This window comes from Dermacentor andersoni, chromosome 4 (genome assembly GCF_023375885.2).
Source record: "Dermacentor andersoni chromosome 4, qqDerAnde1_hic_scaffold, whole genome shotgun sequence".
NCBI lineage: Eukaryota > Metazoa > Arthropoda > Arachnida > Ixodida > Ixodidae > Dermacentor > Dermacentor andersoni.
In genome coordinates, this window is record NC_092817.1 from 104,031,000 (window position 1) to 104,103,088 (window position 72,089).

Sequence of the window (72,089 nt, forward strand, 5' to 3'; positions counted from 1 at the left end):
ATGATTTTTGCGCGCTGCCGTGCAGACAGACAGATGTGCGCCGGCGACTGGTATGAGCACTGCGTATGGGCCGACACCGGCCGGCTCCGAAAGGGACCACGATGTGCGAGGTGCTTTCGTCTTGTTTGCACTAAAGCAACATTCATCGCGAGTAACACCCTTGTTAACGCTGAGATGCGTACACCTGGCATGAGAGGTTGTTCACTTATGCTATATTTAGCGTATGTGTGCAGCACGACACAGACGGGGGACGAAGAATGAACCATACGTTTGTGTCGCGCTGCAAATATACGCCGAGAAAGCTAACTTACAGATACGCGAAATTCTCGGTGTTGCTTTTACGATTGTTCTGACTAAGCGGATCTAGGCAGTGCGTTCGAAACAGAGTAAATACTGGAAGATACAATTTCCTCCTTTCACCCTGGTCTTTCTCTCCTGTGTCGTTTATTTGAAATTTTTTTTTGCATTTTACTTTTCGTGTAACGGGGATTGATGTGCTTCTGTTTATTTTTTTGTAATACAACCTCGCGTGCTCCCGCTTATGAGACAGCTGGGACAGCTTCAGCATTTACCGCCCGCAATATCTTGCTTGTTAGTACGGCCTTAGTCGACGTGATGAATGTAAAATTCTGCCTGTATGTTTAAAAAGCGCTATATTATAGTAAACTGACCTGAGCAGTACGAAGAGATCAAGAGAAATGTGTTCTCATATTATGGTGCGCAATGTGTGAATAATTGCTTTGCAAGTTTGTCATATTGATTTGATTAGTGCAATAAAAATAACCTGCTGTTACTCCTAATAGCTTGTTGCCTTTCCAGTTGCTTTAACTTCTTCCCACCTAATTGTATGAAATAAATTCGATCTAGAAGCTCCTGCATGCTGAATTATTTTTTCACTTGCAGATTTGCTGCTACGAAGCATCTGCTTAGTTCGTTGTATGAATGAATCGTAAAGACAAGCTTTGTATAAAATGTCCTCATGTGAACATCTGAAATGCATTTAAATCTACGTGTCTGCACCGCATATATCGAAAACGTGCAGCTGCTGTGAACGACGGTTAGTGATAAACGACGCTCTGTTAACGGCCACTGACGTAACTGCAGGCACGATAGTTCGCTTCGCGATGATCATTAATCAGCTGGTTTCGGCAGCCAAAGTCCACTCACGTAATTGTATACCTTACGTGTGTAAAGTTTTCTTTAAACACCCTTTAAAACATTTGTCTCCTTCCGTCCACGGTAAAAAACTTCATTTGCCTGCTGAAAGAACATTGCACCGCTTTCTGTTGCAAGGTACCGCGTTTTTTCTCGCGAACTTTTGAGCTGTTGAGCCACCGGCGTAGTCAGTACAGCCTGCATTAAGAAGTGTCATCTTGCTCAGCACTTCCCAACAATTGGTGCATGTAGCTCGCAACCAGCAGACAAAAAAAGAAGCAAATGGTACACTGCACGGCATGTGCCTCCTGTTCGCGCGAGGAGTGGTGCACTGCATAGTTGGAACATATTGTCGCACCTATGCGCAACTTTGCTCCCTGCGGGAGCATATACAGAGACACTAGTAGGAACTGTCGAAGTGAGTGGCGGAACATGATGCACTGGGTGGAAATGCTGAATGGGTTCAGGCCGGGCAGACGCTTAGAGCTTATGTTTGTATAACTGCGTGCGTAGAGATTTAGTAACTCTGAATAGACCTCTAGCGACAACATTTCTATGTAGGCCTTAAAGGAAGCTATGACAACGTAGACAGGAAATTGTTATGGGGTATTCTTAAGCACGAAGGCATAGAGGACGGTCTGATAGAGCTGCTGAGCTAGATATAGAGACAACCGAGTACAAGTTGCATGGGAAGGTTGAAAAAGTAATGAAGTGTTGGAAATTCACCAAGAACTGAAGCAAGGATGTCCTCTGTTTCCATTGGTGTTCACGCTTTTTGTTAAGAGCATAGAAAGGCGGCTGGAAAACAGCGAATTAAGGGCTTCATTAGTCCTACGTGTGTAATGGACAAATGGTGCAGCAGAAGCTCCCTTGACTGATGATGAATTGCAGCGACATACTGCTGCCAGCGGACAATCAAAGGGATATACAGCCACTTGCGAATATCTTTGGAAACGCAGCAACAAATCTAGGCCTCAAGTTTAGCACGTAGAAATCTTGAATGCTGATTTTGAATAAAGAGATGAATAATTATAAGGTGCCAATTCAAGAGCAAGTAATGCCCATAATCAAGCGATATAAATAACTCGGCGTATACATAAGCGAAGGAAAGACTGAACTCAAGCACCCACCAAGAGGATATGAAAATAAAGGAAAGCGCACGGCTCCAATAATGAAACACAGAGCACTGTGGAGCCACATTAAGTATAGAAAAGAGTAATCGTGCCAACGCTAATGTTCGCAAATGCCATTCTATGCTTAAAATTAGATATATTTTGGGGGTTGTAAGTTAACCTAAGATCGGTAGGCTGGTTAGCTTTGGGAGCCCACTGTAATACCACAAATTAGGGAGTGCAGGGTGCATAAGTTGGGCCGCTGTTGAAGTCAGAGAAGCACAGAACAAAATTAGCTTTATAGAAAGACTCAGGAACATGAACGATAAAAAATGGGCAGCTAAAGTGCACAAGTATCTGTACTTGAAAAGCGCGGACACAGAATGGATTAAGAGGTGAAGAAAGCGGGCAGCCAAGTACAGGCTAATCAAAACTGTAAATAGGCAACCAACAGACATCACAAAGTGAGAGAAACAGAGAGAAATAATTGAATGCACGGAATAGAAACAAGAAGAATCATGGAGATTTACAAGAATGGGAAGAAAGAAATTTGAAGACAAAATCTGTATGATAACACAAAGAGCACTACTTTGCTATTTGAGGCTCGAGCCGGCGGCCTAAGAACAAAGACGTACCGGAGAAAATCTTCGAAACTAGATGTGGCATGCGTACGCCGCAGGCGAAAACTCGCAGACCACTCAATGCGTCCTCATGTGTTGAGTGGTCTGCGATGTTGAAGTGTTCCTCGCAAAATTGAGAGCTATGTCTGAATGATGCATCGTTTTTTTTATCTTTTCATATCTTTGTAGCGAATGTATACTCAATGCTCTTTCTTTTTGGATTTTATCTGCTCACTCCTGCCTGGACTTAAGAGAGTCTGCAGTATTGTAAAATGATAATGGAATGTGAAGGGATTCATCCAGTGATAACCATAGGTACCGTACACCTTCCAGAAGCGCTTGGGTTTAAAGTGGACGGAAGCATCAAGGGGTCACCAGTCGAGATAAGCAGGAGACGTTTAGAGTATTGGTGAAAAAACACAGGGAAGAGATTGATACGACCGGATCTCTTACAGTCATAGCTAACGGTACAAGGTAGATTTTGAAGAAAAAAAAAAACGGTTAAGGTGATGCATACAAAAAATGCTAGGTTGAAAGAACCTTTTATACCATACGTGATTAAACCATGTAGGCTAGGTGCCTATTTGCCCCCATTCAATTTCAAAGGGGATGCCACTTAACAATAATAATCATCAGTCAAGCGCAGAAAAGGAGTCCCGCTGCAGTACACACCTCATACATAGTTCATTTCGTCGGTGGCAATGCGTTGTGTCGCAATATTTAATTGATGCTACACCTAATTCCGTCGACAGTGATCGTGAGTTGGACTTTGCATTATCTTTTCCTGTGGGAAACCGTTCGAAATGTTCTTACGCAAGCGTTTGTTTATACCTGCTGTCCAATTACTTAACTACTTTTATGTACTCTCGGACCCGCCTTAAGATATTTTTAGGCGGTGCGACATTCTATGTATTGAACAGGCAATATCTTGGCATCTCTGAAAGAATTATTAGCTTAAACTTACCCTTTTTTCTAATCTTAAATATAATATTTTAAGCATCCATTTCACAAAATCTGCTTGCATGAAGATCATGAAATTCAAACTAATAGGTGGGTGGGCCCACTGAGCGCACCACCTGTCAGATAACATATTATAAACTCCCGCGGCAGCTCTGCATCCCTCACACCTCAATAAAAGTTTGTCCTGGATTTATCGTTCCCAGTATTCTTTATCATTTTGCCAAAACAAGTATCTTTAAGAAGAATAAGAAAAGATAAAAATACATAGGTAAAAACTGCAAATATTTTAGATCACACCTTCACCTTTTACAAAGAAAAAGAAAATTTATTAGCTGGACTGGTTCTCAATTCTCATTTTATTACGTTTATATATGGCCCTCAAAGTTAGATCTCAGTTTTCCTAACCTTATTTGGATAAAGCCGCAGCCACCAAAAGCACAGCAAAACATACCAATGAGAAGTGCACTAAAAAAGAGATTCCGGGGAAAGTGAGCCAGAATTTTGGCGTTTCGAAATAGAGAGAGAACACACAACTATAGGAAGCTGTAATACCATAATTTGATTTCGCATGCTGGTTGTTGTAAGTGATTTCTATCTCGTTCTACTTCCGAACGTGAGACCGCCTTTGTCGTGGGAAGTGTATCGTTGAGTTATTGAGAAGTCCGTATAAAGTCAGAGATGAGAGTACAGAGGACTACCATTATGCATTCGGCGACAGCGAGACGTCACTGAAGCAAAGGATTATTGACCCAATGCTAGTGCAGTAAAAACGAAAGTTCGCCTAAGAACAAAATATTGTGTAATTTGATAAATACGACCCTGGAGCTGTCCAGGGAAAATGGGCGGTCGGAGTCAAGGAATGGTTAATCTGCTTAAGAATAACAAAGTTATAGGGGAACGAGCAGGAGTGTATCGCTAGGGAAATGAAGTATTTTAGTTCATACAACACGAACAACTGTAGGGCAGCAGTTGTGAAAGAAGTTAAAGTGCACAGAGGAAGACTCTAGCCCACGTGCAGCATTCTCCAGTTTGAACTTAACAGAAAGTTTTACTTTATGAAGCACCTGTCTGAATAATTAAGAAAGTAGAAATTGTATTGCTCAGTACTGGCCTCACAAATTTTTAAGTTTTCTTGAGCTAGATTAAGTTATAATCTAACTAGAGCACAAATTCTTCAATATTGTAAGGTTAAAAATAAACTGAACAATCAAATTGTGAATTTTCCTCACAGCAATAAAAAAACAATACCACAATTCTGTAAGCTGCGCTTACGAAACTTCTAAAGTGGAATTTTATTACACAGCACCCTGAAATATACGATTGATTTGTGAACAGGACTTTTTTTATGACCTTCATGAACATTGTAAACGTCTCGCTTATGCTGTACATTCATATTTCAAATTTGTTCGCTACAGTTGTTCTAACATATGCTGCATTAGTGACGGTGATATCTGTTTTTGGTTCGGAACTGCGAATTTTTGAACTTTCGGTTACAATGTTGTATAAAAAATTTGATCAATGGTTTAGAGAGGCGCAGCTCTGATTTTGTATTTTTTTAATTGGTGAAATGAGGCATTGTTCATTCAATCGGGCAAATTGTCTTCAAAATGGTTCAGCTCCTGTGTAGTCGGAGTACTTCTGCGTTTTACGGTATTTGAACCAAGTAATTGGAGTTGGTCTCGAGCTAAAGATTCTTCTTCACTATTCTAATGTTTAGCACACAGTAATCTTTTTAAGGAAATGTGTAAATACACAATGAGAGCATCTCCCAAGTATGTTCACAAGTTCATTGATTCAGTGGGTGAGAGCTCCCCATTTCTCTGCGTTTATGATACATGCGTTGCGTGTAGCGCCGAAAAGGAATACATTATTATCCACAAGCAGCGTCATCTTGAAGTATTTCTGCCTTGGCAGGAATTTTTTGTCCTAACATGAAATAGAAAAGACTAATAAGACCCGCTGTGGTGGCGTAATCACCTTGGCGCCATGCTGCTAAGCATCAGGGCACGGGATTGAAACCCAGCAGCGGCGATGGCATTCCGATGGGGCAAAATGCAAGCGCATACAGAAGGTCACAAAAACTTCGTCGGCGTCCACCACTACGGCTTGCCTCGTAAACATATCTTGGTTTTGACATGAAAAACACCATAATTTATTTTTCATGACTACTGAGACGATACATGTCACTCATTGCCACGCATACATTAGAAACACTGTCAGCTGTACTTGAATTCGGCGCCCCGACAGAGGCATTATAACGCGAGAGCGTTAACGGTCCCGTGTCACAGAAAATCCTGTGTCGGCGTTGCAGCTGGCGTTGGCGTCCTGTGAGTGAAATCTGCCGTATATATTGCTGTATATATGCCACGCCTTGCTATCTAACATGCGCTATGTGCGGGTTATATTGCCACACCATTCTACTACTAAAGTTGCTCATTCCGTGTTTTACATTCATGACAAAGTTATTCCTCCGACTTATGAAAATGACAGCCCACCAATAAGTGCCATGAACCAAAACATCGACAGCGAATGTATTTGATGCTAAATCTCAGTCTGAAATATTAAAAGTGCGAAACAATAACAGAAGTCTGAAAAATGATGTAATCTTTCGGCGCGGCTGTGCACTCTCTCCGGGATCAGCCGAGGTAAAAGGCCGCCTTTCTACCAAAAAGCTCGCCTTCGTGCATAGTGTTCGCCGCCAGCACATTCTGGCAAACATTACGGGGGCATAAGCTGCAGTTGCCGGGAAGCGTGAAAAGCAGTCAGGGATCTTTGAATGCTATCGCGTTCCGCTCTTAAAGACAAAGCTTAAGCGCCGCCTGTATTTTCTTTTTCGTAGTAGTGCACTGAGAAAACAAACAGTTACTTCGCTAGAGACACCATGTTTTCGATAGAAACTTCTCCTTATGCTCTGGTGGTGTTTCAGACAGGCTACTAAATACAGGCTACTACAGACAGGCTACTACTTGTCGCAGGCCTTTACCAAGGCCTGCGACAAGTAAACGACGCATCGCACCAAATGCCGCCGCAGCTTGCTATTAAGTCTTGCCATCTCCATTGTCGTCTACGCATTGTGCGTCAAGTCGTGGACCTTACGTGCAACTCCCAAAAGGCGCGGGGTCGTCAATTTCGTAGACAGGACGTCCATGCTGCGGCATTGCGGGCATATCAGCTTAGACGAAGTTAGGCCTTAGGAGGAGAAATATTACGCGGGGCTGGTAATTTAACTTCTGTTGTGTATTTTCGGTGCAATTGCTGTAAAGATTTTCGTTTTTATCTGTCTAGCCCAAATGTATAATTCTGACTGCTATTTTGACAACTGGCGTTAGATGACAGCCTTATTCCTGGTGGCAATTTTTATAAGCCTTGGTGGTGGCAGTGTGAAATTTCTTCATACTTTGTATTTATTACGCCATAGTTAGGACACTCATCATGCCTCATTCATACAGCCGTCATTCTCTCCGCGCCATCGGCACAGCGCCGGCTTCCGTCAGGAAAGTGGCTTTCTGCACCGGTTTCTCCTCAGAAACGAGACGCCGGCGTAGTTGGTCGGTGCGCCACATCTGCAGCAGGGGCATGATGATGACGCCGCGCGCTATACGCTACTACACCGGCCGTTACAAAAATAAGAATCACTCGTTAAATTTAGCAATTCTCGGTCGCAAGAGGTGTCATTCAGCACGTCTACCACAAATAGAGGCGGCACCAGTATCGATTTTAGTAGTCTGGTCGTAAACGAACATGAAGCCCGTCAGTTAACAAAGCACCAAAAACGCGCTGAAGATGGCGTCGGCACCGTCGTCACCTGTCGGAACACTGCTTAGCCGCGTCTACAGTATGCTTTTCGTTTTTTTTTTTTATTTGCTTATTTTTATTTTCCGTCATGCTTGTGCGTGGGTACTGATGACGGTTGCTTGAATGAGGTTTTATCTGTTGCTCCAAGCATGTAACTAAAGAAGCGTAGCTGTGTGAAAGACCGCGCCTACAGTCTCGCAGTGAATTTACGCAGTATAGCACATATTGAGCTTCAAGACTTCAACTAATTCTGCAGCGAGTCATTCTGTCACGGCCCGCCCAAGTCCATGGGGACATACTTCTCTATTACGGTTCACGAAGGAACGAATTTCCATGCCCTCGTTATACAGGAAGTTAACGTAGGCAACGATCTGCCTTATGAACTCCTGGAAGCGTACCAGAAGCTTATCTTTAATTCTATAATGTATTTAGTAGCGCAGCCTATTGCAATACCTATGCACAGTAGACGCCACTTTCCCTCGTTCAGTTCACATAAAGAATAGTAGGTTGGGCCTGTTTTAGTTTAATTGACTTAAAGTTTTTTTAATCTATCATGATACAGTGGCCTTGCCATTTCGAAGTCAGTAATAACATGAAAGGCCGCTATAGCGCGTTTCGCGTTCATGCAACAGAACGCTTATATTTGGTTGGAAGAAGGATCACCGATCGGTTAGAGAGCTTACTGTACCGTTAACGCAAGAGATAAGAGTCCGGCACAGAGCCTTTCAAAATAGGCGAACCATGCTTCGCAGAGCTCGATGAATACATTAAAATAAGGCATCAACGCCTTATCTCATTGCATAAACGGAGCGACAGCTAGCTAGGGCCGCCTTCATGAAATAAATTTTACTTGAGCAGCCATGAATGCCTGTGTGCTTATTTGATCTTTTCGAATCTGTGACAAGGTAAACAACAGTGGCGACTGGATTAAAAGAGCAAAGTACCGAGCAACAAGGTACCGCAGACACACTCAGGCAGGGAAATCGTGTATTAACGTTACTGAAGAATTATTTCTGAATTTTTTTTCACAACACTGCCCTGCTTCCGAAGTGGTGCTCTTTTCGCCTTAATATATTCTAGAAAAACGCGCTACTGAGCACGTCTTATAGTAGTACACTGACAAAGCTTATAGTTTATTTTTTTATTTTTGCAATGGGAGAGTTGAATAAGAAGTATTGGAAAAAGAGTTTCAAGTGATATTGAATATAATGAGGTTATAAAAAAGAAAACAAGAGAACTGGACTCCAGTTCTGCTTTGATCATAGTGTTACGAGGAATATTTAATCGGCAGTAGCTTGTTGTATCAAGCTACACAGCACAATAAACATTGGCTTCCGCCTAGCTTCGTGCGTTCAGTCATGCCCACATCCTTGTTGTCTTCATTGCTCGACCGTGACATAACCCCCGGGGGACAAAGCCCCGTGGCGATGCTTGCTATGGTTGAGACGGCGTATCGGCGTTGTAAAGTATGAGGCGGGAAACGTGTATGGTGTGTTTCTGTTGTGCGGCAATCGATGACTTCAGTGCCAGCAGAGATATTTCATAGGTTTCAGGTGTCACTTAGCGCAGGACTCCAAGTTGAACCTGACGTGGTAGGAGCTTCTAGAAACGGCCAAAGCGACAAGATGGGAGCCAGAGCAGGACGAGAGCACCCGGAGGGAAATAGGCATTTCTGCGTGGACGATCATAAAGGGACTTTTGTGCAGCCTGTGATGAAGAGAACCGGTTGCGGGCTACCATGCGTGCGATGGCCACAAGGGTGATGACGTCATGAGTATATGAAGTGATTGTCGCTGAATCGTAATTACTATCGTAGGTTTCATGGCAAAATATTGTTGGCACCTTCGTGGACCCCATACATCGCAGCCGATTTATGCGTTAATGCTGCAACATTTCCAGTTACACGTTTCATCCCTCATTTCTCCACTTAGCTATTTCATATATTTACGTTGCGTAGTCGGACTATCAAAGGCTTTTTGTGGATTAAACCGAGATGTCGTTGCACTTGCAGTGGCATACGATGATGAATGTATGAGGTGATGAATACATACATGTGATGAATACAGGAAGCTTAAAAAAAAATGTTTTCAATATTTATTTTACATATTGCTTCCGACCCGTTAGGAAATTTACTTGGAAGAAATTTCGTAAAATTTTCACCCCTGATAGGATGCATTATCTAAGCATGCCTAACTGCTTAGAGGTGATTTGATGACAGCAATAGACAAAATTGGCACTAACTACGTCTGTAGGGTACTGTGTCTTCACAGATAACCAAAAGGAACCATAAGATCGTTTAGAAAGTGGCAATAAAACAATGGCATTGAGGATGCATCCGAAACATGCCGGACAGTACCACAGAATGCTACCTATCCATCTCCTTGTTAGGGCCAAAGAAAAGCACTGTTTACAATTTGAAACATGACTAGGCTGTTATACTATTCACGTACATGATTGTGCTATTTCTGGCATCTAACGGTGGTATTTAAGGAAATGCTTTTCAAGTTCTTAACATGTAATACGCATCATCTTGAAAAGCGCTTAGGTCGCCGAGTTATCCTTAGGTCTTAGTAACTTATAGGACGTATGTGCCCTCCCATTAAACGGGGCCGCGCTTTTTCTGAGTCATGTATCTGTTTCGCGTTATGCCATGATGAAATCATGCAAGTATCATGTTTATTAGGAGGTCTAGCATAACACTTTGATAAAAAATTTTATACAAGACGGCGGGGAAGACAGTGGTATAGAACGGCAAATTAGAGCCCATGTGCATCCTGCGGGTGTTTACGTGTTCTGCAAAATTTAACTTGTTAGCTTGAATCTTAAATATCACACGTACAATCATCTGAACTTGCAATTTTTCCACAGAAAAATTGAGATGGGACATAAAATAAAGTGAGAGCACTAAGAAAATTTAAGTGCATTGGTTAGGGCCCTACATTTTGCTAGGTACGTGAGCGAAAATGAATGTTAGGTTTTATTGCAACAAACACTTCGTATCATCGAAAGGCAAATATACAAAAATATGCACACTTGGGTACATCTTTCCGAAATAGGTTTTTTAAAATAGCTGGAGCTAGTAACACCACTGACTCCAGCTGAGTGATCGCGAGGAGTGTAGACGGACGTCGGTTATTTTAAAATGAAATATGCACGAACACGGACGGTCGAATCAGAAATTCTTGGAGACTCTCGGAGGTGGCGCCTTCTGTATACACGACTTGGCTTCACTGGCGCGCCTAAAATGCAACGATGAAGCAAAGCTAGACGTCCATAAGCGCAGGGCATGCATTTTGGATGGAATCCTTCCTAACCTTCCTGTAATGGCCATGCGTCGAGCCGGCACACCTAGATGGGCTAATAATTTATCAAAGATGTGACTTCTCAAGAGTTAGAAACTTTGCGAACACGATAAACATAGCCATCCTCAGAAGGCGCGCGAGGATACTTTAGACTTATGGTCTTCTGCATGGCTCTACCGCATTCAATGTAGCCAGCAAAAATAAGAGAAAGGCAGGGACCGGGCAGAATTTCTTTGCCGCAGATTGCGCTTCCTCTGGTTGGCCATCGTAAATCAGAGCTTGGAGCATCGATCTTCCGGCGTTCAGGTGACAGTAATGTTACCTGGTCTGCAGGAGCAGCCTAGATGTCGTCTCGTTTCGATGTTGCATAGAGACCAGACGAAAGTGTCATCTACAGAAAACGTCGATAACAAATGTGAGAGCATCATAGAATGAAGGCTATCGGGAAGACGCTTTCAGAAGATACTATTCAATTCTGTGATGACTTTCTCTGCTTTTTGACAGTAATCATAAGGTATGAGTGGTTGAGCATTTTTGAGTTACTATTTCTTTAGCACAGAATGCTAGATATTTAAAGATACGAATTGTCATAGTGTATCAGGGAAACGGAATTTACCCGAATATAGCACGAACCTATACTAAGGATAACCATACGGATTTCTCACAAAAACTCAGTGCGCTTCTACTCTACGAAGAAGGAGACCAGCGAAGCTGTGTAGGTGGGCCCCTTAATGGCGAACTGCACCTCCGCTGCGGGTCGGCCTGGCATTGCACCATTTTCGGGATCAGCCCACGTATGGGAAGTGCTTAACGCCTGCTTCACCTCCGCCGTGGGTCGGCCCGGCATTGCACTATCTTCGGTATTATTTTCTATATGCGCACACAATAATGGGGAAAGTAGGCCTTAACCGCTTCGCTGTAAAAAGATTAGAAGTTGAGAAAGCATTCGTCCGGGTATTGTGGTAATGCCCGCGCGCCTTGCGATCTCACTAAGAGGCAGCTAAATTCATTACCTTTGGTCTATGCCAAAAATGTGTCTTCAAAAAGCGCACCCGAAAATCCCGGAAATTAGTCTATAAGATCTTTGTTTGAATTTTCAAAATCATAAACAAACAGATAACAAGTACATTTAACGGCATATTCTCCTACCACATTATTCTTTTTTCTCTTCAACCTTATACCATGAAGGCGATTTTTTTTTCCGTTTGGGTTGCCATGCGGCATAATCTCAGTATGAAACTACATATAAGTATACGCAGGCTCATTTCATGGAGGTACTGCAATATTGACTTATAAAATGTGGTGTCCACAATCCATCTTTCATAGCTTTTAGCTCATTCACAGTTCAATTTCACATTTAAGTACACTTTCGCTAATCGTGTTTGTCCCAGGTCGCGTCCAATGAACACGGCTGGCATCCGCTGCTGACGCAGGAGACACTTCCGGCACTGGACAGTGTCTTCGAATAGCTGAACCCAAGCACAAGTGACGACTGGTGTAAGGGTCGCCCCGGCCTGAAGACTCAGGAGAGAGAGACTTTCTCCACTCGAGAATGATTGTGGGAAAGGGGAAAGGCACGTGGGGGATAAGGGTACGCGTGTCACTCCGGAGGATGGATTTTCGGACAATGAAAACAGAGCGGGGGTCAGAGGTCAGGGAAATAGGAGGAGTTACGGATGTCGAGTTGTAATTACGCAAGGTCATTATTTTGGTCACGACAACGTGCTTGCACCCAGTGGACAGTAATGTTCACACGTGCGGAATTGGGAAATTTCTGCAGCTTGTTTGAGATGCTTAACTGCGCGTAGGCTGTCAGTATAGACGTAGGCTTCGTTGATGCTAGCAAGTTGACAAGGGTTTCTATCGCGTCGTGTATAGCCGGCAGCTCAAATAACGAAGGGTCTGGAAAATCCGTTGCATATCTGCGAGTGGCTTGAATCGCAGACTGTGTCGCATTGAGAAGGCTTTTTGTCCGCCTTTTGAGTTACCCACCACGTAGGTACGGTTATATAAATTGTTGCAAACGGTTTCCACGCTGGATTGTGGAAATCTAGAGAAAAAAAACATCGAAGCTGCAGTAACCAGGCATGCGCACCGTGATTTTCATTTTGATGTCTACAAGAAAAAATTTAGAACAGTGCTGCCGAAACACAGGCACGGCCATTTCGATATCGGCAGAAGACAGCGCAAAGTTAGGCCCTGTTGTAACAGTTTCATATTGAGGACTTGGAACCCCCGTAATCAAATCAACACCTAGCTCCTTGTTAACCTTCGACTTAGCATGTTGAAAACATCAGGAAAGACGAAATAAAGTAAAGCTAATTGTTTGCACCGGCTAGGCATCCTGTGAAAAACCTATTGATTGGAGTGTAAAACTTTATTTGTCCGACAGATGTAGGGAAGGCTTTAAGCCTTCCCACCCAGACGACGGCCAGGAGTCCTTGGACCCTAGCGGCGGTTTTGGCCAGTCGGGCGGTCTTCAGTTGACTCTCCGGATCGGAGCTGAGTAATAAGGTCTCCCATTGTTCTAAAGACTTTATTCTTCCCTCAGAGGGAGCCTATTGAAAGTACTTTTGCACATAAAAGCGACCCTGTTAACTACAAGCCCTCCTAAACGTTGTATGCAAGTTTTAACAGTTTTCCAAAAAAATTCAAGAAACTTATAAAATCACTGTTTTGAGAAAATTTTTTAATTTTCAAGGGCAATATGCAGGCAAATTTCAGAATGCCTGTGTCCATTACGGAATAAACAAAAATTCTTAAACACACGTTATCGGTCAGTTCAGAAGCGTTACATGAAATACATGAAAAGTTTTCTCTTTTGTAAGACAGGCTCGTAAGCCTGAGAGGTTTCATATTTAGAGGATATATAGGGACCACTCCATGGGTAATCCCACTCCGAAAATTTGAAGCGCCTAGATTAATACCATGTTTGAAATAATTACGCAATAATCACCTTCCCTATTTTGTTATACTCTATACACAGCATATAGTTGGTGTTTTCTGTTTTCCTTGATTAACTATATACGAGGCACAATGTTTGAATTTCACTGCAGTAAGAAGTATTCTGCGCGTGATGAACGTTAAAGTTTGACCTATATAGTTGCGTTGCACTCTTTGTAGAAGGCTACTACTTCAAGCGTTCAAGAGTGCTATACCGCCGTTGCTCGCTATATTTCCGAAATTGCTAAGACAACTGCAATCACACCAAGTTTAATTTATGCTAGAATTATAGTAATCTTAAGCGTAATGTATGCAGAATCGTTCTCGTTCCTGCTTAAAAGAGAAACATAGCAGAAAATTGATGAACACGTGTTTTGTTTTATTCGATTTCCTTCTAGGCTTCAAGTTGGTTTGTCCATGGGTCTTCGGTAGACTAGACAACGTACCTTGGTGGTATTTTGTTAAAATGAAGGCCAGTTTTTTGCTAAGATTCGCGCCATGTTCTAAATGTCAGCCCTGGTTGCGTAATTCACAATAAATTACGTTGATATGTAATCCAGAGCATTATGAGGGCTTTTCGAGGGGCGCAAACTTTACCCCATCTGCTGTGCCATTAAGTGCATATACCACCAGGATGAAACCTGCTGAAAATAGGTGAGCCTCTATGGCATATCATATACCGGCCACGGTGGCTTAGCGACTATGGTGCTGCGCTGCTAAGCACGACGTCGCGGGATCAAATCCCGGTGAGACCACGCCTCGATGTGGGCGAAATGCAAAAACGCCCATGTCCTGTGCATTGAGGGCACGTTAAAAATAATCTGGTGGTCAAAATTCATCAGGAGTCCCCACTACCGTGCGCCTCGAAGTCAAATGGTAGATTTGGCCCGTGAAACCTCAGAATACAATTCAATTATTGTAAATTTATGTCTGAAGTTAAATGCGTGTCACTGAAATAGTTTCAGCAAAATACATTTGAACGAGTGTTTACAAGTTTTACGCCGAGGTCATCAGCTATGTTTTCCGAAGTCCCGAAAGAACCTTGCACTCCACAAGTTTAAAAGTTAGTGTAAATAGCTGCCATCCTGAATGCAATATGCTGCACAATTTTATTGTTTCTGGCTTTATTAAACGCAATACAAACAATTCCTGAAACCAGCTTTTTTATATTTTCCGGCGTGATACATCATTCGGCCTAGTGACGTGATCCGGACCATCACGAGTGTGCTTTCTGAGGGGCGGAAAATTTAGCCCACTGCAATGACATCTTTAAAATACCTCTATGATCAAATTTACCAAATATAAGAGGAAAACTACGGTAAATTTGTGTGGTAAATGAAACGCCTGCCAACTGAATGTAGCTTTTGGGAAGATGTTCTTTATATTTGGCTCGAAAGCGTTGTGCGACCATTGTATGCTATCTTTTCCTGTGTCCTTATAAAACGCTATGTCGCGCACAGCCTATATTTGGCAAAACCAAGGGTCACATGAAGACGCATGTCTAGGGTAAATCGAAAGTGTTTAGGGTAACTACGTCTATTACAGGAAATTGCGGAGTCAAGCGCTCCACAGCATGTTTGATTGACTTTTACGAGCGACGCTTAATTTTGTGCGCAGCCACGGCATAACGAAAAATGCCATCAAGAACAAAGCAGTAATAGGTGGTTTTCTAATGCAAATGTGTGGGCGAAGTGAAACTGGTGTGTGTGAAATATAGCTTTTCCACGAACATTTTGAAACAAGTGTCTGCAAGCGTCAGGCTACCGCTATCAGCCATTTCTGCGAAGTGCCTGGATACGTTTTATGCTTGCAAGGTTTCAAACAAACCATTTACGCAAGGGCAACGTGTAAACTGCGTGGTCTAATTTAACTGTAATCTTCCCTTCAACAGCATGAAAAAAAAATTGTAGCGCTTGAAATTGGGTTGTAATTCTTCGAGGTCATATAAGCCACCAGGTTCCTTCATCGGCATATATTATTCACATATAATTATTCAGAGTATCATGAATATTTTGAAAACTGCATTTCATACGGCCCAGCTTATTTCTTGCATATTTCCGGTTAGTAATTGTCATGTAACAGCTGGTAAAAGAGAAATGATTAGCGATTTTAAGTGATGCGAGATCAGTTTTCGTAAGTTTGCCATTTTGCCACAAAAAGGTTTTGCAATGCTGTGCTATATAGAAATTACTGCGACTCTTAATTAAAATAGTTTAGAAATTTACTAGCGTGCGCTCTCTTTTAAAAATAATTTTAGCCATTGTCACCTGAGCGAATTAAGTCCGTATACGCAAAAGGGGAGCCGCGAAAGACAAAACTGAACGCCTGTGGTCGCTACCGGAATATACAAAACCACTTACACGAAGCCCAGTGGCATATAACTGCACCTAATTGCTTGCTTTCTGCTACTTTACGTTCGGCTAAGATGCTGCTTATGGCACACTCGTGTCAATCAATGAATTAAATAGTGAAATTATTTTTATTTCCACCAGTGACGATTACACGTTGAAAAGGGTCATTCGATGTCATGATACCTCAAGCACTCGAGATTCGACAAGATCTGCACCATGTACAGAAGATTCATATCGCCAGAGTGTTACGTGCGGCCACATTGCCGTAATGAAAGATTGATTGATTTCACTAGCGCACACACGAGGGTGGACGCAGGCACACAGACACAAACGCACGTACGCAAGCACATGAGCCCCTGCCCCACACAAACACGCACCCAAACGTCCAAGCAGAAATACACACAGGCCACATTGAACGTTCCACTTTAGACGGACGGGCCAAGGGCCGCAAAAAGTGTAACTTGTGCACGATTTTCCTGGCCGTAGCCAGGTATTCAAAACAACTGATATAATACAAGGCCCGCGCTTAAGAAAAGCTCCTACGATAAAATTGTTCGTAAGAAAACATTCCAGCCAATCATTATGCTGGATATATTTATAGTGAATGCGACCGGTGACTGACAAAGCAGCCTTACGAAATAAACTTTTCATGAATTCGGCTACGCCTACTTTACATACAAGCATGTTAAACATTAGGACTCATTTTGGTTTCTTTCTACTTTAATTGCACAAGTGCCTTGCTTACTGTCTGTGTTTTTTATCTAGTGTTGTGGTCAGTAGGTTCAACTACCCGCAGTTAACCCACATTTATGTTTTCTTCCTCACTTAGGTTTGCACAAACAACTTATGTCGAGGCACTCGGACAATGGTAACCAGCGACTTCAGTGTCTGCAAGGATTATTTCCCGAATTGAATGGCTGAAACATTACCAGCACAATCTGCAACCCTGTCTGCTTGAATGCCATTTTATTTTTGTTGGTGAAAAAGCAAGTGAGAAAGGTCGGGTGTAATTGGCAAGACTCTTTTAACTAGTGAATGCCGCTACTTTTAACTAGAGAATGTCGACCCGCTTTCACGATTGCATCCACGCGGGAAATTTCGTCATTCAGCGACGCACGCTGCGTCCCTGAACGCGAATTGTCGTGCAAGTCTTCACGGCCTTTTTCGAACTCACAGCAACAACATGACCTCACCCTTTCCAAGCAAGACACCTTTACTTATACGTGGGCTGCATTTCCCTGTAGAGTTTCATGGGATTTGGTCTTCTGCTACAAAGAAAACGAATCATACTTCGTTGCTCTTACGCTGTGGAGTTGTAAGGCACAACCGCCACCTTCAACAACCGACCGCAGCGCCGTGCCGCGGAGCTACCGGCAGACAACGCCAGGCCGGTCCAAGAAAGGTCCACTGCTAGGAATGTATATGTTCACTTCGCATTTACAGCCATGATTTGGGTAAAGAAATAGTGAAACACCTTTGTGATTCGCCCTCGTACACGTTATAATTGCATGATGACTGTGCTAGAACTTCTGTACCACGCTCGTTGATGAGATAAGTAGGACTTGAGCCTATTTAAACGCTGCATCAAGCTAGTAAAGCATGGCCACCCTATAAAGTGCAAGAAAAATCTCAAAGTTTCACAAGCAAGGATGTGTAGCATTGATTAGAAAAAATTACTAACAAATTCGATATTGTAATCATGTTCAAAACTGCCACAAGAAATATAAAAAAAATTGCTAGACTGTAGTGAGTGCGTGATTTATTTAAGTGGTTTACTGCAATCACGTTCTAGGATTTTTCTATTACATAAGAAAAAACGGCGAAAAAAATTAGGGCAGGTATTCTCCGCTAGGGAATTGTCTTATAGCGTGTAGCATTCTTGTAAAATTTACTAATGAAGCCTCTATTCTCTACCGTTGAAACCAAGACTGCCGTAATTTGAGTGATAAGAAATACCAAATAATACCACGTACACTGTGACAAACTCCGCATTCCGCATTCTTTAACCACGAATCATGTGTCTGAAAAATTAAGTAAATGTGCTTTTTCTCTCGCATAATTTGCCCGCCGACATGCTTGCCTGCGTTCCAACGCGTCCTCTTGAGAAGCTTCTCCCGGCTCTTGCAGACGCAATACACTGGTTGCTTGCATGTTCCGCGCGTTCCTTTTAACGTAAGCTCTTGCCTACGTTCTACCCCCGCCTAGGTAGAGCGAAGTCGAAACGCGCCTTGCCTTTGAAGACGTTCGCTTCGCCTGAGGAATTCCTAAGGGAATTCTCAAGGGGAAACTGCCGCTTGTCGATGCATGCTGTCGTGTAGTCGAACGTGAGTGAAAGTCATACCGAGGACATGCTCGCACCTTTGCTAATTGTGCTTTTTAAGGGTTTGCGGAAAATAGCGCCTGCTCCTCTTGACAGGGGACGTGGTGTTCCTTCGACCTTGTGGGACGTGCTCGGTATAGGATCTCGTTTTCAAACTCATTTTCTGAGGTCGAGCCTTTTCGGTATCCTGGCCATTGCCTTCAGTCGACGCGGCAAGTTACCGGAATCATTTAGAGACCACCCCGGCCCCAGTGAGATACATTTTCACCGTTTGTTGTCTGTCTGAATTCCCACGGCTCTTGGAGGTCACTGCAGCCGCAGCCGCCTGGCGTAATTGCTAAGCCTAAGCGTACTCGAAGCTCCGGCCTACCGACGGCGATCTCTGGGAACCCTGACTGGGCACAGTGACACATTTAAACCAACCTGCATGAATCTGTATCGCATCGAGTGAAAACGTCTTTCTTTGACGCACGTTCTGTTCTCTTTTAACGTTTTTTTCTTCAAGCCCGCCATTTCCTGATGGAGGCCACTCCAACCGAGGAAGTTGTGACCGAAACTGTGCTCGTGACTGCTGCAGCGACTATGGGCACGATTCTGGCCGCGACCAGGACTAGTGACAAAACTTCCCGATTCAACGAGGATGGCTGTACATGGGTGCTGGTCCAAAGTAGGCGCCGCGTCACTTCTGCATCCCGGCGCTGAACCAAGTCATGAAGGTGAGCAAGCTTCAGGCAAGACGGCGCCACTGCGCCAGTCCGGGATATTGCGGCCACCGCTCTTGCCCAACACGGCAACAACATCATTCTGCTCCCACAGGGAAGGCTACGTTTGACCAGTGTACACTTCCCACCCTGACCTGGGCGGTTGGGGAGGCCGCGGGCTTCCCCAGGCCGAAGTCGATCGGCTTGTCTATCACCTACTTTAAGAACAGAATCTTGCCTGCAGCTTACACATGCCGCACGAACACATTCCCTTGAACATGTAATCATCATACTATGTCCTCCCTCTACGACCGCCATTTGCCAGTTATCGCTGCGAACAGAGCACGAGTCGTTCCCAGCCTCCATTTGAACAGCAAGAGCGAAGCGATGATACTCGCCCCGCTTGGAACATCGTTGCCCGTCATCAGCGAACCCGTTGCCCGTCATCCCTTTCACCACAGTAGCACTATAAACTTTACGTTAGGAGTTTGGGGCGGTTGGTGGGTCCCTCATTACGGGGCTCCGCTGGTCCAAGCGGTTCGCTGGGTTTTGTCGAGAAGAGCTCTCGGGATCTCTAGATCTTCGCTAGCAATCAGAACTTCCCACTGCCTGTTACTCGGCATTTGCGCCGTAAGGGGCGAATTAGAATTTGGAGGCCGTAGTTTACACGTCCGGGTGACGTGGCCAAGAGTTGGCCGCTACCCGCACCAAATTGTTACATGCACTCTAATTAACTTAATGTCTTCTTATAACCTCCTTCCTTGCAAACAGTACTCTAAGACAATATGAAAGTCCACAATACCTGTTTTGCATCAACACGGACGATTGACCGTTATCGTGGAGCGGTACTTGTTCTTAATGAGGCATTGCTCGGTGCTCCCCGGAAGCTTTTCTTGGAGGACTTATGTAACTAGCGTGAGGGGGCAATTCGCATAGACCCAGGTGACCGGGATTAACGCAATACCAGTACTATGCCACGAAAGTCAGAACCTTGCTGTTGAGAAGTGTAACTTTCTTTGTTACACGTAATTACAATTCACGTTGTGGCAGTTTCAGATACATTACCGAAGAGTATGTTGGAATGGCTATTGCTCGAGGCCTCGCCAGCAGTAAAAGCAGGTCGCAGTGCGCCGGGTCGAGCATTTGACTAATTCGTTGATTAGAGGAGACATATTTTTTTTTCCTTTCACAAATTCAAAAATGAGTTAGCGTGAAGGCTTTTTGTGACCACTTATAAGTCAACAAACTTTAATATGTTGCGCTGAGGACATTGATATTTTTTAGACGAGTGTCCCAGATTACATTATGAAAATGTAGGTTCGAGTTAATATGGTGATTTCTCCTGGCGAAGTTTAACTGCTAGCAGCGGCGGACATTGACACAAGGTCATGGTAACTACGTAAATATATCTATATGAAGGTACGAAATGGTCAACACGATGTTACGGAGTTGAAATTAAATGGGGCTGTCGAAAGCCCAAAATTCTTCGACTTTTGTGAAGGGCAGTGTGATAAAGCCACAACAGAAACGCCCTGGCCAAGCTATCTTCAAGGCTCAAAATGTGAAGTGGTGCCTGTGTTTTTTTATTACATGCCCGTGGACGCTTCTGTTCAATGACAGAACACTATGACCAGTGAACGCTGTCGGTCTGGCTTTTCAGTTGCAGTATAAGACGCATGCTTATTGCAATAATGCAAATAATGGTTGTAATTATGAGCTGTTTCATTACCGGTACAATAAAGAAAGAAACAAACAGACAGGAGAGCTTATTTGAATGCCAGATAACAGTTTACGAAAGCGCAATGGTAGTACATATGTCGACTTACTGACTCTACACTATAGAGAACTGCTAGGAATCACATAATGAGGCAAAGTATTTATGAACCCGGAAAGTGAGAAAAAATTTATCAAACAAAACGTAGGGCGTTGACCAGATCAGAGAAATGGGGGTTTCGATAAATTACATACGGCACCTTCACAAAGAAAGCTTTGAAGTAATGGAAAAAATTTGTTCCTCAACGAAGCTTTGCTTGCACGTTATCCGTTCTGGTACACGCGTAGCTTTGTGTAACGCAGCTGTGGATGGAAACATTTTTTTCAAGCTAGTACCATGCATTTTGCATAAGTACCAGAATCACTTATACAATGAATATGAATCATTTATTTCATCACTGATGCTCTGACGTTAGCATTTAACACCTTCACGTCGCTTCTTTCGCAATGTAATATTCAAGAACGACGCACCAACCAATGCACTACTACTCTGCGTTGTTGGAAGGATGATTGTTGTGGAATGGCGCGGCAAGTGTCGTTAGCAGCTTATTGTATGAAATCATGCGTAAGGAGGGCACTATGGCTGTCATGGTCAACAGTGAGCCGCCATTTTACTCGATCATTGGTCGTGCTTCCTTCACGTAGAGAACATCTACTCGTGCGCATAGGACATATAGTGTAAAGACGTACTTGCTCGGGTTCTGATGAAAAATAGAACTTGTGCCTGGAGACATGTTATCTCGGGGAATAAACAGTCAAGAATGACGGCAAAACGTTATTATGTACCTATAGTGACTCATAGTTTCCCAAGAACAAACCTAAAAATCTGGCTGCACAGCATTGATTATTGGGTGGCTCTCACAGCTTGTTCCCCTACACCATGGAAAGGTGCTTGTAGGGCAAGATTGTGCAGTGGAATCACGTCCGCGTTGTGGACGGTTCCGAAGGGAGCGAGCCTATCGACGCAAGAGCTCACCGTACAAACGCCAGGCGACGCCGGTCTAATGATAATGCTTGTACCTTGCGACACCTGTCGTGTTCTGCGGAGGAAGGACTCTTTCGTTAGCGCTTGTCAGTGCTGGGTCACCATGTGCAAAGCGCTTAAGTGAACAACCTTGAAAAGAGAAAACACTGAATGCATTGAACGCAAGCCTCCCCATCATTCGTTCTCTACCTACAGATTGCAAAAGCGTGAAAGTGGACAACGCGAGCATTCGTAAGCATCGTTAGATTCTACAAAGTACGCATTGGCGGAGCTCCCTTAAGGGTGACGCACAAATGTCCAACTGTGTGCGCACCATACGGTACCATTAGGTCGTTTACAGTGTGAACCACGTGGTGCGAATAGCAGAAACCGTTGTTTCGGTATCAATAATTTGTCAGCTAAATTTCTTTTATGAAGCCGAACCACATTCCGAAGACTTACACTAGTTCGAGCAATCCCAATTCATCTTCGCGTTTACGCAGTGTCGTTCATAGCAAAGATAACTTGATGAAATGAAACTAGAGGGGCTGTGATGGAATGAGTTTGCTTAGAAAAATGATTTAAACAATACAAACTATCAATAGTAATTAAATCTATTAACAATGATAATGTTAAAGTTACTCACACGTACCATACCACTTTAGACGAACAGAGTATAATAACGCGTAATTAAAATTGTACTGCAAATACTAGCAGGCCTGAAAAGAATTCAAGGCCATTCCTCCCTGTGAAGGCGGATGGCCAGCGGAGCTGTAATAATTGTGGTAAGAAAACTTGCTATAATGACTTTATTGCATAACTCATTGTTCCTTAGCTATGACGGCCACAATGATATTGTGGTCGCTATAATAAACACTGATAGACATACTCGCAGCTGCAGACACATTGTTCGATAATGTAAAATCGATGCGCGTACGCCGCTTGGGGGTCAGTTGGGCTGGATCGGGATGGCATCGTTAGCAAAATTTCTACATAACAAAACGCGTAAAGCAATCCCTTTTCGGCCCGGACACATCTACACTGAACCCATTGACAACGACCAGAGGGGTAGTGTCATCGCAACTAACCCACACAAATTGAGTGGCCATGAACATTTCGACATCGCATTTCGTCATCTCTTCGCCGCTTCCTCCTATTCGCTACAAGGATCGCTACGTCTGGCCGGCCGCTTGCGGTTGGCTTCTCGGGCACTATCTTCGGTGGTGTTTGCTGCTGGAAGATCATTGTCTTCATTGAAATTCGAATGATTTACATGTACGAGGTGATACCACTCACGAGCATCAGTACCCTTGCCGCCAGCGACAGCCAGTGCTTCCGGGAGCTAAATGAATACGGCAAGAAAAACGCTAATTGATATTTCAGAGAGAGATCCTATATGATACTAGTTCTACCATGTATCAGAAGACGGCCTAATGTTCACTACGCACCTGGTTTTCGCTCTTGCTCCTACATGCGGAACGGTGCCGTTCTCCCTCTGACAAGGCTCTAGATAAGTTCTTTCTCTCATACTCATTAATGGCAACGGGGCTTCACTAAAAATAATGTCCAGATACGGTTGTTGCTGTCAGGGCTGCGAGTCAGGTCAATCTCGTACAGCTACTTCAGAAATGGGGACGACACGTGGAAGCCATTACGGATCTCTGGACGTTCCTTCCTGCTTTCCATAATACTCGAACATCGTATTGCTAACCTCTTGTCGTAGCAGGTATATACGCGTCGCGTTCGCTTTACTTGCCTACGTCACAAGTACCATATGCGGGGTGTCCTAACTATCATGCACCAAGACTTCAAATAAAAAAAAAGATGCAAATGCCACGTAACGCGGCAGAAACGAGGTAACGTTGTTTGCTGTCACTTGGAGATACTCAGATTATTTTTGGCATTCCGCCTAATTCCATTATTAGCCTTAATAAACAATCAACTCAAATATTGTAAATAGATTAAAAGTGTCAATGATAAAATTGCAGAGCAACATGAAAAACTCCCGATGCAGCTTTCTGTTCCTCAATACGTGCTACCTAAAAGTGTTCTTCCGAGCCTGAAAGAAGCAATACTGCCGCGTGACTGGCTGTTTGAGGCATATATATATATATATATATATATATATATATATATATATATATATATATATATATATATATATATATATATATATATATATATATTGTAGTGGGCAATATGCATGTGGCGCTGTGCGGACTGCCACCGCTGCGGCGCGAGACCCGAGCTCGGGCTGCTGATGCGAACGCCTGGGAGTCGCGATCAAGCGCTACTTGCGATCCCGCGTACGAGCTGCAATAAACCCCCTTTCATTTGGTGGAGCTGCGGGGTAGACCTCGGAAACTGGAACTCCGAAGCCGGACGCTACCGACTGCTACGACCATGCTTGACCCAGGAAGATGCACCACAGCCTCCGGCGGTCATCGTTTCCGGTGTGTTGCGCCAGCGTGATCCTGCCATCTTTAGCGGCACCGATGATCATGACGTGGAGGATTGGTTGTCATCTTACGAACGGGTGAGCCAGCATAACAAGTGGGACGACGTCACCAAGTTGCACAACGTGCTGTTTTACTTAACCGGCGTCGCGAACCTCTGGTTCCGAAACCACGAACACGATTTCGCAACATGGGGCACATTCAAGACAAGTTTCGCAGAAGTGTTCGGGCGCCCCGCTGTGCGCAAGCTTCGCGCAGAACAACGCTTACGGGGGCGTGCGCAACATCACGGTGAAACTTTCACAAGTTACGTCGAAGATGTCATTGACCTGTGTAAGCGCGTGAATCCCTCAATGTCAGAACAGGACAAGATAAAACACATTATGAAAGGCATTGATGAGGACGCCTTTCAAATGTTGTTAGCGAAGAATCCGCGTACCGTGGCCGAAGTTATCAATTTGGGCCAAAGTTTTGATGAGCTACGGAAACAACGCATCTTAGCTCGGCGCCCACCGCCTACGGAAGATTCGTTAGCATCATTAATTATTGGCGACAACCACACAACTTTGCTGACGCAAATAAAAGAATTTGTCCGCGAGGAGGTTGCACGCCAGCTCTCGATTTTGCCGACCACGGAGAATCCTTCTCAATGTTTGGCTCCAGCGATCCGACAGATAATTCAAGAGCAAGTGACCAAAGCTCTTCCACCTCCGTGTCAGCCGGCTCCCGTGGCCGCGCCTCTGACGTATTCTGAAGCCGTTGCACGGGCGCCTCGTCTGCCGGGGTTCTCTCCTCCGCCTTCAGCGCCTCGCCCGCCGGTGTTCTCTCCTCGGCCTTCGCCTCGCCAGCCGGCGGATCCCTTTTTCAGTGCACAGCAGCAGGGTACAAATCCTTGGCGCACTGCTGACAACAGCCCAATATGCTATGCTTGCGGTACCCCAGGTCATGTAGTGCGCTTCTGCCGCGGCGCTTGCCGGCCTTCGTGGGCACCCCGCGACGACCCAGCTCCGACTTCCGACCTTTCCGTATGCCTTCAGGACCACCACCGGAAGTCTACGCTGCTGATGACATACCGGCACCGCAGTCACAGCTCTACGGCACTCGTCGCTGGCCTTCCCCTCGTCGGCGCTCACTCTCCCCCATGCGTCGTAGACCCAGTGCCAGTACTACTGAGGCGGAAAACTGATTTCCGCAGTTCCTGAGGCACGAATTGCGTCATCGTCGGAACATCAAAGTCCTCGTTTTTCCCCCGCTAACGTTATTGAAGTGTCCGTTGATGGCATCAAATCTCTTGCGCTCGTCGATACAGGTGCTGCTGTATCCATGATTAGTGAGAAGCTTTGTCGTGCATTACGGAAAGTGACCATGAAGCCGTCGCTACCATTGCTTAGAACAGCCAGTGCACAAGTACAGCCAGTCGCTATGTGCACTGCCAGGGTGCTCATTCGAGACATATTGTGTTCGATTGATTTCTTTGTATTAACTTGTTGCTCCCACGATGTGATTCTCGGTTGGGATTTTCTGTCGCGCCATCATGCCGTCATTGACTGTGCACGTGCTGAGGTTCAGTTATCCGTTCTGTGCGATTTGCCATCTCACGACTTTCAAGCTCAGGATCTTAGCAGGATCTGTGTAACTTCAGATACTGACCTTCCTCCTCACAGTGCTGTATTTGTCCCTCTTTCATGCGCATCGCTTGCCGAAGCGACGGTCATGTTTACACCCGGTGCCGTCTTCATTCGCCGCCAGCCTATATTGTTGCCTTTCGCCCTCCTTACGGTTCACCATGGTGCTGCAGAAATACTGATTTCAAACCCAAATTCGTACACTTTGGCTTTACACGGTGGCGAGACTATTGGTACCATCGAGTCTGTGGACGCTGACGTTATTGTGCATTTCCCTATTACCGACGACGTAGATACTGCCAACGTAACAGCGCTGACACCCCATGTGCCATCTAACCGAGTACCACCGGATGTTTTTTGTCGCTCCATTGCCGATGACCTCGAGCCGACACAACGTCAGCAGCTAATATTTTCACGCCTCTTTTGACTGGAACCAAGCATCATTAGGCCGCACAAGTACCGTCTCCCACCACATTGATACGGGACATCACGCACCATTACGCCAGCGTCCGTACCGCGTGTCATCCACCGAGCGTCGTGTCATCACCGAGCAAGTTGAAGACATGCTTGACCGTGGTGTTATCAAGCCATCCTGCAGCCCTTGGTCGTCGCCCGTAGTACTCATTAAGAAAAAAGATGGCTCGATTCGTTTCTGTGTGGACTATCGTCGCCTCAACACGATTACACGAAAAGATGTCTATCCTCTACCGCGCATAGATGACGCCCTGGATTGTCTACATTGTGCTGAATTCTTTTCTTTTTTGGACTTGCGATCGGGCTATTGGCAAGTACCAGTGGATGAATCCGACCGCTCGAAGACAGCTTTCATTACGGCTGATGGCCTGTATGAGTTTACAGTAATGCCATTCGGCCTCTGCAATGCGCCCACGACATTCGAAAGGATGATGGATAACATTCTGCGAGGCCTCAAATGGAAGACGTGCCTTTGTTATTTAGACGACGTGGTAGTTTTCTCCCCTGATTTCACCATTCACCTCTCTCGTCTACGCGAAGTCCTTACTTGCCTTGCCACCGCCGGCCTTCAACTTAACTTGAAAAAGTGCCGCTTCGGAGCCCGCCAGCTGACCATACTTGGCCATGTCGTTTCCAAAGATGGCGTCCTCCCCGACCCTGACAAACTTCGTGCTGTCGCAGAATTTCCACGGCCGACTAGACTGAAAGAGCTCCGAAGTTTTGTCGGCCTTTGCTCTTATTTTCGACGCTTTGTGCGCAATTTCGCCTGCATCATCGCTCCCCTGACGAAGCTCCTGGCTGGCCCTGGTGACCTTTGCGATTGGACTCCGGCATGTGACCAAGCCTTCACCACTTTGCGTCGCCTGCTTACCTCACCGCCTGTTCTACGCCACTATGACCCGACTGCACCGACCGAAGTTCATACGGACGCCAGCGGCGTTGGTCTTGGAGCCGTCCTTGCGCAACGCAAGCCTGGTTTTCCGGAATATGTGGTTGCGTATGCGAGTCGTGCCCTCACGAAGGCAGAAACCAATTATTCTGTCACAGAGAAAGAATGCTTGGCTATAGTTTGGGCGTTAAACAAATTTCGCCCTTACTTGTATGGCCATCCGTTCGATGTTGTGACAGACCACCACGCGCTTTGCTGGCTTGCGTCACTGAAAGATCCGTCAGGCCGTCTTGGACGTTGGGCTCTTCGGCTCCAAGAATTTGACATTCGCGTCATCTATCGATCCGGGCGCCAACATTCTGATGCCGATGCACTCTCCCGATCACCCATGCGATCCGACGAAACGCCACCCTCATCCATAGAGTGCCCGGTTGCTACACTTGCTGTTACTGTCATGCCATCTGAACAGAGGAAAGATCCGTGTATTGTGTCTCTCATTGACATTCTTCAAAGTTCTTCAACGGCTACATGCCCTCGAGCCCTTCGTCGCCAAGCCACCCATTTCGTGCTACGGGACGCCATCTTGTACCGCCGAAACTATCAGCCGGACGGTCGCAAATGGCTGCTAGTCATCCCTCGCCATTTGCGCTCCGACATATGCACGTATTTCCACGCCGACCCACAACAAGCTCATGCTGGCGTCCTGAAAACCTACGAGCGGCTCCGCCAGCGCTACTACTGGCGCGGCATGTATTCTTATGTCCGCAAATACATTCGGTCATGAGTAGGCTGTCAGCGACGCAAGACATCTCCTCATACGACAGGCCCTCTGCAACCTTTACCGTGTCCTGCACGTCCTTTTGATCGGATTGGCGTTGACCTTTGTGGGCCTCTTCCATGCACTGCTAAAGGAAATCGTTGGATAATTGTCGCAGTAGACCACCTTACAAGATATGCAGAAACTGCTGCGCTTGCTTCGGCTGCTGCTCGCGACGTCGCCGCATTTATGTTACGGCATTTCATATTACGGCATGGCGCACCGCGAGAACTGCTCAGCGACAGAGGCCGTGTCTTCCTGTCCGAAGTTATTAATGAGCTGCTCGCCGCTTGCCGCACTATTCACCGCACCACTACGGCATATCACCCACAGACTAACGGTCTAACGGAACGCTTCAACCGCACTCTTGGTGACATGCTCACTATGTATGTTGCATCTGATCATTCCAATTGGGACGATGTCCTCCCTTTTGTGACGTACGCGTATAATACCGCCGTTAAGGCTACCACATGTTTCTCACCATTCTTCGTTCTTTATGGACGTGAACCATCCACTACCCTCGACACCATGCTACCATATCATCCGGATGCCTCTGAATTCACCCCTCTTTCCGAAGTTGCTCGCCATGCTGAAGAGTGCCGCCAATTGGCTCGCTCGTTCACGTCGGCTACCCAAGGACTTCACAAAGATCGCCACGACAACGGGCAGCCCACACAGTCCTTCGCCGTGGACTCTCACGTCTGGCTTCAGCTGCCCTTCCAATCTCCAGGCCTTAGCCCAAAGCTTGCTCCGCAATATCAGGGTCCGTACCGGGTCGTCGCGTGTACATCGCCTGTGAATTATGTGGTCGAACCGGTGACGCCATCTTCGGAGAAACGCCGCCGTGGCCGCGAGACGGCTCACGTCAGCCGCCTGAAACCGTACCACGACCCCCTTATCGTGTCATCCCCTTAGGTCGCCAGGATGGCTCCTCTTCGCCGCGGGGGCAATTGTAGTGGGCAATATGCATGTGGCGCTGTGCGGACAGCCACCGCTGCGGCGCGAGACCCGAGCTCGGGCTGCTGATGCGAACGCCTAGGACTCGCGATCAAGCGCTACTTGCGATCCCGCGTACAAGCTGCAATAAACCCCCTTTCAATATATATATATATATATATATATATATATATATATATATATATATATATATATATATATGAGTAGAATTCAGCGCCTTGGAGGCAGTCTAGCGCGTCGTCAATACGGGGTAGCGGATAAACGTCCCTGCGTGTGATCTTATTAAGTCGCCGGTAGTCCACGCAAAAGCGAATTGTGCTATCTTTCTTTTTTACCAGCACTACAGGAGAAGCCCAGGGACTGTGCGAAGGTTGTATGACACCGCGTTGGAGCATGTCTGCAACTTGCTCACCGATCACGCTACGCTCCGTGGCGGATACACGATACGGCCTATGGCGTAAAGGCGCATGGTTGCCGGTGTCGATGTGATGGACAGCAGTGGAAGTACGGCCTAAGCGAGATTGTTGTAGGTCGAATGACGAGCGAAAGCGGTCTAGAAGATGGACGATCTGGGCGTGCTGCGCTGGAGTGAGGTTGCGATCAATACACTGGTAAAATGTTGGGTCACACGGCGGCGTGGGAGGAGAAACTTGAAGGGCCAGAGCGTCAACCGGAGGAGAAGCCGGGTCGTCAGGCACATCGTAAAGGAAGCTTGGTTCGATTTCATCGGCATAACCAAGACGCTCATTGTGAAGCAGGCTAGCAGGGCAAGTAAACAGGTTCGATACATAAAGTGCGCTCGAACCTTGTCGAATGGCAAGAAGGGCAAAAGGAAGCAAGAAAGGATGGCGGCGAGCAACAAGCTTGGACGGCGTGAAAAGAACTGTGGAATCGGACAACCCAACGCAGGAGACGGGTATAAGTGCGGCAGAGTATGGAGGAATCTCGGTGTCGGCGCTGACGAACACACGACCGGAAGTGTCATCAGTATCTTCAAAAACGTTGGTGCCGAATGGCGACAGCGCGAGTTCAGCACGGGCACAATCTATAACGGCATGATGAGAAGACAGAAAGTCCCATCCTAAAATCATGGCATGGGAGCAGCGAGGCAGAACAACGAACTCAATATGGTATAAAGCGCCGCTTATAACAACACGCACGGTACACTTCCCTAAGGGTTCAATCGGCGCAGCGCTTGCTGTACGTAATGAAATGGCTGAATAAGTCGTCGCGACTTTTATAAGAGTAAGACGAAGCTGGTCCGAAATCACTGATATTGCTGCTCCCGTGTCTACAAGCGCATGAACGGCAATGTCTTCTGCATAAACTTCAAGGACGTTCGCAGGAAATAAATGAGGTCTTGAGGAGTTCGCTGAGATCGCAGTTCTTGCCTCTGGAACTGCGGTCCTTAGTTTTCCTCTCGGATAGCTTCAGGACGACGGATAAGCGGCGACAGAGAACGCCGACGGGGAGACGGAGACCGACGGGTATTGAAGGGTCGGGAAAGAGGAGACGAGGCTTCGAAGGGCTGAGCGGCAGTAGCAGAATGGGAGAGAGAGTCGAAACCGTTACTTTGTACCCTCGGAGAATCCGAAGGATACCATCCACGCCGGCGGCAAAGCCGTGCTACATGCCCAGGTAGGCCGCACGAATAACAGATAGGCCGATTGTCATGGGTGCGCCATGGATTGAGAACAGCGGGCGGAGACTGTTGGAAATATTGGCGAGGTGGGCGCACGGGCTGCTGTGGCGGCCAGTAGCTGCTTGGGGGGGCAGGAGAATATGCTGGAGCTAGTTGCGGAGGTGAAGGAAAGGCGCTGGTAAGTCTGGAATGATTACCTGCAGACGGAGGCCTTGGATTAGCGACAACGGCCGCGTACGTAAGTGGCACAGGCGTAGGAGGCGGTTGATGAGCAAGTGGTACTGCGTTAGAGACTTGTTCTTGTATCATGTGACGGAGATCTGGAGACAAGCGTGGCTCTGAGGCTGGAGCGACTGGCAGAAGAGAGAGTTGGCGCGCCACTTCTTCTCGTACAAATTGCTTGATTCTGTCGAAAATTTCTGAACTGCAAGGAGTAGAAGTGACACCATCACTCAGAGCTGAAAGCGCGACGTCCGGAGCGAGTGCTTGGCGCGTAGAAAGCCGTTGTTTGCGCAGCTCCTCATAGCTCTGGCAAAGCGTTATGATGTCGTTGACCGTCTGAGGTTTCCTTGCCAAGAGCATTTGGAAGGCGTCATCTTCTATGCCTTTCAATATGTTCTTGACCTTGGAATCTTCGGTCATATCTGGGTCTATACGCCGGCAGATGTCAACTGCATCTTCAATGTAGCTTGTAAAAGTTTCGCCCTTTTGTTGGGCACGACAGCGAAGCTGTTGTTCAGCCCGAAGTTTGCGCACAGCAGGGCGACTGAATACTTCTTGAAGTGCCGTTCGGAATGCTGTCCAGGTGGAAAAGTCAGCCTCATGGTTGCGGAACCAAAGATGGGCGACCCCGGAAAGGTAGAATGGGACGTAGCCAAGCTTGTCAGCTTCAGACCATTTGTTGTGGGCACTCACTCGGTTGTATGATGACAGCCAGTCCTCTACGTCATGATCGTCAGTGCCATTGAATATGGGAGGATCCCGTTGGCGTGGCGCACCAGGACAGACGACTGGAGGCGGTGCCATGGGTGGCGCGGTAGGACTAGGCTCCTCAGGCATGGGAGATGTGACAGGGATCGTCCGGCTTCGGAGTTCCAGGTTTGCAATAAGTCCAGCACCTCCACCAAAGGTCGCGAAGCACTTTGAGCAGTAAGCGTTCGCGACTAGAACGTTGGAGCAGCGAGAGGTAGTGTAGCCGACCGAGCACCGAAGCAAGGTTGTTCTTTCTCGTCGTCGTTGTCTCTCTCCTATAGCCACAGCCCCACTGCTCCCTATTTTACAGTACAATATATATATATATATATATATATATATATATATATATATATATATATATATATATTTATATATATATATATATATATATATATATATATATATATATATATATATATATATATATATATATATAAGCACGTACATTTCCAGGCCATAGAAGCAATATAATTAGGCATGAAAAATTTCGCTGGCACTTCGGTGGAACATTGTTTCCCTCTAGATGTCCACTCTAGGCGTCTATTATACTTAAGAACATAGCGGCGGAATATACTCCGCACATGTGCTTTCTCGAAACTTTATTTATCGGCACGTTCCACTGGAAGTTTTTGCCATAGAGTGGTAAGAACAAACCAGTTGGTTACTTTTGGACGAAAGACAGTTAATTTTCCGTTCATCCGCAGTTTCCGACGGCGAAACGGCCCTGGATTACGATGGACACTATCGCAAAGCGACGCTATATGATGTTTTTTCAACTTTCTAGCACCAATTGGGGTAAAGTAGTTTCTTCCTCCTTCAAACATCCCACTCCAGCCACCTGTCCCGTATGCTATGCAGTTCGTATGGAGAATGAACAAAGAATGCTTAATATTTATGTCCAGTATCCGCTGCTGTTACGTCAACAAGGACATACGTGATTCTTTGGGACAACCACACGAAGCCTGCTCTCCAAATGAAGCCAAGGAAACTCAATGGAAACGAATGACTTCTTCATCGAAATGGCATAGCCAATAATCAGTGAGCTGTTTCTTTTATTGTAAAGTTGAACCCAGGTCCAACATATAATTCGTGTCATATAGCCGCCTCAAGTAGACTCAATTGCCGCGAGCGGGAACAGAACCCATGACTTACATATGATGCCTGCGATGAACCACGTGGTGGGGTTCATCCCCATCTTAGGTCGTTTCACTGGAAATTTTTATATACGTATTAAAGCAAACCCCTGGAAGTGTAAGCCCGCAGCTTGAAAGGTCATGGAGATTCTTTAGGGCCTCAGTTAGGGTTAGTTACAAGTCAGAACGGCTTACGTTTCAATGTACATTGCTATCGGCTACCTAAATGCAGGCGGGACTAAAAGTATCCCTTTGCGGTATAATGCACGTTGCGCTGAGTTGCGCTCTTTGTAGTTTCAAGTTAAGGTCGTCGTGTAACCGGCGTAACTGCCAAAAGATCAATTTCACCAAACAAGAAAAAAAGGCAAGACTGAGAAAGAACTTCCTGCAACTTTTTTGTTCTGTATTTCTTTTTCCTGTTCTTTCTCGCTCCCGGAGGAACTCTGTGCAAATTCCGGGTTTCTCAAATTTTGAACAATGGAAAGTTTCTTCAGCGTTGTCTTCCAGCAAGGTGTAGTGATCTCACGGCGTACATTTCTCGGGGCGTTGAACATTCGCTCAAAGTTTGGATCCTTTAGGAGACACTGTGCTTGCGGGCAATCGGGATAAGTGCCCGCTGTGGAGTATGAAGAGCAGCAAGATGTTATGACACGTTCGAACGAAGCATGGAAGACGAGGCTCCAATCTTCGTCAAGGGATCATAAATCGTCCTCGCGGCTTCCTCCTGTGTCCTCCAAGGGGCACAAAGGTTTATTTCGAACTCGCCTTCCCTTTTTTCACTCTTGCTCGTGAAAGCTTCGTGACAAATTGCTTGCAGCCTGGCTGCCAGAAAACGAAAAAGAAAAACCAGTAAACACTAAGCTTTTGCCTAACGGGCCATGCTCTAGCAGGAACCCCTAGCTTTTTTATGCCTGCAGGCTGCGGTTTCTAAAAGAATGTATGGTTTGTTTGCTTTGCTTGTTTTCCTGGCCAGTATCTGACGAGCCAGTTGCTGCCACACAGCAGTGGCGTGGTTATGTGCATGCACTTGCATGCATTTGTGTTGCTCATCATGTGCAGGCGTACGCATTGCTGGCAAGCGGAGGCATATCGAATTCCGCAGGTGTCAGCATACTGACTAAGAGAGGAGGGCAAGTTCACTTCTGCTAATTCTCCCCACTTGAACCTTCAGTGTAATAACTTACTTTTTTCTAGGTAATCTATTCATTCGGTTTCTTTTTTACCGCTGATGACGTTGCCACGCATGTAAATAAGTAAATGGTAGCAAATTACTAAATAAAATATGCAACCCCTACACTCAGCAGGCAAGTATAAAACTGGCTAGAATTTTGCTTCCCATTAAGGTATAAAACATATTGCCATTGAAGTAGGTCCTTCCAGCGAAAGCTAAATTTAAAAGGGCCATGCATCCATCCTTGACGACGCCAATGTCATTGAAGTCTTTCTAATGATGGGTGTGTATTTGGTGATGATAAATCTATAATTTGTGATTATTAATATAATAATTATTGTATCTTTGTGTCATATTCGCAGGCATCTGCGAATCACTAAACGTTATGGGCACATCAGCAGATTCACGAAGGGACAATCTCTATGCCAACCACAATATCGAGTGATACCGCGACACAGTATATCTTGTAGCCGCTGCCTACCGGCTGAAGCTCCGTAGCCACCGCTAGTGCCCTTAGTATTTTATGGGGCAACATAGTCGCGAAACATGAGTTGCATCAAATGTGTTCGCTCGACGTGGGGGTGTGTATTGTCGATGAGGTGCTATGGCTTTAATATATTTTATGCTACATACCACTTGTTTCACCTTGACACGCTCATTCTGAGGAATTCACCAAGAATGGGCACCTAGTAGTGTCGCATACGCAGTGCTGACGTTGTCTGTTTGGTCACGTAAGCAATGCACATGACCAGTCACCTAGGTTGTCTACTAAGCCAGATATCAATCAGAAGTTGTCTGTTCAGCCACATACCCAATAGCTCATGTTATCTGCTTGGCAAGCACGTCTGCATACCTTGTGGGCGAAGCTAGTAGACAACTTGGGTCATAGGGCGAAAGGTGTTAGGTACAAACAGATACTCCATGAACTGTCTAAGGTTCCCAAAGAACGCTAATTGCAAAGAAATATGTAGATACCACGCTCTTAAGCAAGAAGCGTTGTGCGATGCATTTTGCAGGTACCTGGCTATATCGAGTATCATTTTCTTTTGCTCAAAGAGCTACCAAATGGGCCAGCTTGTCTGTGCAAAGTAAAAAAAATTGTGTCTATGACGACGTTAGGAAGACGACGTCGATGGCAATAAATACGACTTTGGTAACCTCGGAGTAAGAGCTTTAGCCATACCCTATTCTCGACACTAGGTACTACTTTCCACCACAAACTGCGGGAGACGAGAGAAAATGGTGGTACTAGTGGTGGGTATTTCCTCTTATTCGTGCTTTTAAAACTGTTCTCACTGCACCTGCTGAGCAGCTCGTTTTCTAACATTCTGAGAAGGAATGTGTTAGAATTTATTCGTACGGTGGCACTTCGTAGTCGTTGGCTGCCCCATTAACCATGGAAATAGGCATCCCCGCATATGTAACAACCTTACCACTTAGGCAGCCGCGTGGGAAGCTTGTGTTTACGTGATATATTAGCTGCATGAACTACTCGCAGCGCCTGAAGAACACCATTGGATAGTGAATTTAAACCGGAAAGACTTCGTTTCCAGGAAGTGTGCTCACGTGTGTACTCGTTTTGCTGCCGGAAACTACACGACAGTGTACGTGCTGCCTTCCGGCGCTGCGCACCTGCTATAACAGTGGCGCTTGAGCCTTTTGTGCAGTCTTTTGTTTAGGTCTTCTCGGTTCACTTTTCAGAAGGAAAGGCCACCGTCGTCGTCGTCGTCGTCGTCGTCGTCGTCATCATCATCATCATCATCATCATCATCATCATCAGCCTGGTCAAGCCCACTGCAGGGCAAAGGCCTCTCCCATACTTCTCCAACTACCCCGGTCATGTACCAATTGTGGCCATGTCGTGCCTGCAAACTTCTTAGTCCCATCTGCCCACCTACCTTTCTGCGGCCCCCTGCTACGCTTCCCTTCCCTTGGAATCCAGTCCGTAACCCTTAATGACCCGTAAGACCACCGTACCTGTACCCTAAACTCTGCGTTTCGGATACGAAAAAAAGGCGACCAGAAAGCGAGCGGGTGTGCGCATTGAATATGTAACTTGCGCAGCGATTGTTCTTTTGCGGCATGTGTAACAACTGTTCATGGACCTAGACGATTATTTTGTCCTCTGTTTTTCATGCATATGAATGAGCCGCATTCGGATACTGGTGACTAAGAAAGAGAAAAAGAGAAAGAGAAAGAGAAATAATTTCTAGCATGCACAAAAGCAGGGCCACATGCGATGTAATGCGCAACTAGAATTTCTTTTTGCTCAATGCGTAAGTACTTGATTTGCTATATTTGTACGCTGCTCACACGCAGCTACACGAGAAGCATGTTTAGTTGTTTATAAGAGAGCTGCTGGCCTCTTCGACGATGTCTTACGCGTATATGCAAATGGTAGTCTCTATTGAGCGCGAGGGAAAAAAGCAATAAAAGGCCTGCCTTTGGCAGCGCACGCATATATTTTCTGTTTGATGAACCCCCCACTGACCCAGTAATGGGTCATATTGCTGAGTGTGTTGGTTGTGAGCGTGATTACAGATTATACAGCTCGTGCTGCTCATTTTTGCTTCATGTCCAAGGCACACTCAAACTCTTAGGCGCTGGAGTATTCCCTGCGACTGCGTGTACCATGCTAAAGGATAGAAAATCACTTTATGCTACTCATCTCGATCGTGATATGTTAAAAGCATATCACGATCGATATAACAATGCAAGGCTGAAATGCATCACGAGGTATGGTGGCATAGAGTGCAACAGAAGTGTTACTTGTCTTTTGAATATCAAGGTATAGCGTATTAAATGTCCTCTGCTCCGTTTCACCTCCTCAGTCCAAAAAACGTGCGCAAATGCGCAGATCCCGCCGAAAAAGCTTGAACTGCACGACGTTGGAACTTTCCTGAAGGAGATGACGTTTCAGCTCTGTTGAAGCAGACACTGCTGCCGAGTGCTCTCGCTGAATTAGCTCCGTGGTGCATTTTTGTTAGCTGAAGTGTCATAGCGTTAAAAAAGGCACACTTACCTGCCTCTTGACACGACAAAATGGTCGCACCGCTTCAGGAATCCGCCACCTCGGGCGCCTCACAATCGCAAACGCGCAGTGGCGCGATGTCACCCGCTCCGTTCTCGTAGTGCTGAGGCAGCGCTCACATCATCATCATCATCATCATCATCATCATCATCATCATCATCATTGTAAGAAAAGAACTTGGCGGCAGCCTACAGGCGCCGAACATTCTGGTCTGTGTAATCACGATGACGGTCTGGCGACACTTTTGTTACTGCAGCACACAAACTTTACAACCTGTTCGTGGACGACGTGCATACAATGTCCCATAGCGTTTTTCGTAGGGCTATGTGCTACAAGAAAAGGACCGGAAATTGCGGGCTGATCCCAACAGTGGTGCTGTCGAACGCATAATCACAAAGCGGTAGCTGCTAGGAAGCAAGAATGGGAGAAACTTGGGCGTGCCCGCTCATTACACACAGTAGGGACAGTAAGTCCATGGCCGAATGGAAACAGTCGCGAGCACACGTGCTCTACGTCGAGATAGGCCTCTGGCTGTGACGGGGCGCACACGCCAATCCTAACAAAAATCAAGTCGCCCTGGCGCTGGCACGCGGGAGAGACAGAGCAAGGGATGACCGAAACAAAATAGGTTATGAAAGAGAGGATAACCAGATTGTCTGGTCGCACTCTCCGCACTGGGAGATGGGGGAAAGAGCAGTACAGATGAGTAGGGAATAGCAGAACATATGATGAAAATCTGTCGGCACAAAAACAATGTTTACAACGAATGACGAAGTAGAGTTACAGCATCTCACTGTTGTAATGGGAAATGGAGGTCTGACTCCACAGTCGGACACGTATATTTTTCATTAAATAGGACCAAAACAAGGTTAGAAGTGAACGTGAACTACCGTAAAGTGCTTGGAATGAGTGACAGAATGTTGCACATTGAAAATATTGATGCAGTTTAACATTGATGTAGTTGAAGTTTTGAGTGTGGTAAAAGTTTAACGTGTACAGCTACGGGGATTTTCTTGAGAACTTGCGCTGACGAAACGCCATTTTTCCCTAATTTCTTAGTGAATGCGAGCACTTAAACACGTGGTGAGTGTGTACGTCGAAGTACTTTAGTGCTACGTCTTTTTTCGTTTCAGTAAACTGCATTCAATGCTAACAAAGTAATAAAGATAATCCTTATTCTAACAACTAAAGAAAATTGCCCGAGAAGAAAAGTTCACTACTCATAAGCGGACTGGTTCGACTATCTACCTTTCTTCATTTCGGAATAATATAAATAAAGGGCATATAGAAGGTTTAAAATTTTGCTCTTTCTACTCATCTTAAGCTGATTCTTGGATTCGATTAATCAGAAAGGAGAGCTTGTGATTAATGTTTGTCCACTTGAATCTCATTTCTCTCCGGTGTCAATGAGGACGTTCCGAGGACTGGCTTCGGCACACCCTGTTTTTGGGAGGGGCCGGCTCCGGCAGAGGCTGACTTTCGATTACTGAGGCAATTAGCGGGACGGTGGGTGGAACAAATTGCGGACTGGGAACACCGGTAACGACACCGCGACAATATGGTAGATAATTATTTCATGTTACGAAAATTTGTTTGCGTCTTTGTTTTTCTACCTTGCATAACTATTGTCTGGGGCATTCTCTCCTACTATGCGCGGAAACGGAAGTGCCACTGCTCATTAATGTAATAACAAAATGCAGTTGCTTCATGTCTTCATTATAGAGTTCGGGCTATTTTGATTCAATCTAAGATCATCTAATAGAAACCGGGCTTGTCAAATTTTTGCGAATTTTACACTAAGTCGGCCGACACTGCACCGCCATATCAGATGATAGATGATAAGGAATTGACAAAATCTGAGCAATATAATCACCAGATGATTTTGTTATACGGTACCAGGACAATATTGCAGATGTATGTGTAACTCCTGTAAAGAAAACAAAATCATATAAAGTGCATGAGAAAAAGGCCACGCCGGTGTAATTTGCACCTTGTAACAAAAAAAAAAAGTTTCCTTCCACTCTGGGAAGAAAGGAAACCAGTGCAGCTGTATTAGTATGACAATTAATAAAAAATTAGAGCGCTAAAAACAAGAATGACGTAGACTAAGAAACACACCACACGCGTTTACTCACAACTGATGTGTAATGCACGTATGAAAAAAAAAAACATATATAGAAAGTGCACGCTTTGTGCATGTCAAGATGAGGTATAAAAAAAAGCATGCATCTAAGGCACCTGTGAATATTGAATAATAAAATTGAATTCTTTGTTATGTTCTAGTATGGGTGGCTGGCTTACACACAGCGTGGCATTTTCGGTAATATTGCAGGCTTTCGAGATTTGTCATGTGGTTTGGTTAGGGTGACAGAAGAAAATGACTGTTTTCGAGAATGGGTTTACACAGACATGATTTACAATGTCAGGCGAGATGAGAAGGTGGCGCGTCGTTTATAGAAATTTTGCGTTATCTTAGGCGCATGTTGAGACATCTGCCTGTTTGGCCAATGTACGTATGTCCAAACCATAGGGGAAACCGGTATACTACTCCTGAGACTCAATTGACAGAACGATTAACATGCTCTTGGCTGCACCCTCTATTACCCACTGACGCGACGTGTGCCCTTCTGTGCACAATGGAGCAAATGCGACCAAGCCTGTATAGTGCAGAAAGTGCCACCCGGACACCATAACGCTTTGCCACATCTTTTTTAGGCTGTGGGAAATTTCATGTACGTAGGGAATAAATGCCAAGTTTTCGTTTCCTTCATTTTGAAAAGAAGCATGACGCCCACATTTTCTTGCTTTGCATTGCGCACGGGCTCTTCAAAAACTAATGTGATGAGGTACATGGGGTAACCCGCGGCCTTAAGGCGTTCCACTTGCATTTGAAAACTCGTGCTCAACTTATGCACGCGAGTTCTTTTTAAGGCCTTGCGTAAACACGAGAGAACGATTCCGCGATTCAAAATTTTTGAGTGGCCCGACGTGAAATCTAGAACAGGTTTCGCAGATCTTGGATTGTAGTGTCAGCAAACATGATCCGAATCGGAATTCATGCACAAGTCAAGAAACTGTAATCTACTATTGCTCGGCCGCTCGGAGGTGAATTTTAAACCCATGCATTCTTTTTGAAAGCATTCGACGATCTCTTTGTTTCTATGTCACGCATGTTATCTTCCAATAAAAATCACATAATCGTCCACATATCTGAAGACTGCTATGCCCGCTTGAAGATTGGCGTTTACAGCACTATATACAGCACCAAGAAAATTATAATTTAATATTGGCGCCACGCAAGAACCTACACAAACACCTGATTTCTGCATATATTGTTTTCCATGCCAAATCACCAAAGTAGATTTTAGGTAAATAGGTTTTTGCATGGCGTCAATATTAAATTCTATTTTTTGGGGGGGGAGGGGGCACTGCAGACAGTGCTGTAAACGCCAAGCTTCAAGAGGGTATAGCAGTCTTCAGATATGTGGGCGATTATTTAATTTTTATTGACAGATCCCGTGCGTGACATATAATGGAAGAGATTGTCGATTCCTTTCAAAAAGAAGGCCTGAATCTAAAAGTCACCTCCGAGCGGCTGAGCAATCATAGATTAGTTTCTAGACTTGTGCATGAATTTTCGTTCGGATCATGTTCGCTGATATTACAATCCAAGATTTGCAAAACCTATTTTAGATTTCGCGACGGGCCACTGAAAAATTTTGAAACGCGGAATTGTTCGGTTGTGCTTACGCGCGGCCTTGGAAAGAACTTGCGTGCACAAGTTGAGCACGAGTTTCCGAATGCAAGTGGAACGTCTTAAGGCCGCGGTTTACCCTATGTACCTCATCACATCAGTTTGTGAAGAGCCCGTGCGCATCGCAAGGCAAAAGAAAAAAATGTGAGTATTGTCTGTCTGTTCAAAATGAAGGAAGCAAAAAATTGGCCATTTATCCCCTATGTACATAAGATTTCACACGGCCTAAAAAATGTGGGAAAGCGTTATGGTGTTCGGGTGGCATTTTCTGCACCCCACAGGCTCCCTTGTGCACAGAAGGGCATACGCCACATCAGTGGGTGATAGAAGGTGCAGCAAGAAACTTGTTATACGTTTTTTCGACTGTGTCTCAGGAGTAGTATACAGAATCCCCTAAGCTTTTGTCATATGTACATTGGCCAAACAGGCAGATGTGTCAACATGTGCCTAAAATAACTCAAAAATTCATTAAACGACCCGCCATCTTCTCATCTCACCTTACGTTGTACATCATGTCTGTGTAAACCCATCTCTGAAAACACACTGATTTTCTTCTGTCACCCTAACCAAACCACACGAGAAATCTTAGAAGCCTATCATATCACCAAAATTTCCTGGCTGTGTGTAAGTCAACCATTATATTGTTACGAATGATGTTTATTTACAAGGTGAAACGAGGTCCGAGATGGAAGCTACAGGCCAGGCCCAGCCGGCGCAGAGTACCACGAGATCACGCGCGCACACTCTACTTCCTCTTTCTCTGCCTCAGTCGCGCAGTGCTGCGACATTTTCCCCGGGGGCAGACGAAGCTCGCTGAGCGAGTCAAAGGGACCGGTGATGGCACTGCTTGAGGCTGGCCACGTGAACAACTTGCGTCGCACGTGAACGCCGATTGCTTGCCGTCACTTTAGCGACGACATAGTTCACATCACTCAAGCGGCTGAGTATAACGAACGGTCCGGTGTAAGTGGCGAGAAACTTGCGGTACAATCCCTTTTTGCGAACAGGTGTCCACAACCAAACATAATCACCGGGAGTAAAGCTGACGGGGATATGCCGCGCATCATAGCGAATCTTGCTGTTGCCTTGTGAGGACAACGTCCTAAGATGCGCCAGTCGACGTGCTTCCTCAGCACGACACAGAGTTTGGGCGATGGAAGGATCTTCTTGGCACGATAAAGGTAGAATAGTGTCCAGAAAGCTCTGGGGAGCGCGTAACTTCGTGCTTGGCACTATTGTACGCGTACGTTACAAAAGGTAAGACGGCGTCCCAATTCTTGTGGTCAGCAGCGACATACATTGATAACATGTTGGTAAGGGTTCGAATCGTCCACTCCGTGAGGCCATTGGTTTGCGGGTGGTAAGGAGTGGAATGACGATATGCAGAACCACAAAGCCGTAAAAGTTCTTCAACGACGTCGGCGGTGAATTGCCGTCCACGGTCACTGATGACAACCCGGGGAGCGCCGTGACGGAGTATGACGTGATGCAACAAAAATGAAGAGACATCTGCTGCAGTGGCATATGGAAGTGCCGCCGTTTCCGTGTAGCGAGTAAGACAATCTACGCATACTATAATCCAGCGGTAGCCAGCTGACGTCTTTGGGAGCGGGCCAAGCAAGTCGATGCCTACTTTTTCAAACGGTAACGTCGGTGGCCTAACTGGTTGTAAATGGCCTGCTAGGGGGCCGTCGTCGTTTGCTTGTGGCGCTGGCAAACAGTACAGCTGGCGACATACTGTTTCGTTGTTTTCCAGAGCTTGGGCCAGAAAAATATCTAAGTCGGTGTAGTGTGCGTGCAAAGCCAAGGTGCCCGGACGTGACATCGTCATGCATGGAACGAAGGACAGCAGGGCGCAGGTTTTCGGGCACAACTAGAAGCAATGGGGGACCATCAGCCGAGTAATTTTTTCTGTACAGCAAACCATTACGAAAAGTAAACGGTGTTGTTCCTGCTGGCTCACGTGCAGCTGCCCGTAGGGATTTCAAGGTAGGGTCGCAACGTTGCTCGCTCTCGAAGGTACGCAGGTCTGGAAAGTCGGATGAGATGGAAACTAGGTAGCCATCGAAGTCATCATCCTCAGCTTTAGTATGCGGCGAAGGGAGACGGGATAGGCAGTCAGCATCCGTGTGACAGCGTCCGCTCTTGTATTTAACGGAAAAGCTGTACTCTTGAAGGCGCAAAGCCCAGCGGGCCAACCGACCAGACGGGTCACGCAGCCCAACCAGCCAACAGAGTGAATGATGGTCAGTCACTATCGTGAATGCGCGGCCATGTAGATACGCACGGAACTTCTGAATGGCGAATACGACTGCTAGGCACTCGAGTTCAGTAACGGTGTAGTTTTTCTCCGCTTTTGTAAGTGTGCGACTAGCGTAGGCAATGACATGCTCACGGCCATCGCAGAGCTGAACAAGCACAGCGCCAACACCCGCACCGCTGGCGTCAGTGTGCAGCTCAGTTGACGCTTCCGGATCAAAATGCCGCAGTACCGGTCCAGAAGACAACAAAAATTTCAGCTGTTGAAACGCCGTCTCGTAGTCAGCAGTCCACAAGAATGAGGTGTCTTTGTGAAGGAGAGAAATGAGGGGAGAGGCAAGCTGTGCGAAATTCTTGATAAAGCGCCGGAAATATGAGCAAAGGCCCAAAAAGCTTCGCAGATCTTTCACCGTTTGTGGCTGTTGGAAGTCGCGAACCGCTGCTATCTTTTCAGGGTCTGGTCGTATGCCGTCTCTGTCGACCAGAGAGCCTAGTACGAGGGCTTTACGCTCACGGAAATGACATTTCTTCGAGTTTAAAATAAGGCCAGCTTGCTGGATACAGTCAAGAACGATCGACAGGCGCTGATTGTGCTCGTGAAATGTCCGGCCGTAGATAATGACGTCGTCTAAATAGCACATGCAAATTTCCCATTTGAGTCCGCGGAGCCCGGTATCCATAAATCGCTCGAATGTCGCTGGAGCGTTGCATAAGCCAAAGGGCATAACGTTGAACTCAAAGAGACCGTCACGTGTCACGAAGGCAGTCTTCTCCTTGTCTGAGGGGTGCATGGGAATTTGCCAATATCCTGACCGTAAATCAACAGAAGAGAAATACGACGCGGAGTGGAGGCAGTCGACGGCGTCATCTATTCGTGGTAGGGGGTACACATCTTTCTTTGTGACGGCGTTTAGGCGGCGATAGTCCACACAGAATCTCCATGAGTTGTCTTTTTTGTTTACTAGGATCACAGGAGCAGCCCAAGGGCTACATGATTCCTGGATCACTCCTTTCTGTAACATTTCTTCGACCTGCTCGGCGATGACTTTTCTCTCGGAAGGTGAAACGCGGTAGGGCTTCTGACGAATTGGCGTTACTTGCCCTGTATGGATGCGGTGTTGCATACGAGACGCCGGTGGTGTATGGGGTGCTCGTTGGCCTTGAGCAAAATCAAACACTTTGACGTAGCGAGCGAGCACAGCTTCCAGCAGACACTGCTCACTAGCAGATAGAGACTTGTTAATCATGCGCTTAAAGTCAGCAGAATTATCATGGTTGGAATCGGTGTTGGATTTTTTTTCGGCAGTTGACATTTCGACCGTTCTGACGCTGACAATGGCTTGTTCATCAAAACTTGCCAGTTTAAGTCCTAGCGGCAATGTTATGGATTGGGTTGAAACGCTCACTGTCCACAAACGAGTACAACCATCAGTGGTGACAACGAGGGAGCGAGGGACTATCGCATTTTTCTTGAGCGCATTGTTATAATCGGGCTCGGCTAAACCACAGCAAGAACCTGTACGAGGGCGAGAGGTATTCACAGGTACAAACATTGTAGTCTGAGGGGGCAAACACACATCTTGTGACACGGAGAGAACGTCGGCGGCATCACTGGTGCTATCTGTCAATGAAGTTCGCGCGTCGCGGCGAAGAGAAATCGCGCCACTTCCACAATCCAAAGTTGCCCCCCCCCCCCCCCCTCACGCAAGAAATCAATTCCGAAAATAATGTCATGCGTAGTACGTTCAAGCACAGTAAATTCACTTCGAAATGCCTGGTCCCCTATCGTAACTGAAACAGAACAAACCCCAAGTGGGCGTAACATTTCCCCGCCAACTCCACGAAAGGTACCGTTCCGATCCCAAGAAAACATAACCTTTTGTCCAAGACGATTTTTGAAGGACAGGCTCATAACAGAAACTTCCGCACCGGTGTCAACTAAAGCAAAAGCACTCACATTGTCAACTAAAACGCACACTTTGTTTTTAAACAATTTTACACAAGGAGGTCTTGATGAAGATGAACATATTGCGGCCTCACCCCCGTCGGTCGCACAAGCTAGTTTCCCAGCGGCGGCGGTGATAACGAGCGACGACGAGGTGATGGAGAGCGTCGTTGTCGTGTCGGTGGTGGTGTGAGGCTGCGATCGGAAACGGGGGAGTCACTGCGGTTCGCGCGTCCCTGCTGCAGCCGCTAGAAGGAACTGGGATACGGCCAGGGCTCGTCAGCGGGCACGCGGGGTGTGTAGGAGTTAAACCGTGGAGCACGCTGCTGGCGGCGGTGGCAATACCTAGCAATGTGTCCAGGCACACCGCAGCTGTAGCAAATGCGGGAGTCGCGGCTTGTCGCGGGTGACACCGGTGACATGGGCGTCATGGGTGGAAACGTACTCTCAGGCTGGTTGTAGGAGGGAAGAGCCCACGGAACAAGTCGTTGTGGTGCATCTTGTCGGCGTCCCAGACTTGTGGGTTGCGGTGGCAAGTTGCTGCTCTCCGTACGATCAGCATAGGTCCTGCGAGGTTCTCGGAAACTCTGAGGTGCCCAGGTGGCCGGTGGCACACGAGAGCGATGATCAAATGCACACTGATGACACACGTGGGCGTCGTCAACAACTTTAAGGCGTTCAAGCTCTTCTTTAACCACTTGCCGAATCACCGAGGAGATGTCGTCATGGGTTGGGATGGACACGCTTGCAACAGTAGTAACATTGTCCAAGCGTCCAAACTTTGGCCCAATCCTTCTAATTTTCAGCGCTTCAAACGCCCGGCAGTGTTTCCTCAGGTCAGATGGAGTACTAAGATCTTCCTTCGTTATAAGAAAATTATAAACATCTTCTGCGATTCCTTTAAGCAGATGTCCTACTTTGTCTTCGTCTGTCATGGTAGCGCTGACGATTCCGCATAATTTCAGAACAGCCTCTATGTACGTTGTACACGTTTCGCCAGGTAATTGAGCTCGTCGGGAAAGCGTCTGCTCAGCCTTCTTTTTCTTAGAGATCGGGTCCCCGAAGCACTTGGTGAATTCTTCTACAAAATTATCCCAGTTTGTCAGAACGCTCTCGTGGTTTTCAAACCAGAGGAGCGCGGTTCCAGCGAGAAAAAAAACCACGTTATCGAGCTGCTTCGTAGTGCGCCAGTGGTTGTGGCGACTCACTCTGTTGTAGTGTTTAAGCCAGTCGTCGACGTCTTCGTTCGCCTTCCCAGAAAAGGTGGGTGGCTCCCGCAGCGGTGTCCAGTAGCCAGCCTGACCTCCGTGATTGCTGTCTGGTCCGCCGCAGGTGGGGTCGTCATTGCCTTCTGCGAAATCGGCCATGTGCGCTGCTTGTGGTCGTAAACCGGCCAAGCGCCTACTCCGTCGGACAGTTGGTAGAGCTGGGTCGTCCAGGATCGTCCAAGATTTACCCCGCACCTCCACCAAAGATGTTACGAATGATGTTTATTTACAAGGTGAAACGAGGTCCGAGATGGAAGCTACAGGCCAGGCCCAGCCGGCGCAGAGTACAACGAGATCACGCGCGCACACTCTACTTCCTCTTTCTCAGCCTCAGTCGCGCAGTACTGCGACAATATTACAACATGAGCAAGAATTCAATTTTATTATTCGATATTCACAGGCGCCTTAGATGCATGCTGTTTTTATACCTCATATTTACATGCGCGAAGCGTCCACTTTCTATATGTGTATTTTTCCATACGTGCATTAAATATCAACTCTGAGTGAGCTGTTTGTTTCTCTATATCTTTCCTGTTTTAGCTCTTTAAATTTTTAATAATATGTGCTACCAACTAGCCCACCTATCCATGCTTATTGGTATGACTACGTTGTATATTATAACTATATTGATTTATATTCGTATTGGTATATTGATTGAATAAAAACACATACACGTTACTTCGTGGTTTGGCATTTCACCCACCGCACACGTGCCAGAAAATAGGTTTGCTACAAACTCTCGCTCAAACCTCGCCGTCCGCCCGGAAATGCTCCGACGGATTGTAGCCAAGTCGTCACCTTGTGTTTTCCAACTCACTGTACTCGGGGTACGGACGGGCGCATCGCATACCCTTGGCGTTGGCAATGCGCCATATATATATATATAATGAAGTTGGCGGAGCTTGCTTCACATCCGCCGTGGGTTGGCCCGGTACTGCGCTATTCACACGGCTCGATAGGCACACGAATTATTTTCCAGAACCTAGCCATATACAGCTTCACCGTAAAATTCTACTTTTTAATTTTTATTGTTCTAGGTGACGTTGAAGATTACGTAACGACGACAATGTGTTTTGCATCATCTTAATGATGTATCGATATCAATCATTTTTGAAAGAACAGTGGTCACTGGCGCCGTTCAATAGACAGGCTGAAGTACGTAAACCCCTGCTTTTGAATTTTTATAAGAATTACCGACTTCCGGAAGAAGCCCACTAAAATCAGCTCACGCTCGACCGCGGCCGCCTGCGTAGGAACTACACTTTGGCAACACTGCTTATTATTGTCGTAGCCGTCGCGTCTGGCTAATTTTGATTACTTTGGAACATGTAACTAGATTTTAATCACGCGCGACCTCGGGTCAGACCACAGCCATGCCTGCCAGCGAGTACTCACTCCTGGCCACTCTTGGCAAGGCGCCTTGGTAGACGTGGCTTTGTACTGAACTACTGAGGGTGCTTCAGAATGCGCAAGCTGGATGCACCTACCATCCGTCGGTCAAACTGGTGCAGGACGAACCCGGCTTGCACCATGAAGAGCGGCCAAACTTTAAGTTACGAGCTCGAGTGCACACTCATGACTTGTCGTGCACAATCAAACGCTGTGCATACGCACTACAGTCGCATGTAGCTACGTTCAGCTATGTAGCGTAAATGCTGCTGCCGCCGCGGGGTGCCGGGACGTGTCCGCTCACTGGGTACGACTGCGTTTCGCGTTTGGAGGGTCGTAGGCACCAAAATCGAAAGTAGTGGGACGTCTGCGTGAACATCCTAAATCAACTTTGACCTGCGCGCCACGGTAACTTTCAGTAGGCGGTGCGCTGTGGCCACGTCGTGTTCTACCGTAGCCTTCGCAGTGCAAGGCATTGAAGAAGGAGCGGGAGCACCAGCAAGGGGATCATAAGCTAGCTTTGCATGCCAATGACTCCGCGTCTATAGCACGCATTGAAGCATGCTTCACATCAAAGTATTCTTTAAATAGTCTATTTTAACTTCAAATGCATTTGTCGGCTTCAATAAAACATGCTTCAGGGCCCTTTTAACTTGTTTGAAGAGAGCACAACAAGCGTTTGCGAGTGTGTGCGTGTGCTTATGCAGATGATCTTATAATTTTTTTCCACCTTTATTACTACGACATATTACAGTTGCTCGCCGGATGAAAAGGGTGCAGCCACATTTCATTGTCATGAGCAGCAACGTCATCGATAACGACAATGAAAAGCTTTGCGAATTCGGCTCCTGATCTTTTTCATCGCATTATGGGTAACAAGAGCTAGCTCGCAATAAGACTTGTATTCAGAGAAATGCACTTTGGATGTAGGCAGAGGCTTCATCCGTGAAAGCACAGAAGTATCAGCGTCTTTTCGCTGTATAGTTTATTATCTTGTCAGTATATTGGCGTATCACCGCGTTTTTCTTTTTTGCCTTATGAAACACTACATTGCTTTATGTTTCGCCGTGACGCTCGCATGCTCTGTCGGCACAATGACACAACGCATAATATAAAGCATAATATATCCCGGCCACGGCGGCCGCGTTTCGATGGGGGCGAAATGCAAAAATGTCCGTGGACTTAGATTTAGGTGCACATTAAAGAACCCCATGGGATCAGAATTTCCCGAATCCCCCATTACGGCGTGCCTCGTAATCAGATCTTTGTGTGGACACGTAATAACCCATAATTTCAATAATTTAAGCTCACTTAGACATAAGCTATAGCACCCCTAAATATGCGGATTGTCCCAAGTTTGATTGATATTTGTGCTTCAGAAAAAGAAAATGCTCAAACTACTTGAATGAAATTGCTTCATTGACGTAAAAGAAAAGGGTATGACAGTACATCGCAGCTGGCGACAACGAAACCTGTCAAGGTACTCATCTAAAACCCTTCCGTTCTTGAAATGGGGCCAGGATTGCAGAAGGGAAGCACCACGGATTTATGACGCTTAAAATGTATGTTGCATTAAATTGTAACTTTCCTTGCAATGCACTAAAGACTGATACAGCGTTCCCGGTTTTCATTCAATAATTGCCGTCACCCTTCCTCGTATTTGTTAAATTGGACACAAAATGGCAGTTTGGGATATTATATACACTTTTTGGATCACATCACATCAGCTGTGCGCTATACTGGTAAGTGCGGGATACCTTCAAGCAGCCTACCCACTGCTTAGTGTGTGGTTGTTGAGAATTATGCAGAAAGGCAAGCCGCTTTTCTCTTCAAGTTGTGCAAGCGATTGAGTTGACATAAGTCCATTGATAGAATATATGTAGAGTAACTTAGCTTAGAGTGGCATATACAAATAGGTATATAACAGGTTAACAAGATCCCATTTTTCTCTTTGATCTGTCGTCAACAATATGCTTTTTATTAGAACCCCAAACCGGACGTTTAAGTGAATTGCGTCAGTATTCTTCTGCATATAAAAAAAAAACTTTCTTAATGCTGCCGAGTACAGACAGTGTAAGCGACCGTGCTAAAAATAAACATGCCCGTTAGTTAGCTACAGAATGGACTTCATTCGCGCTCGTCTATCCTATGTAGTTTGCAATTAATGCACTCATGGAACCAAATACTCATTAGTTTGCATTTCCTGACGAGAGCCTGCTTACTTTGAACATTACTCCCCGCGGCGCACATGCTAGCAGTGCATTAATGATTGTCGATAAGGAACGAACTAAGGTCGATACCTCGTTGTTAATTCATAACTAGTTTTGGCGAAAAAAAAAACACAACGAACATCGCCAAAGTCAGGCGTCCATATCTCTCACTTCTTCTTTTATACGCTCATTCAAGCAACGGTGACGTCAGTTCTTAAATAAATGGTCTGGCGTACAACGAAGTGAACATTTTCCCAGCAGAATTAGGAAATCATATCCTTAGCAACTCGGTAGGCGGCTAACTACTGGTTTCCTCCACTTCAAAAATTTTTTTCACGTATGTTATCTGAAATAAATATAACCATGGCAAACTGCAAATGATAAACCAAAGTGGCAACAGAAGGCGAAAGCCGGATTTTAAAACAAAATACCGATGTTTCTATAGGTAACAAAAAGACATTCCTGACATTATTTTCCCTGTACATTCTGTGTTATCGTGCCAGCCTCCCATCACTGAAGATCATCGCGTATGTCGTCTGGTGCTTTGTGAGGGTTCCTTTCGGTGAAGCTTCTCTGTGCCGCACCAATTATAGTAGAAATTCATATGTGAAGCCCGCCAGCCCGTTATACTCACTGTAAGAGATCATGGAGCGGCCCAGATGAAACAGCCCCGCGTCGTTGATTGCACTGATGAGAAACTAGAGCAGATAAAGGGAGCTTGGATGACAGACAAAGGAACCGGGCAAGAGTAATTTATCACTGTTTTTGGCAAGAAACATTATTTTTGCAATCCGGTAGAAAACAAAATAAAGGATCTCTGTCCGTCCATGTCGCAATCAATTTTCGCTACAGTTTCTTTGGAGAGGTTCTGCCATGGAATGTATTTCGTGTTACGTTACCTTCCATGTTGTCAAGCAATCCCCGAGTGGAATCAGTTGATCCTCTCCATTGAGTTCGGCACAGCGCCATTCCTTGACTGAAGAAGACGCTGCGAATCTCACGAATTGCAGTGGAGTTTCCCGTCATTCAAGCGCAGTGACCACTTCTGTTAGAGGGCCCCTCACCCGGCCCCAAATGAAATTTTGGCTATACGCTGGAAGTTATTACCTGTCCTCTATGGAGCATTCTGCTTCAAAAATTTGTCAAGTCGGCTCATTAATAGCCGAGATAGAAATATTTTAGTGCCGCGAACCCATGATTTCATCAGGCGGGCTCCACTGGATAGCGAGACTCCCTCTCCACTCGCCCCGTCTAGCTTTCGCAAGCGAAATTGCTTCCCTGCGTTCTCCCATGCCGGACCTCGAGGATCGCGTGACACATACGTCAGGGACCACGCCTTCACTTTTTTTCCCCTCACCTTTTTTATTTTATTTTTTTGGTGTTGCGCATTTCCGTTGGCGGCGTTGCGCGCGAGCTGTTATCCTTTCGCGCAGCGCACGATTTTGCGCTCTGTGCACAAGAACACATGAATGGTGGTATAATTCAGTGCTGCGCGAATACTGAGGCAAAGCAAGCAGATGGCAGAGCGTGATTACGGGGGCCGGAACACATAGAAAATGGCATAGTTTCGGTACCTTCGCACGTGACCGCACGACCATGGGAACAATCAGACGAAGCGGAAGTACATATCTCTTGCTTCGGTGTGAAGTAAAGCAAAAAAACACGCAGGCATTCCCTTTGTGTGTTTTATTATATCCCTAAACTTCAATTCGTCAATTCAAGCAACAGATCCCACAAATACCTGATGGTGTCTTAAACAATTCTTGAAGTCACGTGTAACCACGAGCGACGTCACAGTGCGGACTCGAGTATAGAGGCGCAAAGGACGCGACTTTTCATCCTCCTACTTGGAGCGTGGCGGCCGCGAGGAGAAGGAAAAACGGTGTTCGGTTTGAAACTTGAGATCTTTCCGCGGCGCGTAGCGACAGGATTCTTTGCAGACACGATTGTTATCGCGCAATGTATGCTCTGCGCTTGTCAGCTCAAAATGGCTAGACCTGGTGAGGGGCCCTTTAACGGGTGCTCCTGCTATCAACTTCTTCGAGTGCAGTTAGATTGTGTCATCATCGTCATCATCATCATCACCATCATCAGCCTGGTTACGCCCACTGCAGGGAAAAGGCCTCTCCCATACTTCTCCAGCTACCCCGGTCATGTCTAATTGCGGCCATGTTGTCCCTGCAAACTTCTTAATCTAATCCGCCCACCTAACTTTCTGCCGCCCCCTCCTACGCTTCCCTTAACTCGGAATCCAGTCCGTAACTCTTAATTACTATCTGTTATCTTCCCTCCTCATTACATGTCCTACCCATGCCCATTTCTTTTTCTTGATTTTGACTAAGATGCGATTAACACGCGTTTGTTTCCTCACCCAATCTGCTCTTTCTTATCCCGTAACCTTACACCCATCATTCTTCTTTGCATAGCTTGTTGCGTCACCCTCAATTTAAGTAGAACCCTTTTCGTAAGCCTCCAGCTTTCTGCCCCGTACGTGAGTACTGGCAAGACACAGCTGTTATACACTTTTCTCTTGAGGGATAATGGAAACTTGTTTTTCATGATCTGAGAATGTCTGCCAAATGCACCCCAGCCCGTTCTTATTCTTCTGATTATTTCAGCCTCAAAATCCCGATCCGCGGTCACTACCTCTCCTAAGTAGATGTATTCCCTTACCACTTCCAGCGCCTGGCTGCCTATCGTAAACTGCTGTTCTCTTCCGTGACTGTTCAACATTACTTTAGTTTTCTGCAGATTAATTTTTAGACCCACCCTTTTGCTTTGCCTTTCCAGATCAGTGAGCATGCATTGCAATTGGTCCCCTGACTTCCTAAGCAAGGCAGAACCATCAGCGAATTGCAAGTTACTAATGTATTTTCCATTAACTGTTATTTCGAATTCTTCCCAATCCAGGTCTCTGAATACCTCCAGAAAACGCGCTGTGAATAGCATTGCAGTGATCGTATCTCCCTGCCTGACGCCTTTCTTTATTGGGATTTTGTTGCTTTCTTTATGTAGAACTGCGATGGCTGTGGAGCCGCTATAGCTATCTTTCAGTATTTTTACATGTGGCTCATCTACACCCTGACTCCGTAATGCCTCCATGACTGCTGAGGTTTCGACTGAATGAAACGCTTTTTCGTAATCAATGAAAGCTATATATAACGGTTGGTTGTATTCCGCATATTTCTCTTTCACCTGAGTGATAGTGTGAATATGGTCTATTGTTAGGTATCCTTTACGGAATCCAGCCTGGTCCTTTGGTTGACAGAAGTCTAAGGTATTCCTGATTCTATTTGCGATTACCTTAGTAAATACTTTGTAGGCAACGGACAGTAAGCTGATCGGTCTATAATTTTTCCAGTCTTTGGCGTCCCCTTTCTTATGGATTAGGATTATGTTAGCGTTCTACCAAAATTCCGGTACGCTCAAAATCATGAGGCATTGCGTGTACAGGGCGGCCAGTTTCTCTAGAACAATCTGCCGACCATCCTTCAACAAGTCTGCTGTTAACTGATCCTCCCCAGCTGCCTTCCCCCTTTGCATAGCTCCCAAGGCTTTCTTTACTTCTTCCGACGTTACTTGTGGGATTTCAAAATCCTCTAGACTATTATCTCTTCCATTATTGTCGTGGGTGCCACTGGTACTGTATCAATCTCTATAGAACCCCTCGGCTACTTGAACTATGTCATCCATATTAGTAATGATATTGCCGGCTTGTCTCTTAACGCATACATCTGATTCGTGCCTATTCCTAGTTTCTTCTTCACTGCTCTTAGGCTTCCTCCGTTCCTGAGAGCATGTTCAATTCTATCCATACTATACTTCCTTATGTCAGCTTTCTTACGCTTGTTAAGTTCGAAACTTCTGCCAGTTCTATTCTAGCTGTAGGTTTAGAGGCTTTCATACGTTGGTGTTTCTTGATCAAATCATTCGTCTCCTGCGATAGCTTACTGGCATCCTGTCTTACGGAATTACCACTGACTTCTATTGCGCGCTCCTTAATGATGCCCATAAGATTGTCGTTCATATCTTCAACACTAAGGTCCTCTTCCTGAGTTAAAGCCGAGTACCTGTTCTGTAGCTTGATCTGGAATTCCTCTATATTCCCTCTTACCGCTAACTCATTGATCGGCTTCTTATGTACAAGTTTATTCCATTCCCCCCTCAAGTCTAGGCTAATTCGAGTTATTACCATCCTATTGTCACTGCAGCGCCCCTTTCCGAGCACGTCCACATCTTTTATGATGCCAGGGTTAGGCGCAGAGTACAAGGTCTATTTAATTTCTAGTCTCGCCATTCGGGCTCCTCCACGTGCACTTTCGGCTATCCCGCTTGTGGAAGAAGGTATTCATTATCAGGATATTATTCTGTTCAGCAAACTCTACTAATAACTCTCCCCTGGTATTCCTAGAACCTATGCCATATTCCCCCACTATCTTGTTTCCAGTCTGCTTCTTGCCTACCCTGGCATTGAAGTCGCCCATCAGTATAGTGTATTTTGGTTTGACTTTACACATGGCCGTTTCCACGTCTTCATAGAAGCTTTCGACGTCCTGGTCATCATGGCTGGATGTAGGGGCGTAGACCTCTACGACCTTCAATTTGTACCTCCTATTAAGTTTCACAACACCTGCCACATTCTCGTTAATGCTATAGAATTCCTGTTTGTTGCCAGCTGTATCCTTATTAATCTGGAATCCGACTCCTAGCTCTCGTCTCTCCGCTAAGCCCCGCTAGCACAGGACGTGCCCGCTTTTTAGCACTGTATATGCTTGTTTTGTCCTCCTAGCTTCACTGAGCTATATTATATCCCATTTATGGCCTCTAATTCATCCAATAGCGTTTCTAGAATCGCCTCACTAGATAACGTTCTAGCGTTAAACGTTGCCAGGTTCAGATTCCAATGGCGGCCTGTCCGGAACCAGGGATTCTTAGCACCCTCTGCTGCGTCGCAGGTCTGACCGCAGCCGTGGTCAGTTACTTCGCAGCTGCGCTGGACTGAGCGCCGGGGTTTTATTATTGTATTCATATAGGAGGCGGTGGCCAAGTACTGCACCAGGGTGGCCAATCCTGCTCTGGTGAGGGAGTGCGTAGCCGGTTCTGGTCACCGGGACCAGGCCGCACTCCAGGCCTGTTTATGCAATTTTATCAACACGCGGAATTTTTTTTAATCTGGTGGAAAATTGCGCTGCACCGGGATTAGAGCCATGGTCTTGTTGCACGCGAGGCGGATGCTCTACCTCTACGCCACCGCTGCCCCCCCCCCCCTAGATTGTGTAGTGGGGGAATATTCCAGAATACAGAGAGAGAAGCGTTGGTTCTCCTTTAAGGCAACTGAAGCGGCCCTGAGCCGGAGCTTCTGATAATAGTAAGCTTAGTAAAGTGTGTGAAAACTTTTGAAACTTTATTATAACGCCTAAAGGAGCGCCAATCAGATCCTCATCAGAAAATTTTGGTATATATTTCATGCTGTTCACGTCCTCCCGTGTAGAAAATGCCAAATTTCAAAGTCAATTCGCATTTGAGGTACATATGCGGGCACTGTGCAAGTTCAACTGTGTCATATGATCTACCATGTCCCGACAAACCTGGCCTTCTTATCGCACGTCAATCAAAACTTTTGCGATACTACAGATTTTTAGGGGTTGTGCATTGTTTGAGCATTGATGCTATAATCACACCGAAGCTGCTGAAGATTTCTTTCACAATAATAATTTGTCGGCATCCAAGGAGTATATTATCAAAATTTTCGCCACAAAACCAAGACTGCGCCCTTGTATGAGAACCTGTTGCTTCTCGGGTGTTTTACATGCCCTGTGTACAAAGAGTAAGGGCAAACTTCAATGTTATCTCCATTTCTGAGCTATACATACGGCGATATCTATAGAGTTGAGATCGTTCAGAGTGTGACGAGGTTTACTGCACTCGTCAAGCGGCAGCCAGAAACATAGCGGCAGCAACGATTGGTCGGCCATATGGGCTAACTGGCCGCGTGACATGCGAGGGTGCCAGGACTTCTAGCGTCTTCTTGAGGCTACGAGACGCGACGGCAACGGAACGTTGAAGTGCCATTTTTCTTCCTTGCAATCGTCCCCCGTCAGCGAAAGGAGCCATCCCAGTGACCTACGGTGACGCCGAAACTATGGACTCATAATAAGGCTTGAGTTTGTCTACATGAAGAATTTCGCGTCCCCGGCGGCGGTTATCACTTATGGGCGTCAGTGGCTCGGTGATGTATTTGACGGGCGAAGTTTGGTCAATGCGCGATAAGAACCATCAAACTTCAGTAGTAGTTTGGAAGAGAGGCCAGGACTCGTATGTGGAACCCAGAGCGACACAAGGGATTCAGTCGGGAAGGCAGGAGCAGGTCGGCCGTCATCACGTCGAAGCTTGTGACGGGAGGGCTCTGTGGCAGTGAGTGAGCGGGTTAGCTGCCGACATTGGTCGGCACGTTTAACGGTGGTGGAAACAGGAGGGCATTCTGAAGCATTTGGATGATATGTAAAAATTGTGTCGATGATACAGGAAGATTCACGGCCATACAAAAAGAAAATGAAGGGAATCCGGTTATAACTGAGCTGTTTGGCGGTGTTGTAGGCGTATGTTACGAACGGCAGAACAATGTACCATTGGAATGATCTAATAGGCGACATACATGGACGGCATGTCGCCGAGAGTACGGTGGAACTGTTTCGTCAGACCATTCATGTGGGGTCGATAGGTGGTGGTGTTGCGATGTATAATGTTGCATTTGTGAAGTGGAGATTTCACTACTTGAAACGCGCGCCCTTGGTCACTCAAGACTTCATGAGGACCGTCATGGAATAGAACGAGGTGATGGAGGATAAAGACAGCGACGTCTTGCGCTGTGGCATCTTGGAGGGCAGTGGTTTCCCCATGTCGCGTCAGTTACCGACACCGACTATGACCCAGCGGTTGCCAGCAGCCGTACATGCGAGAGGACCATGTAAATTAATCCTGAGACGGTAAAAGGGACGAATTTGGCATGGAAGTTTTTGCAACGGAGTGACTGGATGAGCAGCCAATTTGCGACGGTGGCAATCGGGGCACGAGCGGACGTATTTTCTGACGTAAATGTAATGCCCCGTCTGTAAACTCGAAGCCAAAGTCACCTGTATGTCTTGGACACGCCGCCATGGCCACACAGTGCGTCAGCGTGTAATGAATCGCAGATGCTACTGAGTTGGCGCGAGACCACTAGAAGCCACTTGCGGCCATCGCAATGGTTATTTCGCCGATAAAGAAGTCCATCTCGAACTACGAAATGTGTTGCTTGACGCCGGAGCGCCAGTGACACCGGTAGTCCCACAGCGTTCTTTAGAAGGTTTAGAAAGGCGGCTCTCCGTGGCTCCTTTTGCTCTGAAGACAACTCGGTGATGTGGAAAGGTATCAAAGTGGGCGTCAGGGGCGAAACGCTGTCGACGTCGGGTCGAATCGGCGAACGTGAAAAAGCGTCGGCGTCCGAATCTTTGCGCCCGGAGCGGTGGAGAAGTCTGATGTCGTACTCCTGTAAACGTGGGGCCCATTTTGTTAGGCCGCTAGACGAATATGCGATGGGGACCGAGTCTGTGATGGGGACAGAGATGGGGCAGAGTCGATGGAGACTCAGTCGATGGCGACAGAGTCGCCGATGGCTCATAGCTTCGTGTGTACTCTCGCTACCAGCTGTGCTACGTACATCGCTGATTTCTTGCTACATGATATCATTTTACTTTATGAAGTCCTTCCCCAAGTTCTCACCGACCATGGCGGCTACTTTCTCCCCAGAGTTATCGGTGACCTGCTGCGCTCCGGTGCGACAAAATACAATTTTACGAAGGCTGACCACCTGCAAACCAGTGGCTTCACTGAACGATTCAACCGAAGACTAACTGACATGCTTTGTACGTATGTCTCTTTTCATCATCCAGACTGAGACGTTGAGCTGCTATTCGCTAGATTCGCCTACAATTCTTGCCGTTAAGGTGCCGCTTGTTTTTCACCCTTTTAACTTCTGTTTGGCCACAACTCAAAGTTACCTTTCAGCACTATCATTCCCGCTACTTTCCAATTGCACACTCAGTACTCCCGGGATGCCATTTACAAAGCTGACGAGGCACGCCAGATTGCTTGCCATCGCAGCAAGACCACCAGAAGCCCCGCAATGACTTCCATCATCATGTTCTTACCTATACCCCGGGTACCCTTGTGCTTCTGTATCCCCAGTTTCGGCGTGTTGCACTATGAAAAATTGTCTTCCCAGCATTCCGGGCTGCATTATGTATCAAGACGTGTAACAGACATCACTTACGAGATTGACCCGCTCGAGTCTTCCTGTCCTGCCGTTTCGCCACCGACAGATGTTTTTCCCGTATCCAGCCTTAAACCTTACCACTCGGCCACACCCTAGTAGGCACCGTAACGGTGCTTCAGCACCGGTGTGTTAAGGCATGGTATTCGTCTAGTCTTGTCTCCCAAACACTGGCGCATACCCACTATGGGGGATTGGCCAAGAAGCAGGCAGTTTTCCGTATGGTTGCAATTAAAGCAAAACTAGATTTGAACAGTGAAGCGTCGGACTAAAGATCTGTAGTTTAAAAGGGTAATAAACATATTGCTAAGAATTTTGATGTAGTAAGTTAACACAAAGAAATGAAATAATATAAATAATTGATGATTTTAGAAATTCAGCAAGGTAATTTTTTTTCTCTCTAATAAAATTGTAAACGGCAAGAAAAGCATCCGTGTGGCTGGATCCCAGTGAAGTCGTCCCAAAAGAAAGAATGGTTGGTGAGGTGAGCGATAGCCCATGTTTGCTAAATGAGTTTTCTTAGAGTTTTCGTTGTGTTAGAAAGCGGCGGCACGACAGAAAGTAATGTTCGATAGATTCAGGTGCAGTGCAGAAAGAACATAGAGGGGACATAGCTAGACCAGACCTGTGTAGGTAAAAATTTAGAGGAGGTATACGGCACCTCAATTTTGTAAAAGAAACTTCCAATAGTCTTGAAGGACACCAGTTATTAGCCTATGGGAAGCCAAGATGGTGGAATTCAGAAGATGGTGTTCGCGTGGATATTGCAGAGTTTTGTGCTATAGAGAAATTTCTGTACCTAGCTGCGGTGACATCAGCAGATGTTGGCAAAACAGATATGATAGGGCCATTGAGGGATGCTCGTGTGAGTGAATCAGCCATTTTGTTCAAGTGCAATTCACTAATCGCGGTAACCAAAGCAAACATACTTTCCGTAAGTATGGAGGTACCATCGAACGAAATGTTCGTTGAATTCTTGAATTTAAAGATACCGCAAGTGCGGTGCATACACATAGCGAGTCGGTCCGAATTACGGCTAATGGCTCATTTTGGGGAGTTTTTGTAATGCCAATATACGCTAATAATTCTGCCGTAAATATGGGTGTGAACTAGGAAAGGCGAATGGAGCAAGACCATTGAAGAGATTCAGAGAAGATCCCCACTCCTGCCTTCTCATTGCACACAGAAGCGTCAGTAGCTATTACAATGTCAGTGGATAGCTGGCGTAAGTGACCGTGGAAGATATTAAAAAATGTCTGCTTGGTAATAGTTTAGCATAATATGGAAATATGTCCTCGAACTCAGTTTTAAAGCCTGGTAAGGCATCATTTGAATGGCAAACTTGGCGTATGGACACATCCAATTTTTGTAACTGTGTTGCACAAATATCATCTGAGGACTGTGTAATCACAACCATGATGCATGAGTGAGTGAGTGAGTGAGTGAAAACTTTTGAGTCTTTCAAGAGTTTCGCGGTTACGAGGTCTCCGTCGTCTTCATCTTCTTGGCGACTTGAGACTCCTCTTCAGCAAGGGTGGGCCCCTATTCCAAGGCTCCACTGAGTCGTGCTGCATCGCTCGCATGCTGCACTAGGGCCCTTTGGGCCGTGAGCTCGCTGCTGGTGAGCCGACTCTCCCATTGCTCCGCACTCGGGTGTTCGTGTTTGTGGAATGCTTTGTTGCGTTCGCACTCCCAGTGATGTGGTAGAGCGTAGGTGTGGCACCGCACCAAGGGCAGGTGGCCCTGTATTGTGTCGGAAACATATTATTGAGCACCTGTAAGTTGGGGAAAGAGTTTGTTTGTAGTCTGCGCCAGCTGGTGGCTTCCTCCTTTGTGAGGTCTTTGTGTGGTGGCGGATATCTAATTCTAGTTCCTCTATGTAAGTTCAGAGTCTCTGCGTATCCCCCCTCGCAAGCCTGTAGGTGGGTCTCCGGGGCATACGACGATGCATGAACAAACTCGGACGGTTCAGTGATATATACATATTGCGTACGTCTCTTAAAAAGTCATCAATTTTTAAAAAATATCTGCGCGCTAAGCATGTGTAATCTGCAATCTAGGGTGTGTATATGAGCTTCCTGATATAAAACAGTGTTGGCAACAAATCTTGGTAGCCCGAGGTATAATCGTAGAGCTTCCCGTTCTAAGAGTATGAGAGGTTTAATTTTGTAAGCGGGACCACCGGAAAATATCGTGCAACCGAATTCTAGTACTATCCCTCTAGAGGAACGCCGAGGAAGAAGACACTTTTGATCTGGTGCGCGCTTTCGACCATGTGGTTCAGCTGCTTGATTGCTTTGTAAATATATTGTAACTACATTTTCCCTTTTTGTCTGCCTCCCCGTAACATTATATTGTCATAGAGAATGCACTTAGGAATAACATCTGCTAACGAAAACAGGCCTTCAATTACGTGAAGAAACACTAATAAAGTTTTAAATAGGTGTGACAAATGCGAGCAAATGCTTATTAATACTTATTGAAGAGGCTAGACAAAGTGTATTGCGTGTAACTGTCATCTCAAACATTTATTTCAATTTGGTCTCATTAGCGCACTCACGAGTCAGTGAAATCGAATCTGATAGAATAACCTAACACAAATACCAACTGGGACGTGCTACGGGCTGTTTAATACATACATCTGTACATTCATAAACAATGCTAATTATCAGGTGGAGACGTTTTGTATCGACATCGTATCGCTAAATACGAATACCAAGAACCTTCGTTTAGACGGCTTTCGACAATAACGACAATAAGCGTATCTCAAAACAAAGCTGTAAATGAACTTTATAGAGATGTGTTTAACAGATTTTCTGGCAACCTGGGTATGGCATTATTTGGACCTATCATTAACACACCTGGACCACGTGTGTAGGTGTCCAGAACATCTATGCCTTCATACACGTGACCATCCTCCAGGTTAATATTTTGACTTCTTGGCACTAACAGTAGAGTCACTTCTCATTATTGCGCACTCTTTGCAACATCATAGGAACGATTTCCATGTTCTTGAGTAGAAGAATAGGTACGGTCGCGCGGCACATGCTAGAATTAATCTTTTGCCTTTTATCTAGCCAGCAATAAAGAGGTATGGTGAATACTGCAACCAGTGACAACATAGCTTCATATTGACGTCAAAGGAAAGACAGAATAGGAGAGTTTAAAACAACAGCGAAAGAAAGGAGGAAGTTCAGGGTCTCACAGCTGGCGGCAATTCCACTTTTACGGTGTCACCTGCAGTAAAACTGGACGACACGGTTCCTATCTGGCGTTGTGTCATTGGCGAGGTAAAATTGTTTTCTCTATTGAAGCTTCCTTTTGTCGCCTTTTTTACTCTTTTCCAGTGAGTTTCTCCCATTCTCGAGTCTTTCTCGAAAGCCAGGTCAATGCTTCGAGCTGTCGTTGGAGTCCGCAAGGCTAGGAGTGAACCCTATGGTTCAGGTGGCACTGTCTTATTTTTTTTTTTCTCTAACAGCAACGATATTTATTGCGACAGCAATTATACACACTGCAGGTGGATTGATTCCATCGTGGTCACTGTCGACTTCGCCGTGATGTTCCCTTTAAAGTCAAAGAGCTATACCATTGTTGCTGCGTGCCGTATGCTGTATGTGCGAGTGAAAGCTTGTAAGGGTGAGTCTACGATGTTGGCTGGCGCCAGGCAGAAAAGCGGGGAGGAGGCACGCCATCTTAGGTCACGCGCAAGAAACCGGCGGAGGAGAGAGGGGTGGCGTTCTACTCTGCCGGTAACTAAGTATGGCGCAGGCACTAACTTGAAAGCCATCTGCGATGGTGACAGATTCTAGGTCCGCCGATGGCTCCTAGCTTCGTATGCGTTCTGTTCTCCCCGCTCAGTTTGCGTTGAAGCGATAGGATGCGCGAAGGTCACCTCGATTGCTATGGGTGCCACGCTTCTTCATGCCAGGGTTTTGACCGCGAGTTTCCGCAGTCATCGAGTGTAGTGTGTTCATGTTTGCTTATGCGCGCGTGGCCGCGTGTTTGTTAGTTTATTTAGTGAGGGAATGTTTACGAGTTTAGGTAACTATAACTCTAACTATAGAACTACTATTCTTGCTTCGTATAGCTCTCCACTAATTTGGTGTCGCAATGGATGCTTCGCCTTTCGGTGGAAACTGCGATGTTTTTCTTAGTTTCTCAGTGTTTTGTCATGTCAGGAGATATGTAAGTCTGTGGAAACATGGTGCAGGAAGTTTTCATTTTGTTCGTTCCAATAACCAGACATAAAGCTTCATCAGTTCATTCTGTTTTGGTGTGCAACAGTGGTTGCCTTGGAGGAATTGAGGTAAGACGTGCCTCAGCCGCTCCTTTTCTTTTATATTATGTCAGAAAAAATAATGGAATAGATGATATTGCTAAAATACTAAATATATCACATAATAAATTAAACAGATAAATATAACATTTCAATAGGGAGTTCACTGCCGTCGGCCCATATCGCTTCCCGAGTATTATAGACACTTTGTGGATCGCATATACATTTGTACAAAATTCTTTCACGTACTAAATGGATGGTACGGCTGAACGCAGGCCTCCGTACCAGTTCTGTGCACAGTACAGTGCATAACCACGTCACTTTACATATATCTGAACAACACCACTTGTCACTATCGCTCTTGTAACTATATGCTCCATAAAAGTGTTTTAAAAATATATTTGCTCCCTGCCAAAGATGACTTGTTCACCACAGTTCAAGAGGAATATTTGCATTGTGAACAAGCGCTTTCCCGAAACTTCCTAAGTTTCACTAATATTCTTCTTGCGGCAACGTTTTTTGAACACTCTAGAAGAACGCAGCAAACGTTCTCAATTTCTGGACAGGAGCACTCAGGAGATGTCGACCGGTTTATTCTGCACCACAAGCCATTTGTGTATTCCACTTCCAGTCGACGCCATTGAATTATGCTACATGTCGCGGAATGTCTGCTGTTATGTTTAATTCTTTTTGTCCCTCAATTTGATAAACCTTTGACTATTTTGCTTTCCCACTGTCGAATCACTTCTCCCCAGAATAGTGGGCAGACAAAATATTCTGGGTATTCGGCTGGGTAGACTCGGATATCGCACAATAATTTTATTCGTTGAGCGTATATTACGCGTGAGCGTATATGCCCCCGCATTAAAAATGTGCGATGCGAGTGTATGAAGCTCGGCGATAAAAGTTGGCACAGCGCCATAAAGAAGGTCATCGGCGCAGCTGTTATGCCGGATAATGGATGACATAGATAACAATAGGTGAGAGGCGCATTGGATGACGTCATCGGCATCGCTGGCGCAGTGCCAGCTAGCATAAGCAGTGCGGCGCGGAGCGGCTGGCTTCAGAGCCCGGCGTAACTCGGCGCTCGGAGGGGCACGTAATCAGTTCTGTATCGGCGCTTGGAAAGAACAGTTGGCCCTTCATCGCTCTAAAGTCACCTGGATGGAGCTGGTCCTTCTCATGATCTTGTAGCTGAATGGCGAGCTAGAAGGACCGAGATAGAATGGAAGCGCCGTCTAGAACAACATTGGTCTGCGGATCATGAAATCGTTGCTCTGGATTGAAGAAGAAGAAGAAGAAGAAAGAAGAACAGCTGCGGATCCTAGTCGTTGAGGTGGGAAATAAAAGAGTCGTTTAATAGTGTACGGAATTGTGCTGTCTTGAGGTGGGCTAAACAAAACAGGAATAATTATACAAATTATGCGATAAAAAATTAGTTCAACAATAACAGAATAATTAGATAAACAATAACGGCAGAACTGAGAGAAAGTACGCTTGCTTTAAATAAGGGTTAACCTCGTGGAAGGACGGTCGCTTTTTCGGCAAGTCTATTGGTGTACTGCCCTTTATTTCGATGTGACTGAGCGCCCTCTGAAAGGTTGGACACCTTCAAAAGTTTCAGCAATGCAGTGAACTATCGCTGCTATTCTGAAAGTTGTTCCTGCATTTTTCGGCCGAGTGTAAATTGTGTGGGCAGAAAGCAGATTTGTGCCACATGGTATGGGCATGCCAGGCTAACAGTGCCTTAGAGACTATACAACAGCCAACGTGGGAAGGATGGGAGGCAGCCCTGTCCAGCTCATTAATCGAGAACCTACGAGCCCTCGTGGAAAGAGCCAGGACGGCGGCCTTAGCCAACGAAATTCCGGAATTAGAATCCAACCACCCTTCTCGTAACTCCCCTCCCCTTTTCAATAAAACGTTTTCATCACCATCCTGCATTCACGACTATTCGAAATGCGAATTCGCTGTCAGAACAAATGACCCAACGTTTTGCTTCTATTGTTTCCAACGTAAACAACATCCAAATAGCATGTAACTGGAATTTTCTTGAAGTAAATAACGTGACAGTTCTCGAAATCGCTTTGCGCCAACTTCCAGGATGAACAGAGTAGAAGCTTAAGATTATTCAGTATACGATCCATCTGTATACACCAGTACTCAACGCACAAGCGTTTTTTAAGGACGTTCAACCACCGCTTCATGTTCGCCACCACATACCTAACCTCTAGAGGAAGCTGCAGTTACCTGTTTCATTGTTATTAGGTTAGGGCACCATAGTAGTCTCTGCTTAGCGCGGGCTGCACCCGTACGCTTCTATGTGAAGCATCTCATAAACCAGGAAAGTGACATCGATGATGTTTGAAGATGAACGGAATAAACGAAGGCATGTTCGACATGGCCTAAGCCTATGACTTCTTCGCAGCCATTCGTATGACCGCTTACGAGGAAAAATAGCGCAAACAAAATAATGGTAACTCGCACGGCAAGATAAGACAAAGGCAACCGTTACTCTTTGACAAGTTAGATTATAAGAGTGACACTGTGTATTTTTATTATATTGTATTTCTTATTATTATAAGGGTAGCGCTTTGTATTATAAGCGTAGTCTGTATATTTTTTTTCTCTGTGAGTTGTTCTTGCACACCCTTATATTAATCGTCGAAAATACAACACCAACTACCCCAACGATTCATCCGTCTAGAGCATTATTGTCATCCATTATGTACCGTGGACTCCGCCGGAGTATTTTATCGGCTGCCGTACTGCGAGGCTTCAGAGCGATTGCGGACCCAGTCGCCTCAGACGAAAACATACATGCGGGAAGACGAATTGTTGCTGACATTAAAATTGCTCGAAGTGTGGCAACACGCGTACGGCATATGTGAAGTGTCCGATATATCCACGCAGAGCGCAGTCCATTTTTGGTGACTGTCTGAACGGGCTACACAAGTGCCAGGTGCTCGAAACAAGACTCTAGAGATACTCAGTGTTTTCTCACTTCCGTACCATATTCGAGACCAAAAGAAGCTATGAATAAATGTTAATAGAAGTCTGTTTTATTGTGAGTAGCATAGAATATTGATTGGTAAAAATGAAATTATGTGCAGAATATATGGAGTTGCCTGGGAGTAGTCTACGAAACACGCATTATAAAAAACAGCACCCCTACAGTCGGTATAAAAGGGGCTTTTGTCTAAACACGCGCACGGGGGAATGCAGTCTTAAAATTTCACCTTTGTGGTGTACCTTACAAGGAATAACATCTCATTGAAGCCACTGTACCGGGAAATCCTTACAACTGGGATAACAGGAAGCATTTTCACTTTAATATACATTCGACAACCCTTTGCCTATAGCATGAATGAAGGGAAGGACTGAGCCGTTGGCGAAGTTCTATTCGTGGCAACCTGCTCTTTACAGCGTGACGCGGAAATTCAGAAGAACGTTGTTGGCGCGCGTGTTTCTGATTCATCCGCTAAACGACATATACGACAATATAGCATGCCGCAGGCGCTGTCTAATCGCACTTTGGTCTACCAACTAAAGATTGATCATGCCGGTACGATGCCGGCACGAACATGAGTATCTCACAAATAGCCCCACCATCCCAGTTACGCCAGTATATAAGGACAACCACCTCACTGTAATATCTTACAGCACTTTGCATGTAGTGCTTCTTTTACGCTTACACAACTTTTGATATGCACATTATACTTGCGATTGTACTATATGGGCATGACAGCATGAACGTAGATGAAATTTCAATTTGAATCAATTACAAGGGCGCCTTTATTTGGAACTCTTTTCACTGAGACTATTTTTTAGAGCTAGTCTGCATTCCGCATTTAAGACACTTATTCGTTCGCTCGTTTTCTGCCCAAATATTTAATACTGTCAGTGTGTTATACCACTACGGCATTAAGGTTGTCGGATAAAATCACTCAACTAGATTGCTTTAAAAGCGCTGCTCATTCGGAATACAGATTTGCGGGGCGCTTCTGTGAACTTTTCGTGTTACGACGAAAATTCGGAAAGTGCCAGTCAGGTAATTTCAATTTACATAAGATCCTACAATGCGTATTTCGTGACAGTTGTGCGTTTATTTACCTCCTTTCTGCCACGTTGACACATTCAGCGTTGGTTTATTATTTTAATAGTCATTGCGAGCTCAGGCATGAGGGTGTAATATCAATGGAAAATATGTACAATATGATGTTTTTATAACTTATTGCATCAGTGCCATACCACGTATAAGCTATTTACTGTGCAGCTTCCATGTCTCAAGATTTATAGCTTTTGGAGAGTGTTCAAGCGAGCGGCGTTACGTTACCGAACATTCGGAACTGAATGCGAATAGAAACTTTATCGGATGCCTTCGTCAAATAGGATACATCCCCAATCAATAAGGAGCAAGCATGAGATGGTAGATGCTGCTATGGGCTTCCTACTGAACTATACAAAACTTCCTAGCGAACGAGCTAAAATAAATAAATAGATATTTAAATAAACAAATAACAAAGAAAGAAAGAATAGCAAGTACTCACGCCGAGCAAAATACCTTCTTCTGAAATCTGATATTTCTTTAGTTTATCTTCTTACATGGGCTTTATGTGTGACCGAGTATGATGGTCAGCAATGCATGAAACGTCTGAAAGTCAGAGTAAATCTATTCGATGAGCGGAATAGCCACAGGGCTAGATGGATCGATGGAGGATGCACCGGGTATATCAAATAGGCGGTAGTGCTTATTGATGAGGAGCAGTGAGCCGGTGCTGCTTCGCTGATGTCTACGTTCTGCCAAGAAAGAAAAAAATGGTCCTAGTCAGAAAGGCTTTGGCAACGTCCGAGAAACGTTACATACCGGAAGTAGTTCTTCAGGATACGACGCCCGTGTAAACCGCGGTGACGCGTGGAAGAGGCATCGCGAGACTTCCTGGGTTGGCCATGAGGGCTTCGAACTAGAAATCCGCTCTGCGTAAAACTGTGACACTGTGCGCTTGGAAGCACCATTTACGTCTAAACAGTGTTTTCATGCGTACTAACTGAAAGCAAGTAATTTTGCTTGCACAACGGCATTGCAGCCATAACATAAAATAAAATATTCACGTCACGACATGTATATATCATTTTGCTTTACGCATATCATCTTTGCAAACGGTTGGCATCAGATAACAAAAAAAAATTTTGTGAAATACTTTTTCCAGTATTTAATAATAATGTTTTTAACATGCGGTAAAGAAGACATCATGCATACAAAACTTGCATGTTATAATCGAGGACATGGAAACACCGAGGTATCGTCATTTGAAAAATAGAAATAGGCTACAAACGAGAACCTAAATTAGTTACTTTTAAGAAAGTAAGGAGAGTGCAATGAGCCTGATCGCGTCGAGACGCATAACCAGTGGGATACCAACATTCGTCGAGTGTCGTACACCGCAGGCCAAGGAGATTATAGTCCCGCACTAGCGACGTGCGTTGCGCAGTGAAAACGGGACAGTCAAATATGAGCTGCTGAAGTGCCTTGCAGTAACCGCAAGACATAAACGATGAACTGGCCTCACGTCTTTACCGGTATAAGCGTTCGAACACGTTCACACATCCAACCCTAGTTTGAGTAGTAGTGCTCTAGCGCGACGAGGCACGCCTCGACCGCGATCACTGGTCGGGAACACTTCATTTGTGGTGCGCTGGTCCGGATACCTCTGACATTAGTCTATTTTAACAAAGTTTAGTACCGTGACCTGCAGTAATAGGCCGTGATGTGTGCTAGTTATGCTGTGTGTGGCCCGTGGTGTGTGTGTTCTGCTTCATTTTTAGGACTTGTCATATTTCTCTTTCTTTCTCTTTACTCGCCTTCTTCCTATCTTCCATTTCTATGTTTCTGTCTCCTTTCTGAAAAATAGGCAGGTGTTGTGCCTCTTCCAGTGGCAGTTGCCAGCCTGCTTTTTCTTTCCTGCCACGTATATATATGTTTTCAAAAAATAATAATAATAATAATAATAGTAATAACAATAATAATAAGAAGAATGAACACCGAGTAAGCACATGGTCACGCCAACCTACTTTGCAGCACCTGTCACTGCAGAAGCAGCACAATTAATGAAAGCTCGATAAGAAAATTCCTCCAATGCATGTGCTTATAGGCGACCTATAGTTCCAACATATGACAGATCATGTGATAAAACTACGGGAGCACGCAAGGCAGTTCTCATGACGTGTAAAATGCGATAGTAGTACTTGTTGCCAAGTGTGTCCTAGAGCAATGTCGCTGCGTTTAGTGCTGCTGCGTTGGAGGTGAGTCCTGATGAAAGTCTCTTACGACGAGCGTGGACGCATCGCAGCGTAGAGCCGAAGACATGTTCCTGTGCGCGAAGGCTGCCGCGTCCGTTTGAGACTGATTTGGCGCCACATGTGCTCACACAAACATGAGTCCCGTTTCGGCGAACTGCACAGCGCACATCTCTCAATGTGCGCAGCAGCAGTCTCCGAGCTGGACGGGTCGTGTAGTAGAAGTCGTGGCCTGGCCTATACGTCGATGTCGGGGGCCACGTTGTTGGGTGACGGAGCGGCGCACAGGAAACTGTATACTGTGATCTGTCTCTTGTCATCCGGCCTCATCCACGTCTCCGTGAGGCAAAGTGCGTCGTCTCTGTCGCCATAGACACCATGCGCCACGTGTCCCGTTTGTTTCGGTAGAGAACACGCGTTGAGGTGTGTAAGGAGGCATGCTGCCCGATCCGCCGTGCGGCTGCATTGCGCCATGCGCCATCTACTGAATCGCCCGCCAGGTGGAGCCGCACTGCGTGCCCGCCTTCGAAGATATCCACGACTGTGGCCTTCTCCTACGGCGGCCAAACTCAACGGTGGCGCGGTGGTTAGCGGTCTCGGTTCCGGAGCGGTAGCAGCGGTAGCAGTATAGAGAATCGAATCCTCACTGCGGCCACCTTAATTAGAACAGGATGGCGTAATTTGTGTGCTGTTTCTATGTCACGGATTTTCTGCCACGCCTTTCGGATGACGGCGGGGTCACACGAGGAGCCAAATAACAGGCGCGCATTAAATATACGAGCAATAGTCATATTGTAACCTGGACATAGTGCCGCGATGATAATGTTTTCTCGTCATATAAAAAGTAATTTATTGTAACAATACTGAAGGCTTAGGTTAGAAACTTCATTTGTGAAATGAAATTAGTTTTTTTTGCTACAAACGAGCAACATTACGCATTTGCAGAATTCCAGTCGTAACCATAAAGGATTTCATGGCCGTACATCTGTCTCATTTGTGACGAGTGAAAAATTCGCAACGAGATTGTTTGAAATGCGGAAACATCTTTTTTTTTTTTTGCTCTCCACGGCGATCTCTTATTCGTACCGTTTTGCATAGTTCTGTAAGAGAAATACACAGTTAAAAGAAATAAAGCGAAAGTTGTATGGATCCGCCAAAGAAAAAACAAAGCGAAAGTCACAGAAATTCTGAGGATTGTCTACTAATGCGTAAGCATTGTGTGGCTCGGTTGTTACTTCGTTTCTGCCAAGTTTTGGTTACTTGCTTTTCGTAGCTTATGCGCGTCTAGCCGTGGCTTTTGCGGTGGCAAAGAATTCTTTGCACTTAGTTAGACAATTGTCAGATTTTCTGGCCGCGTCCGGCTCCCTTCAGAGCGACCGTACCAATTGAGCCGGAACGCCGGGCACAAGCGCGATTCGACGGAGCACAGGGGTCGAAAGGCAACGCCAGCTGCCGCAGCAGGGCGTGAGGCGTTGCGTGAAGGGAGAGTTCCTCGCCGTGATGCCATGTCATCCTCGCTGTCACTCTCGCAAGCCTGTGATATGCGCCTGTTCCTTGTCCACGCAATCTATCACCTGCGTTCTTACGGCTCCTCGGTAAGGCCCAATGAAAACGTACCCTGCATCTGACGAGAACCGGCGTATTCAGCATGGCATGGCCGATGGCGTGCCACGCATCTCAAGGCGCTCAGTTGCCCGCGAGGTGTTCCTTACTGGAAGGACGCTCAGCAGTGTTCAATTGAACATTGGGCCATCCCAATATTTCTAGTTGCTCACACCCAAATTTGAAGTTGGCCCACGCTCAAATTTAGGTACGTCCATCCCAAATTTGGTGTTCGTCCAACCCTACATTTCAGTTGTACCAACACAAATTTCAAGTAGGCGCACCCCGAAATTTCAGTTGGATCAACCCCCCACCGTAAACTTCAGGTTGACCCACCCCTGAATTTAAGTTGGCCCATACGCAAATTTCAAGTTCGCCTGTCCCCAGTTTGAAGTTGGCGCACCCACAAATTTAAATAGGCCCACCCGTCGTATTCAACTTTGCCTAACCCCAAATTGAAGTTGACCAAACCCCAAATTTAACTTGGCCCACCCCCAAATTTCATATTCGCCAACCGCCAACATTAAGTTGACCCAACGTCGCATTTCAAGTTGACCCCCCCCCCCCCCCTTCCTGAAATTTCAATTGGCCCACCCCTACTATAACCTTCCCCATGCATTTCCTAAGGAGGCGTATGTATCTCTATGGGTATTCTTTTTTATTTTATATTTTTGCTTTGAATTCTTCCTTAACGTTAAAAAGCTACCAATCGTGTACATTTACACTATCATAATGATCACATGTCTTAACGTTGCAAATCACGGATTTTTATGCGTATACAAGGTATTACACTTGTCGCGTCACAGGGAATGGGAGCTCGCCAGCGAAAGCTTACGCATTGAAAAGGCTGTTTACTCAATGTACGTTTTACACACAGTGCCAGCGGAAAAAGATTTGCAGCAGTCACTGGTCGCCGCAGCGGCAAAATTGCAACACGCTGTGCTGTTGTTGGTGAGAGTACCAGGCCCATTCCATTTTCCAAAACAAGGTTGACCGGCAGAAACCTTAAAAATCTTAAAGCCCGCATTCAGACAGATACCATGTGTCTCCCTATTATATAAAGCTATGCGCCAGCGAGGGTGCACACTTGAGCCTATTTATATATTATCTTATGGCCGGCCGTTATTAGCGATGGTAGTTTTTTTTATGGCAGCCTCGTTGCGGCAGTCTCGTTGCAGCTCAGCATTAGCCTGGCTTCCAGTCTGCAGCTAGACAATCCACCTAGTGACTAAATAAAAGGCTATATAGTAAAAAACTAATAAGTTAATAAAAATAATAATAATTAATAAAATAATAAAATTAATAACACAGCATTCAATTTTTTTTCAGTCGTGTTCGGTTATTGAAAATTGGGTTAGCATCAAAGTGCCTTCTCTTGGAATAAACATTGCCTGACGTCAAGTGCTTGCCTCTGTGACCCGGAGTCTCCATGTGGATGCTACGATAACTGTATCTTGTACCTTAAGATCACAATACTTCGTATAATGTAGTAAACAACAGTTTGAGACACGTTTTACCAGTGGTACTTTGATAAAGATACAGAATATTCAAGCCGCGTCATAAGATGTTATCTAAGGTACATGTGTCTTCAATACTGCGCAGCCCACCTTGT